A 72,089-nucleotide genomic window follows, 5' to 3' on the forward strand; every position below is an offset into this window, starting at 1 on the left:
GCACATCCTAAATTAGACCAGGGATAGGAACAGGTGTTATGTTTCATTGTAATGAAACTGTCTGTGGCATCACCTGAACTGGTGGTACAGGTGCCTGATTTCCAACGAAATTTGTAGCGGCCTGTTGCTGAGGTGCAACAAGTACTCTATCAGCAAACAAAGCTTTAAACCAATTCATGCTCTTGGTGCGGTTGACCATCAAACTTCAACTTGATCTCGTGAGTGTTCTGCCTGAACTCACGATAGTTTTGCAATTTGTTGAATCCCCCTTTATATATTAACCATCCCGGCTGACATAATCTCGAGAGGTTCAACCTGAGATGCTGATGGTCTATCTAGATTTAGAGGAATGGCACCGGACGAAGTAGTGGATTTCCTTACTCAGACACTTGTTGGACTTGCAACTGTTCATGAGTAGGAGGCTCGTTAGCTACGACAATTGTTGTTAAAGGATTACGATCACTCATTTGATTCATGATTCTAAATGATTACTACCCCGGCAAATATACTTGAGTCAACTAAATGTTATGGCAAGCAAGTAATTAATTTGTAGTACCACCAAGCGTGCCAAAAAATGTTAGATGCTTGGTTTGTTTTTCAATTATGCGAGTGTGCCAGAATCGATACAACGGCTCGATCCAAACTGATCAACTTTGACCCCAAGCGCCAAAATAAGCAGATATGCCCAATACGAACGTATATGACCAGATTCTGAGAAGATCAATCACTTATTCAGCCACTTGCAAATTTTGATAACGATCAGACGATACTCGGAGGGTGAGGTTCTTCCTCCGAAGATCGGTTACTTTATACCTTCCACAAGAAAGGACTTTCAGAATACCAGTGCAAATCAAACAGAAGGAAAAACTGACAATCGATCACTAGGAGCAACTGCGATAATGTGTCTTTTTAAAGAACTGCTTAATATTGGACAAAATTCAAATCTAGCGTATGAGCGTAAACTTAAATTATGGCTTAACAGTTACCATTACTCCTCTAATAAGCTGACAAAATATGGAGATAGTCTTCAACGTCCGGTTTTAGTGGCCTCCATGTTTGGAAAGCTTGCACGCAAAATCACGTATAAAAGAGTTAAGTTGCCATTTGCAATAAGTTTTGTTAAGGATATTTTAATCAAAAGGTACAAGATTTTAACACAAAATCACTTACTGCAGTCTGTGTTAACTGAAGGGAGGGAAGCTTATAAAGAAAATCCATTTTTCAGTGAAAATTCAAATTAAGTATTTAATTTTTTTTTATTTACCAAATGATCTTAATCACAGAAAATTACTGAAAATAGCTGAAAATAAATTTTACCTAACTGGCCCTTGTTAGCAGATGAGACTCCCGATGTCAAACAGTTGGAATGAGCCCAACCATGGCCCCACTTTGAGGAATCCAAACAACTCATTAGGTTCGGACCTACATGAACATTCCCTGGCCTAAAATAATTAAACTGGTCAGTCTACTCATCACGCGGGCCACATGTGAAAGTTGATCGGAGGACGGGTCTTCTTCTCAGACTGTTAATTTTTCTATACACATGGCCCAACTGATGAGTCTACAAGCCTCATTTTTGGATGAGGGCATGTTCTGAGTGCTGCCATTACGGCACGGTATGGGATCGATGTATGCAATATCGAAGAAGTTTCCCGGTGCTACGCATCGTCATCCATCACAAGTTAGAATATTAATGCTTTTCTCTTTACATAATAATCTTTTCACTGTCAATATCCATAGACTAATTTATAAATATAACTTGTTTTTCTTTCTAATCCATCATTGTCACCAACCATTACCGACCTAATTGGAAATGAAATGATGAATATACCCCCATATAAACCAAAGCTCCTAGTTTTTCGGGCAAATACCTGGGCTCACAGCAGCTTTTAATGGAGGCCATGTTGCTATTCAGCTAGAGCTGTTCCATCTCCTTGATCACACACGTATACATGAATGTGGGCCGCATGGGCACCTTGATCATTTCCATCAATGCTACAAATGGTCAATTAAAAATTGCAGTTTCCATAATCATTACTTGGTAGAGATTGAGGGGGAATTCCAATACCAACACTACGTCATGGTATTTATTCCCGCGGCCAGCCTCCATGCAGGTCACTGTCTTATAGCCGTTAGTTATGACAACCACAAACCATCATGACAAAGATGAACCACTTGTGTGATCATGTATTTCATTGAGGATTCAGCCTGTGAGGCACAAAGATCAGTCGGGCAGCCGCATATTATTCAGATAACAAATATGAATTATCATTTGTTACCATTATCGGTACCCTATGGGAATGGGATTAACCTATGGCAAACCGCGGTCAGATCCATTGATCCACAAAAAGGAAAGCAAGTTGTCATAAGATGGCAATCTACATCAAGCAATAATAAACGATGTAGTTATTGATAGTGCGTGAAAATGGCTTCCCAATTAGATTGATCCCATGATGATAAGAGGAACACTGAACCCGCCAACATTTGTGGGTCCCACAGATCCAAGTATGATACCCTTTTTTCACCTACACGGACAGATCAAAGGGAACAAATCTTCCTTTTGGGGGCTCCACATGCGTATTGTAACCAGTAAAACTGTATGAGCCAAAATATGAAATTTGATAGGGAGAGACAACTATGTCAGCTTCATGGAAGTCTTGGAAAGTAATCCATCCAGTTCACGCAGACAACTAATAGAGAAAATCCATCCCTTGAAATGCAAGAAAGAGAAGGAAATTTTTAACCATATATATATATATATATATATATATATATAGAGTGAAGAAAATCATCAGTCACCTTTTTCTCTATGTTGCAGTGCCTTTTAGATGAGGCAAAAGATAAGGCAGAAAAGGTAAGACCGGAACATAGTAGCATTCCCTCACTTCAACTTATGCCGGACCTTGAATCTAGTACCCAATACTGGAGATGACAAATGGTTCAAAAACCAGATTGATCAGATGATCCTAGCAGTGTTACAGCTGTTCTCAATCCAACAGTTTAAAACAAAGGTTAACAATAAACATTCAGCAGGGAGAAGTGCCCGAGTGCTATAGCTAGGACTGTTAAATAGGTGTTATTTTTAAACCACAGATCATCCACAATAGGGCCCACCAGATGGATGGTTCCAATTAATGTCTTCCTGTCACATGTATGGTGGAGAGTGGGCATTACCAAATTCCGCTTCTAGCATTGCCACCATTCCATTTCCCTTGGTTAGAGGATACACTGATTAAAAGGCCATATTCCTAAAGGTAGCTGAGATAAAAATGGAATTACACCGCTGCAAAGTTAAAAGTGTAGAGTACCATTTATTTTATTTTATTGTTTTCTTTTACTCTTCTTATGATTTCTAAAGAGCCAAGGAATATTGTGGTCAGAAAATCAACAGCAACGGGCTTTTGAGTCACCTACAAAATCCAAGAAAGGGGAGATTTGAAATTCTGATTTACCTAGGAATCCTGTAACGGTATCCAAGAGAGGGCAATGCCTAAGGTGTAACAGCATAAAGTAGAAAAATCAAAACGTTTTTAAGATTTTGAAAAAGAAGACAGACAAATTACCATCCATCAAGATAGTTAAAAGAAAACAGACAAATTACCATCCATCAAGATAGTTAATAGAAAGATCAGATACAAAGAGACATCTCGACAGACAAAGACACACCCTCCTAGGGCAATCTCTCTTTTAAAGAGAGCATCTCCGCTATCATCTTCAGCTTGGAAAGACTCCTAGAGTCCTAACAACTAATTCTGGCATGTAAAATGGAGGAAGAGGGAATTGAAACCATGACCTCTAGGTTAGAGTGTGACCGATTTAACCAATGTGTCATTCAATGAGCTATTGTTTAGTTATGTATCTTGTGCTACTTATCAGGGTTATGAGTTCTTTTTTTCTTTCTTATGACCATTTTAAATATCTATTAGCAATCATGGAAATGATAGTTGGACCATAATCTACAGTCTAAGTGAATAATTTCCAACCTATCATGTTTGTTCGACATCCAACACTTCCAATAGGTTGTCCACACCATGAGAATCGCCTTGTAGAAAAATCAGCCCCATCCACTCTTTAGGTGTGCCACACAATAGAAAACAACTTTTAACCATTAATAATTAACAAAGTACAAGTGTGGTCCACTTGGCAAGTGGATGTGCTGAATTTTACACAAAATAATCCCAATGATTGGACCAACCTATTCGATGGGTTGGATGTCACACAAATGAAAGGCTTGAAATTATTTGCTGGGTAGACCTTAAATTATGTTCCAACCAGTTGGACTTGAAATTTTCTCAATTATTAAATATCAAGTTGAGTTGGGTTGAGTCTTCGAGTCCACCCAACCGGGCTGAACTTCGACACCAGTCAAGTTTTGGGTTTTCCAACTATGCCAATAACAAAAGCCCTTACTAGTGGAACAACTTCCAGTAGTCCCCTAGAGTGAGGTTAGGTAAATGGCCCATTCCTTTCTTATTCATGCATCCATACATCTTATGACATCTATGCCAGCTTTAAATTTTTCTTTGATTTCAATCTTTCGATAGACTCCCCACTATACAAGGAATTCCGTAACGATAATGGTGGCTATAACGGTTGAGTTTTCTTTTATTTTTCTTTTTTTCTGCAAAAAAATTTTATATATATATATATCAAGAAAATCCATAATAATGTAAATATTCTAAATTTATATTCATCTTTTTGTTTTAAATATGTTTACGGCAACGTAATGGTTCACTCTTTGGTGAGAGTCATGTATCGGGTTGTCTGGTGAATTGATAAACATAGTTATATTTCTCAAATACTTACACATAATAATCAAGCATTAAAATAAATAAATAAAAACAGGCATAAATACTTTTTTTTCACTTTTTGTAAAAAAAGGCCCACAGAGCTTCAATTCGCTCAAATCACTTCAATCTATTGTTTTAATCATAAAAATTATAGCAAGATGGTCGAAATCTGCTATAGAATGATTTAAGAAAGTTCTTAAAAGGAGGAAGGTGGGAAATGAGAAATTTTGATTTAAATAGAAAAAAGTAACCATTTTTCGACTCTTACAAGGCTTTTTTACCGTTATGAGGGTAATGGCCGTTATGCTCTATAACGGCTTTTACGGTCCTAAAAAACCAACCTATCCCATTTCACCCTTGTATTGCGCAACTGTGTTTGTCATGGCCATTACCGATACGCAGTGGCCGTTACGACTATATCATAATGAATACAAAATGGGTGTGCAAAAGATAACATTATCCACACAACTGTCCTCTAGTTCCAAAAGATTCCTCTGAACAACCTTTTGCAACATCAGTTACCAAATTTTAGAGCACTTACCACAATAAAAAGAATGAAGAAATAATTTCAAACTTCCCTAGCCGCCTTAATGGAGGACAACGTGGTGGTCTACCTACCCCTTTGCTTACCAGTTCATATGGCGTGCTTCAGAAGCATTAATTTCAGTGTCGAAGATAGTTCAACATAAGGATATTGACAACCAATGACTGTCTCATTGCTCTGGCTAGCCTCATATGCTTAGGCTCTGTTTTGTAGATGCCTAAAAAAGAGTTCATCTTATTTTAGTTAATACTAATTATGTATTAGAGATCTTCATCTCTAATGCATAGTGAGCTCATGTCACTAATAATTTTGTAGATCAAGATCTCTAATATATAATTACAGCTAATTAAAATCTGATGAACTCATTTTTAGGTGTCTACCAAAAGCTTCTTAATATGTTAAAAAGATGCATTTTAAAGGGAAGTAATTTTCCAGGTTTTGGTAAAAAGGACAGACACCATAGCTTCCTCTCTATGGATGAAACTAAAAGTGACCAAGCGATTTAAGTTATGACACCTATTTTATTGACCAAACTGTATAATCTAGGGGAACTATGAGTTAGTCAAGTTCCCCTGGGGGAACTATAATCCCTCACCACATAGAACCCTTACCAAAATCTAATGCTACCACCAAATCATATATTGAACCTACTCTCTTTAAGAAATGCCTTACCCATCACTCTTAAGATGGCCCTAACCCAGTAACCTCACATTAACCGAAGTGAAAAATTTTCATTGTTGACAATTTTTCAGCACAGAAATTTTCAGGATCTTTCCAAAATTTGTGGTTTTCCTTGGGATAAACCAAGAGAAATTTTAAAATACAAATAAAAAAAATAACAAGAGACAAACAATGATATTGACAACATGAGTGGTAAACAAAGGATTAGGAAAATATCAGGTTTTAGAAGGTACAAAATTTTGGGTGTTTCAGATGAAAATATAAACATAGAGTTTGAAGTTACTATCTACATATCATCCGAATTTTGGGAATATTTTGACAATACCGAGATATTATTGGGAAATTATCATATTCTGAAAATACTGGGAGAATATCATTCTATTTTCAAAATATTGGGCTGGCACCATATTTCAAGCAACGTATTTCAAAATGGTTATGAAACGGCTGAAGCAGCAGTAACCATTATGCATTACGGGGTCGTAATGGCCGTTACGGAAAAATTGGCCCGTAATGGTTCTCTACAGGGCCAAATTAGGGTTTCAAAAAGAAGAAGCCATAACGGCCCATATCGTAATGGTAACAGCGGTAGCCATGACAACTACCGTTACTGTTATGGAATACCTTGATTTCACGTAGGAGAGCCACCCCACACCACCCCCCCCCCCCCCCCCCCCGGGAAAAAAATTTAAAAAAAAAAACCAGCTAGTGATCCCTCCTACTCCAATGCTGTATCAGTTAGCAATGATGGATCTCCATAAAGCACGAATCTCAAACCCAAACTGCCACACCACTTACCTAGCAAAGTCCAATTGTTCTCACAAAATTCTCCCTCCATCTCCTCTGAAATCTTGAACATCGTTATGAGGTTGAATTAGTGTCAAACCCTTCTTGCATGTCAAAGAATAACTTTTGAAGCTACATAGAAGAATTCTAAGACTACAAATTGACAAATTCGAGGATAGATTCACCAAAGTGAACTTGATTAGACAAATTGAAACTACAATAAAATGTATTCCCAATTGGTTTAAGCACTAACAATATCAAACTCGCAGACAACCGTGAATTGTACAAATAATGAGCACAACAAAGCATAAAGCTTTCACAACAAACCTGGAAAAAAAAAAAAAAAATGGGTCAAATGGTCAGGACTCACTAATCATTTCCGATGCCCAGAATACACTGTGCGAGATGTGTCAAGTACGGCTCAGCTTGTGAACTGCTGCTTAGTATGGGTCTGAGACTCTGAAGTTCGGTATTGAATTCCTTCTCAAATTTCCTGCAGTATGCAAAGCTAATGTAAGTTAAAATTTAAAATTTTAAAAATAAAATTAAAATTAAAATTAAAATTAAAATAAAAAAGAAGAAGAAGAAGAAGAAGAAAGAGCAGCAAAAGTTGGGAACCTAGTTTTCATCAGAATGCCTTCTATTGTTTTTACTCCAACTTACATAACAGAATCACTGACAGACATGTTCTCCGGAGATAAATTTAATTCCTCGAGTCTATGCCTTGATCTCCTAGGTTTGGATTTTTCCTGTCTGGAAGAACTCTCGATGGTCTCGGGCTTGGGAATGTAGAGTGATGGTACCAACCATTGAATTGCTGCTGCATATTGAAGGCATATTGATTTCAGTTTCTCCACCTTCTGCATAGAGATAACTGAAGGTATAAGAACATAAAAAGAAATCAAGGTGAAAGGCAGGCAGTACTTAGTATATGAACTACGGAGAACAAAGTTATTCTATGAGCCTGAACAAAAATAAATAAATAGATGACACAAACCACATAAAGAAAATCTATGAAGGGTTGCTGCTTATCTTTTAGTTACAAAATGTGGAACACATCTAGGTGGGTGGGTGGGTGGGTGGGTGGGTGTGTTGGCAAAGGTGGGAGCACATCTAGGACATCTGGATTGTCCCATCTGCTGGCTCCTAACATGGATGGGATGTACCCCTAAAACCACACCAGTCAGATGACAGTAGCCACTGGTTGGCAGACTTACAATCAACACTTAAATGTCCTCCAATTGGTGGTTAGGATCACCCAAACCCCATGATATTCGTGGTATCCCTCATCCAAGGTAGGCCCAACAGATTAACAGTCCCAATCTGCTACATGTGTGCCATTTGAACAGACACAGAATGCTTGATAAGGAACTTAAATATATCATGTATGGACCTAACAATCTAATCTAGCCAAGAAACAATACCCCGCTAAGCTAAACACTTGTCAAGAAGCTGTGTCAATGGGGTGTAATTCCAGCATGTGAGAAGTGTTTCGCAGGGAAAAAAATTTAAAACAAAATTTCCCCGTTAGATAGGTCAATGAAATAAGATCACAGGCATTGTACATAGATACTTAGATTGGATTAGTTTTGAACGGCTCACTGAAGTTAATTTTGTTATCATCACTCATGCATTTGCACGACAAACAATAATATACAAAATTGTAGGTAATTTAACTGATCCACGCAATGGAAGTTTAACAGATCCATGCAAGATATAAGTGTCTATATATTTGTCTATCTATAGTCGATTCATTCGTGGGGCCTGCATCATGTATATATCACATCCAACAACACCAGCAGGTTTGCCCGCCATGAATCACATGCCACAAAAATTAGGCCAATCCAATCATTATGTATGCAACACTGTTAAAGGTTGTGGCAGTTGCCCACTCATTTGCATGGTGTGGCCCACTTGATGACTAGATGTCCACGCGCAACTGGCTGTAGGTGATAAAATTTGTGCAACTAGTTCAGTGTGGGGTCCACCATGGTATGGCATCCAATCCATCCAGTAGGTTCCCTCCCTCCTACCGTGGTTATGCTAATCAATCCATCCAGTAGATCCCCACCCTTGCTGTAGATGCAAAAATCATGTAACCAGTTGCGCGTGGAGCCCACTGTGGTGTTTATGGCATCCAACAAGTCCAGCAGGGTCATCGCTTTGCCATAAAAAGGGGACACCTCAAAAATCAAGCCAAAGCAACCATTAGATGGGACCCCATATGAATTTAGAAGCCATTGGTTGGTTGTTCATTGTTTTCTATGGTGGTTGGCCTGGTTTTTAGGGCATCCTAGTTTCACAGTGGGGATAGTACCACCATTCTAAAAATGGTGGTGATTCTTCAATTGTGCACATGGGGTAGTTATATGACAATCCAGACATTCTAAACTTCTGATCCAATTATGGCTGAAGGATAACCCAAAAATTACAGCAAGAAGAGCGGATCATAAGCGTCTGATTTTGCCCTTTTGGAAGGTTAGGATAGCCATACATGCATCCCACATATAAGAGGATGAGCGGCCACCATTATTTTCTTTTAAATCATCCATTTGATAGCCATCTATTGGATATTAGATGGGTAGCATTGCTTGATTGGCGTGGTTCTAGAGATTTGCTCCACCCATAATGAGCCGCACGACTTGGATGGTTTGGATAGCCCTGCATGAATCCCATGTATGAGAGGGATGAATCAGAGAACCACAATAGAACCCACCCGTGGAAAAAACCAAAAGGCACACGCAAATAGACGTTTAGCATACAATTGCTAATTGAATGAAGCAAATGGGATCCCTGAAGCCAACAAAATATTAATCAGCCCAGTCTTAAGGCACTCAGTTAACAAGATGGATTTTAATCAAAACAAATACTGTTGCTGTTGAAAGGCAACACACAATTTCAGATGATCCAAGTGAATTTGATTTCCATTTCAAGAAACAAGGATTGAATTGTAATGAAGTAGGATACACTATTCATATCCATTAGACAAGGGAACAAATTCCTGACCTTGAGAAGTTGAGGCAAGAGAAGCAGGCACTCTTTCAGACATTTTTTAAGGAAAAAATCGTGGTGTTGGATAACCTGCCATGCATCACCCATGAGTAAAGTCTGTTCTTTTAGGGTGTGTTTGGATGTTCCACTTCCAGCAGCAGATGGGATGTACTCTACACAAATATGTATTGAGATATTCCTCTCACTCTATCAGTTCAGACCAGAAATTTAGGAAGAAGGAATTCAGCTTATAGTTTCTGTTTTCTGCACCAATGCCAACTCAAAGCAGGGAGCTTCAGCCAAAAGCTCCATACCAACCATTACTGGGAGTCACATCCAAACAAGCCCCTACATATAGCAAATAAAGTACATTTAAGAAGAGGAAAGTAGGAGAATGATGAGAAGACCTCATCTATGCTCTTTGCAGTTAGAAGTCTATTGTGCATCACATGCCAATTGGGTTCAAGAACCTACGAATGGCGTACAAGGAATTATTGCAATGAACAAAAGAACTTTGGTTCCAAAAAATGACAATAAAACGCTATGCCATTGAAAATAAGACAGAGCTTACCTCAAATGTCAAATAATGTAAAAGGCTATTAATAAATTTAAGCATGCTGCGGCAAAGCACTGAAGAGCGGGAGATGGCTGTTCCCAATTTGTTAAAAGCACGAACCCCCTGTAAATATATCACTAATTTAGAAAGCAATCAAAACCCACCCAAGAGAAATTAGTACTTGCAGAGTGCAAATGACCCTCTGCGAGTGACAAACAGAAGCGCCTGCACATGCAAGAGTAGCATATGCACAAGATCCAACAATTCATCAAGGGGGGGCTTTTTTCTTTTCTTTTCTTTATTTCTTTTTTTTTTTTTCTTTTGTTTTGTTTTTTGAGAAGCCAAAAAACTTATTAAAAGAACCAACAGGCAAAAGAATACAACAGCTAGCCATAGCCAGCAAAAAACACTAGCCAAAACTCAGAACATCCACTCCCTGATACATATAAAAACCTTCCTAAGGACTTTCAAGAGGGGGCCGCTGCAATTACGAAAGCAATGGTTATTTCTCTCTTCCCAAAGAGACCAAAGACCAGCTAGTAAAGCCATCTGCCACCTAGAATTTCCTTCCTTCCTAGGACCACCTTCGTGCCAAGTGGATACAGGAACATCCCAGGAAACTTTGAAAGAGTCAAGACGAGCGGCCCACACTCTCCAAGTGAAAGGGTAATGGATGAATTGGTGGTCCACCAATTCCACATCTTCCATACACATCAAGTAGATATTTGGGATAACCATAGCCCTCTTGCGCAAATTGTTGGTAGTGAGCACCCTTTTCCTACCAAAAAGCCAGGTGAAGGCCGCAACCTTTGGGAGGAACGGGGAACCAGAATGCTTGATGATGATTATCACCTAGTCCAAAAACTAAGCAGGATAACTTGCAGGTTAAAAATATACAAATTGTCCACATTCAGCATAAATGTGTGGCCCACCTGATATGTGGACCACAAAGAATTTTGGGCTAAAGCACATTCACTATGGGGGGCAACTGGAACGCTTGATGGTGATTATACCCTAGTCCAAAAACTAAGCAGGCTAACTTGCAGGCTAAACACATTCAAATTGTCCACATTCAGCATAAATGTGTGGCCCACCTGATAAGTGGAGCAAAAAGATTTTTGGGCTAAGCACATTCGCCATGGGGCCTGCCTGATGAATATCCTGGATCTTACAAATGCATTTCTCTTAGGGAACTTGTGTTTGGCACTTACAGATGCACGGCTGCATGTAACACTCCTTGCCACCTAAACATGTCTACATGAAAGAAACATACACATACTTGATGGACTTGCCATGCTCCACAAAGTTGCCGGTTGACGTGTTTACAATGAAACAGGAATCGGAAAATCAACTGATACTTTGTCAAGGCTTTTCTGGAAATCACAAGGGACAATGGCCATTGCACCTGTTCTTGTACCAAAATTTAATTACTAGAGAATATCCCCAGAGGATACTATGATTCAAAATGATAAAGGAATGCAAGAATATGACATACCTTGTAACTCAGAGAGAACGTTTCTAGGCCAGTGACACTTACTGGCTCTGTCTGATCATTACCATCAGAAACATGCTTCTGAACTTCAGGAGTAGAAAGTAAATTTTTCATCCCATATTCCAGATCACTGAGAGTCCCCAATCCATTAAGCAAAGAAGATCTTTCCTGTGTATGTAATGGGAGGACAGAAATATTAGGTTTGAGAAATCATACTTGCAAATCATCTGCAAGCACCAATCACTAGTGCTCCACAAGTAACAATGCAGTATCCATCTGTGCTAACCGGGCCCGTTCATCTCACTGTCCACATGATGAACATGTCCTAGCCCGGAAGACATGCTAGACCATTCATCTGGTGGACAAACATGTACAGTGAATGTGAACATTTGGTTATACCATTTTAACTGCCCGTCTCTTTGTACAAGGGTGGCCTACGTGATGAGTGGCCCACCCAAACTTTTCAGCTATGACTCATACAAAGTGGGGTTGCTTGATTGATGAACCTAATGTCAAACACAAGCCACAATGGCTTGCATCGATCATTTCAATCAGCATTTGCAGCATGTATCTGCAAGTAACACTCATTCAATTCCCACCAACTCTATATTAATGCAAGCTGATAAAAGGAGTCACTTACCACACAACATGTCAGTTCCTCGTGACAAGGATCTGCTGCTGCAGCTGTGGTCCGCAAAGCAAGGTCTAGAAGAGACTGTACTCTTACACAGCATCATACATTAAAATGGATCTGAAGCTGCTCCCCAGGTCTTAAAGAATCTTTAAAAAGAAAGAATAGAATATGAAGACATCAACCCACTATTAGCAAAGGTGAAATTGAACCTAACCTGCAGTTTCTCTACAGATATATCATCAGGCCTTTTAACAAGCTCATCTCGAGCTATATCCATAAAATGAACCAAGAAATCACCCTGTCAAGCAGATGACAGCTCATGAATCAAAATACCGCAAGTCCAACTGCTTCGTAAGACCACATGTGCGCTCAAATCAAGAAAAAGATGCCCCATGCTGATTCATAATATCAACCCAAGCGAAAAGGCATTCAGAGCACAAAATGCTCTACATAATAAATGAAAGTTAAGCATTCAAACTAATGATCATGGCCAGGGGTGTTCTGAGTTCATGTTTACCTATCAAAAAACAAAAAACAAAAAACAAACGGAATACAACATCAAAACTAAATGAGCCAATAGAAGAGATTTGATTTCTGTAATCTTAATAAAATTTAACACCAGGTAACACTTGTTGAATCCAGCTGATAGCCCATGCACATATCTCCATGCCCATGGGCCTTTTCGATCATCATCGTAATCTGAGACTAATCCCAATTAATTGGGGTCAGCTACATCCTACATGAATCCTGTTCTACCATTCCTCGCCATCAAGGGTCATACCTTCAATTAGAACATGGGTCATCAAGTCTTTTCTTACCACCTCCATCCACGACTTTTTGGGCCTTCACCTTTCCCCCATAGTTTAAAGCCTTCAACTTGTATGAACTCACTCCAAACCAACGCAGTTCTCGATCTCCGACAATGTTCCAGTTATTGCCAATATTATAGATAATATCAGCAATAATATCAATATCGCCAGGCTAACGATACAATGTTCCAAGTATATGTGATATATCACCATTGCATCACTCACATATTCTATCACCAAAATATTGTCATTCCCTTTATAAAGTCTCCCTGGTATTAACTGTATAAGCAATATTATCACCAATACAGCTCAGGAAGGGGAAAAATATGTGTAAATACTCCAAAAATCAGGGGAAAAAAAATTTTTCTTTTTTTATCGGGGGGGGGGCGCAATCCCTTCAATTTTCCTGAATCAAATCCCTCATTTCCGGAAAAATCAGCACTCAAAAGCAGCAATGGGCCAGAACATGAAAGGTAAGAAATTTTTGAAAAAAAAAAAAGGTTTATATTCTTAGATTTTAGCATGGATTTCACTATTAATCCATGTCTATGCATGATTGTGATGCATAGATATGGATTTGATTTGAAAATCTCAAGATTTGGGGGTCAAATTTGAGGAAAATTAAGGAAAATCCATTTTTCCCCCATTTTCTCTCCTAGAATCTATGTTGATGAGAGTTGGTTGATCTATTCGTGCAATTTTTTGATTTTTTATAAATAATTATTATTATTATTTATTTAAAATTTTGAAAAGTAATTAAAAATCTGTTTTATTTGGAAAATTAGATATCTATTTTATTTTATTTATAGTTGGAAGTTGACGATCGATGGGGTCCACTTTTTGACAAATATATTACTTTTTTACTGATTTCAAAAATGTGATAAATAAAAAGAATGCATTTATTTATAATATTAAAAAAAAAATCATGGATATATGGTTGTATGACGTATTTTTTATTAGAATAGAGATGCCAAACGAGCCCTTGTTTCTTATTCCCTGCATTTGTCTGATATGAACTCCTCCTTTTTTTCACTATTGCACTAGTTTTCTACGACAACACAAGGTTTAGGCCCCTATTAAATAGAAACTTGTTGTGTATGGTTCTTTTTTACAATTTCTTGATTCCTAAATATGTAAACATGTGTCTTTTAGAATCTCATAAAGTTTTACTAGAAAACTACACCTTCTACTCCATGTTTCCCCAATGTTTACCTTGGTCAGTGATACATTCCCCGGTATTGACACTATCGAAACATGTTTTCGTATCCCTATCAACGAGACATGCAACAATACTAATACCTTGAGCACTGGCCTTTGTTGCACATGGCCAAACCATCTATGTCAAATGTCCCTCGTCTTAGTAATAGTACCTATTGGTGCTACTCCTAAGTTCCCTTGAATGCATTCATTTCTAACTCCATCCTTCCGCATCTTGCCACTCATCCATCTTAACATCCTCATTTCAGCTACACATCCTATGTACATGTTGTTCCAAGTATTGATGATATCGACACAAGTTTCTGTATCCCCGATCAGTGATACATGTAACGATACTAATACTTCAAACATTAGTCTCTGTTGCACATGACCAACCCATCTAAGTCTACTTTCCCTCATCTTAGTACCTATTGGTGCTACTCCCGAGTTCCCTTGAATGCATTCATTTCTAATACTTCCTCGTCTTGACACTCATCCATCTCAACATCCTCATTTCAGCTACACTCATCCTATAAATATGTTCCTTAACTACCCAACATTTTGTCCCATATAACATGGTTGGTCTTATAGTAATCCAATAAAAAAATTCCTTTCAGTTTCAGTGGTACATTACAATCACATAAAACTCGAGAGGTTCATCTCCATTTCTTCCACCCAACATGAATTATGTGTGCAACATCCTTCTCAATCTCTCCAATATCGAAAGTGGTCATTTTGCAAAACTTCTTTGTCAATAATCTTAATTCCTCATTTTCACACCTATTTTTATTAAAATTGCACTCCATATACTTTGTTTTAGTCCAACTAAGTTTAAATCCTTTAGATTCTAAAGCACCCCTCAATAAATCTAGCTTTGTTTATGCCCTCCCTCATCTTGTAAATCAACACTATGTTATCTGCAAACAATATACACAATGCGATCTCTTCCTGCATATGGCTCATTAACTCATCCATAACCAACGCAAAAAGGTATGGATTTAATGCCAGCCCCTGGTGCAAGCCTGTGGTAACTGAGAACTCACTCATCCAAGGTATTCCATAACGATAACAATGTTTGTAATGGCCACTACCATTACCATTACAATACTGACTGTAACAACCATTATGGCCTTTTTTGTCTTTCTTTCATTTTTTAGAAGAACCTCTTATAAGCCATTTTTTTCGTAATAGTTGTTATGGCCCCGTAACGCATAACGGTTACCACCATTACCATTACGTAACAGTCGTTACATCCATTACATAACCATTTTTAATATCTTACCCTTATCTCTCCATTGTGGTCCTCATATTTGTTACTACTTCCTCAATCCTCATACATGTCCTTAATCATGTCAAAATTACCTCTTGAAACTCCTTTCTTTCCCAACAACCACCAAATTAACTCTCTGGAGACCCTGTTGTCAATGTTGTCATATGCAATCGCATAACCAATTATGTGATCTCATATGCAGTTTGAGCCATGTGCATCGCATATGCCATGATGGCATATGCAATTTGGGGATTATGCAATGACATACTTTTGTATGCCATAAGTATGCGATGGATTATTATGCGGTTATGCCATCGCATCCAGAGTATGAGATGGCATACTTCCCAACGGTCATATTTTTTACCATTGGGACCTTTTTTAATTTTTAATTTTTATTATTTTTATTTTATTTTATTTTTTTGCAATTTAAGACACTTCTTAATCGCCCTTAATCTCTCACTCTTATGATATTATTCTCATTCTCTTATTCTCCTTTCTCAAATTCTCTTTCAAGTTGTAGGTCGTAACTTGTAGAGAGTGTACTTATAACCAATGTTTTAAATATCGACAATATCGGCCGATATATCCCACCTGTGCGATATAAAACGTACATGTAGTTCCGATATTTCCCACATGTTCGATCCGCTGAGCATTTTCAATTTTCAATCCCTTTTTTTGTTGAAATTATGTTAGATCAGTGTCAAATGGTTACAAATCCATTAGTTCTTCATGTTTTACATGAAAAATCATGGAGTTGGAGCTTTGATTTCGATATCCATTGGTTCTTCATGTTCTCCATGTGTTTTTTTTCAAATTTTTCCTTCAACCAGCTATCAATTGAGACTAATTTCGAAGTATTTAAGAGTATTTGATGAAATGATCATCGCAAATACTCTAATTTTGAAATTTTAGTCTAGGTAGTCCAATTTGGGGAAAATTGGGGAAAATTCAAATTTTCCCCAATTTCTCCCAAATTTCTTGCAATGTTGCACTCCAAACATGAAATCAAGCATGTATGAGGGATGATCTACTGATTTGTTAAATCCTTGTCAATTTTTGAAAAATAAAAATCATTTTTTAATTAAAATTTTATAAAAATATTAAATTTTTTTCAAAATTTCCCTTCAACCAGCTATCAATTGAGACTAATTTCGAAGTATTTAGGAGTGTTTGATGAAATGATCATCACATACACTCTAAATGTTATGCATTCAATTTTAATATAATTACATTAGTTCAATCAGACAGCATATAGCTTAGGACCCTATACAAAGGAAAGCTATTATGTGCACTAATTTTTTGAGATGTTATGATTTAAAAGTGTATTAAAGTTTTTTTTTTTAACAATCCCTAAAGTTTCATTGAAAAATTCAACCATTTTCCCTATGTTTCCCGAAAAGTGCGATAAATTACCCGATGCAAACGATATATCCCATGCGATAACTGATATATATCAGTATCCCAAGGATGCGATACATAATGCAATGCCGATATTTCGAACATTTCTTATAAATTTTATTGTATTATGTAGTATGTACAAATCAACTCATTAAGATTCACATCACCAATAAAATTTCTATATTTGAAGTTTTTAATAATTAATTCTCTTAGTGTAACTTGCTGATTGTTTGTTATATATAACATAATTGAACTTATAGATGGTCTAATAGTCAAACTACGTAAAGAAACCCAATCTAATCACTTGTAGTAATTAGACATAGTTTTTCTTAATTTTTTAGAATTTTTCGTGATTTTTTCCTTTTTTCAATTTTTTATTTTTCAAATAAAATAAAATAAATAAGCCATCAGCCTCAAAAATCGCTTATGCAATTTGACAACATTGCCATTGTATGCCTTCTCTATGTCAATAAACACCATATGCAGATCATTCCTCCTATATTTTTCCATCGATTATGAGTAGGAAATAGCTTATGTGGTAGGCCTTCTTGGCATGAAACCAAACTGACTTTCTAATATGTCTCGTGCCTTAAGTCTTTGCTCAATCACTCTCCCAAAGTTTTGTGGTATGGCTTATAAGTTTCATCCCATAATAGTTAGTACAGCTCCATATATCTCCTTTATTCCTATAAATAAGTACCTCTGTACTTTCCTCCATTCCTCTGGCATTTTCGTAGATTTTACAATCTTGTTGAACAATTTTATCAACCAAAATAACCCAGTATCTCCCATCCACTTCCAAACCTCTATTCGTATTGGTCCAAGGGCATTTCCGGTTTTCATCTTTTCTAAAACCTTTTTCCACTTCAAATATCATAACCTTACAAAATTATCTATAGTCTTCAGCGTCATTTGAATTTATGATTCCTTCTATCCCTCTACTCCCAAAGTGGTTGTCATTTAACAAGTTCTGAAAATAGCTTCTCCACCTTTCAATGATCTCATTGTCCTTTACTAATAGCCTTTGCTTATTACTCTTAATTCATCGAACATGATCTAGGTCCCTACCCTTCCTCTCTCTCATTTGTGCAAGTCCGGAGACATCTTTCTCACCTTCTCTTATCCCTAGTCTATTGTAAAGATCATCATAAGTCTTAAGTTTAACCTCACTACTTTCTGAGCAATCTTTTGGCATTTCTATATTGTTCACAATTTTCATTGTTTCTAGTCCCTTGTCAGGCTTTGAAACATGGATGTTTCTCGTGAATAGCTTTTTGTACATTGTCACTCCACCACTAAATTTCTTTATATGATTGGCTTTTCCCTCTAGCGCCTTGCCACTTTCCCACTTAGCCCAAGGTTTTCAAAAGTAGTTACGTCATGGCTGTTACAAAACGGTAACAGTGGGAACCTTTATATGTTACGGAACGGTAAAGGTTATTATAGAAAAATGGCCCATAACGGTATGTTGCGAGGCCGATATGGGGGTATTTTTTAGATAAAAAATTGGCCATAATGGCCATTACAACCCATATCGTAACAGTAACAGAGGTAGCCATTACAGCCACCGTTACCGTTATTGAATATATTAACTCTGTCATCTTGTTCCACATAACATTTACTTCTTCCTTAAAATCTCACTTTCCTTCTTCCATCAATTTATTTCTGAATAACACTATTCTCTCCTTCTACATTGCACCACCTCATTTTTGGATACCTATTAATTTCACTCCATTTCTTCCATCTCTTAATGTAAACATCCATAACCATTAACCTATGTTGTGCAGTCAGACTCTCTCCTAATATAACCTCTCAATCCTTACATTTTTTATCGTTTTGTTTCCTAAGTATAAAAAAGTTGTCTTGTATATGATCGACTTTTGAAAGTTATTAAATATTCATCTCTTTTTAAATTATGTGTTTGCTAAAGCTGGATTGTATGCTATAACGAAATCAAGGATAGCATCCCCATCTCATTTCTTCTCCTAAATCCATATCCTCTACATCTTTTCCAACATGATCATATAACTCTCCCTTACAAATATCTCTCTCCATTCAGAATTCCTTGGGTTAGTCCATCGACATCCTCCTAGAATTGTCACTCGATTCTTCTCTAACCCTACCTGACGACCTGAGGTGCACATGCACTAATAACATTGATTGTTTGCTTTCTTAGCACAAGCTTTATTAATAAAAAACCAGTTACTTACTCTCCTAACATCTACAGCTTCATCCTTTAAATCTTGATCTAACTCTATCCCCACACCATTTCTATTATTGTCCTTTCCTATATACCAAAGTTATACCCATCAATTTCTCTAGTTTTGGCCCATTTCCACTTGGTCTCCCAAATGCAAGTTATGTTAACACTCCTACATTGCATCGTATCTACTAACTCCTTGCTCTTACCTGTCAATGTTCCTATACACCATGTGGCAAAACGAATCTGATTCTCTTGGACTAGCTCCTTTACCAGCACGCGTCCAGAATGGCATAGGAACCCTCGCCTAATCACAGCAACTGGGTATTGTTGCGGTGCATCGGTTACGGGGGACGCCCTAGCCAACCCTTGCCCATTTCTCACTACACCCGGGTTCTGATGTAGCGCATCGCTTACAGAGGATGCCCTAGCATGAATTTTGAATGTCATATTGCTTGGATTTATGATGAAAGCTATGGCATACGATTGACGCAGGCAGCCAACCTAACGCAAACCCCCTCTTTTATCCAGGCTAGGGACCAGCAATGAGAGCCCAAAACTCCTAGAAGCACAATGCAATAGGCTATTAAATAGGTTGACTGCAGTCAAGTGAGATCTAATAGTCTATCACATGGGTTGATTACAATCAACAAGTTGTTCATGAGCCTTTTAGATGACCTGACGTAAATATAAGCCAGTCAACTCAGCAAAAGGGACAAGTGTGTACAATGAACGTTTGGCAATTTTAAAACATCCATCGTCTATTAACATGTGTGGCAAGATGATGCATTCACCAGACTGATTTTTGGACCAGGTCATGTATATGTACATAGTGCAACTTACCTGATGCATGGCTTGGATTTCCCATCCAGGCACATGTAAAAGTGTAGGTGGAGAGGTGAATGTCGGATTAATAACGCTCTACAATTGTAGTAGTATGGTTCAAAATCTTAGCAGGGTAACTAGTTTGTTTCTTATGTCGACTGAACAGGGTTGCCTATGGGTCTTCTAATCTGCAGATACCAGAAGTATCCAATCCAAGTTATTCATATTTGGGTCCAGAAACCAGGCCAAATTAATAATCAGGAGGGCTCTGTGTCCAACTAATTGGATTCAACTAGAACTCAGGCAGGGTTGGGTACCAGACTTTAGTATCCTTTGGGTAACTTAAAGTATGATTTTCTAGTTAAATACATTTATATATTACACTTTTATTTAAAAACCTTAGAAAAGGCATGCTTCTGGTATGGATCCAAAATATGGAGCAAAAGCTAGATCCAGACTCGATAACTAATTCCAGATCCACATCCCTCTCCGAATCCCAATTCCTTCTTGAACTGGACCCGATAAGATCCTAAATCCGATTGCATTCAGATCCGGTACCTCATATGTGGTACAAGTATCCGAATCCCAATTGAACCTAAATCCGATTTCCTTAGCCAAGTCCAGATACTGGTACAGTAGTCTCTGAACCAAAAACAACCTTTTGACAGATCTACTGACATGAGTAAGCCTACTTATAATACTGGTGATATGGTAATAGTACAGTACCATTGTAGTGTACAGGGGGAAGAGTTTGTCATACGAACTATAAAGCAACCAGCTGAGTGATGTTGAGAACAACTAAGAAATGCACGTGGCTACAATGTATCTGACCAATAGGAATGCCTAATTTTCAATTGAAAATAAATGAGGAAAATTAAATAGAGGTACCTGATCAAGAAGAAGATACCGCTTCAACGACCTTAGTTTCCCCATAAGATCATACTGTACCAATGGACAATTGATTAATTGAGAATTCTGCTACTGGAATAGCCACTGGTTTCTAAGAAAGAGCACAAGGGGGAAGCAAGGTTAGTGTGCCTAGAAGTGATCCAAGGAAACCATGTCATACCTTTTCTTTAATAAGATTCAAGAGCTCGCCACTTGCAAAATCATAAGCAGCTTTGATACACTCAAGATAATGGTGGTTTGATCCAAAGCTCGTCAATTTTGAATTTTCTGATATGGGAACCTATCCATAGGAAGCATTTCTGGTGTATACTCGTGGGGTTATCTTAAAGCATTATTATGTCATGGAATGACATGTCCACACGCACCAAAGATTGATATTTCCATCCCCAAATGGGTGGTTTCATGGTAATAAGTCTTCTTTCTGTAAATGTTTTTTATAATGTTATAATGACCAAATTACCCTTATGAGGGTGGAACTAAATTTTGGGGGTTGAAATGTCATTTCTTTTATGTTTTATTAGAAAGAAAGGACTCAAAAAATAAATAAATAACCTGAACATTATGTCCACATTCTCTCATGACATTTAAATATTTTCCAGTTGTCAAAATTGTCCCCGCAGCACTCGTGAGGAAGCTTGGAATGCCATCCTTGAGGCTGTAACGTTGTTGCCAGAACTTAGCATCATAATCTTGAGTGAGACTCTCCTATAAAATGCAAATGACAGCCTTCAGAATCTAAGCTAAAAAGCTATGACATAACACCTCCAGGTTAATTTCAAATACCTTTTGCAGTAATTTGTTCTCAGCAATAAAGAATTCACCATAAGGGTCATCAATCACCCCTTCATAGACCCACCTAAAAAAGTAATGACATTTAAAAGGGGAACATAAGATAACAGTAAGAAAACCACTAAGAACAATTTTGGAAAACCATGCCCAAACAGCAGGATTTCTGGATACGTAAAATTCAGAATTTGGAAGTGACTTGGAAAAAGGGCTCTAGCAAAATTCTTTTCCACCAAAATAATTGTGTTCATTTCTAGTACTTGAAACAAACAAATATTATCTTGGGGGCAGAAAAGTGGATAACTTTAACCCCCTCATTCCGACTTATTTCAATATTGACCTAACTCTATATTATGCTTGGGTTTGACATTTTCCAAAAGTATCATGTAAGTATAAATATTTGATGAAGTTAAAGGATATGTTTGCAATTATCCCATAGCTACACCTGTAGAAGAGTGGCAATGAAAATGAGACATTCGCACGCGTGCATGCACGCACCCACACACACAAACCCCTGCCCGTCCACACACAGATGACAAGCACCTAAAATTAAGAAGCATTGCAGCATGACCACAGATAGCCAACTTTGCAGGTTACTAAAAGTAGTAGACCAATCAAGAAAAGGTTTGACTGGAAACTAAGCTGATGAGGGGTTTCATAACAACAAGCACCTTTCTAATATGCGGAGATATGCAGCACTAGCACATTGAGTCATCTTCTCCAGCAATGACCTCACTGCATTATCACCAGCCATTGCCTTGGCCTGAAATTCACAAAGAGACATCCGTCTTAGAAAAATAAACCGCATCTCTGATCAGATTTTTTTTATATGAAGATTGTCACATTGGTTGTTAGAAAGATGCATCATATCAACAGTCCATGAAAATCTCGATTAACAAGGACTTCATGTCAAAGCATGAGTTCCATAGTTATTTAAGTCCATCACATGTCCAAGCCACACATCATCCATGGAGGGTCAGGTCAATCTTGACCACACATATGACCTATCCGGTTTACAAGAAATCCAATGGACTGTGGGTCCAGTGAGTTCAATCAGATAAGTGTTTCCAGCCCTGAATATCTAAGTGCGATATTTAGTATTTGTACAACCGTAAGCAGGAGAGCAATATAGTTGTGTACAGGGCTTTATACAGCTGATGCATTGGGAGCAAAGTATTGTTTGCAATCTTATTTCAGTGCTTATATCAATTGAATGATATTAAATGCTTGTAGACAACAAACACGTGCATATCTCAGGGAATATACACCACAATAGGGTGGATGCAGGCCAATACAAAACACAGTTGATAATTAAGAGGAAGAGTCTGTTGGAGTCTTTTCATTGCTGATTTTTAGGTCCCTTACTGAGGACCTCTTTTATAGCAAGTACACTAGACAAGGACTCTTTTTATGGACCAATAGGATTTCGTTAGCTGTTTCACAATGACCATGTAACGAAGTAGTTACAAGCAGTGTTCGAGTTGTCGGTATCGCTACAAGTTTCGCTGGCCGGAGATAAAGATATAATACCGTTATCGCCGATAATATCGCCGATAACCGGAAATGCAGGGAAAAAGGGGGAAACATGGAGAAAATGATGGAATTTTTCAGTGAAACTTCAAGACATGCCTAAATACACATATTTACATATTCAGGAATGAAAAAATTGCAAAAAGAATGCATTAAATTAGAAGTTTCCATTTAATGGAGGCCAAAAGGATAGGATTGGCCCATCCATCAAAGGTTTTTGGTGGTGTTCCATTATTTCCTATCATATGGTCCACTTAATAAATGGATAGGATTGTTTTTTTTTAAGCATGCTATCATCATCATGATGGTGGGGCTCACTTAGTGTGTGGTTGGATGGCACATGCAGAGCAAGGCGAAGGATCAAAGAAGCACTAGTGAATAAGCAGGTGAACAACTTGTAGACCAAGCTTATAATTCTACCAGGACTCGTAGACGAACTACTAATCTATAATCTATTGATATTAGGAAACCTCCTGCGGTCGGAATTGTCTACAACACTTCTACTAGGCGAGTAAAACAAATGAGATCTGTTGGGCCCACTTTGTTGATAGAAAATGTAAATCTGCACCATCCATTGGATGATAACCATTATTTGAACCGTATAAACGAAAAATCAGCCTTATAGAAAACTGAAGTGGGCTACACCAATCAGATCAACGTAAAATTTCTCTTAAAACCACTGAGTTCACGTGGCAGGAGCTACTTGATTTTTGTAGCAGGCTCATCTTTTTTGCATCTTAACTTCATCTCAGTGAGATAAACATGGTTAACAGGTTTGATGAAAGATAAGCATTATGGTGGGCCTCAGCACCGATGCTTCAAGTGGACCCCACCATAGAAAATAGTGGGGATAGTGACATCCACTGTTCAAAACTTCTTAGGGGCCACAGTAGTTTCCAATGAAGCTGATATTTTTGTTTTCACTTCATCTATCTCTATGTTAACTTATGAATAGGATGGATCTCAAAAATACATCATCGTGAGCCCTATAAATGTTTCAACGGTGGGTGTGACGGCTCCCATGGTTTTCTGTGGTGGGTCCACTTGAAATTTAGATCTATCTCATTCTCTTTGTAATGCCATAAAACGATCTCTAAAAATGGTTGGACAGTATGGATACAACACATGCATCATGGTGGGGTCCACAAAGTTTGGTGACATCACTTCAGTAAGGATTTGGCTATGGACCTTGTCGGTATCCAATCCGCGCCCGTTTCAATGGCAGGGCGTTCAATCCTGATCCGCGGGACGTGGATTTCCTTCCTGCGCTGGAAACTCAAGTGGGGGCCTACTGTGATGTTTGTGAAAAATCCTCCCCGTCCATCCGTTTTGTGAGTTCATTTTAGGACATGTTGCCAAAAATGAACCGTATCTAAAGCTCAAGTGAGCCAAAAACGTGATAATTAAACGTCCACAATTGAAATATTTGTGGGGCCACAGAAGTTTTGATTCATGCTAATATTTTTGTTTTCAGTTCATCCCAATAGGAATGACGTTATTAACGGTATGGATGTCTAAACATCACCGTTGAACCCAGGAAGGTTTCAATGGTAGGAATATCCCTAACCACATTTTCCTTTAGTACGGCTCACTTGAGCTTTGGATACGATTCATTTTTGGCAACATGTCCTAAAATGAAATCACAAAACGGATGGACAGGGAGGATTTCTCACAAACATCACATTGGGCACCACCTGAGTTTGCAGCGCAGGAACATACAGGGAAAGGCTTTCACAAGAAATCCGCGTCCCTTATCCGCGCCCATCTGCTACGGAAATGGATTGGCTACTCCCCCCGCCGTGCTCTGTGGGCCCCAACACGAGGTATGTGTTTCATCCATGCCGTCGCTCTATTATTATAGATAATTTTATGGTATGAGAAAAAAAAAAATGAGGTATATCCCAATCTCAATTGGACCACATTACAGGAAACACTGTTGAATGAACTTTGACCATTAAAAACTTTTTGGGGGCCATAAAGGTTTTGGAACAACCTGATCTTTGTTTTTTCCCTTCATCTGGATCCTGTATGACCTAATTAACGAATTGGATGTCAAATAAACAGTACAGTGGGCCTTAGGAGGATTTAAATGATGGATATCCGATCACTATTATTTTCCTGTGGTGTGGTCCACCTGAGATTTTTATCCCTCTCGATTTTGGGATAAAGCCCTACAATGATCTGTAAAAATGGATGAACGGAATGGATAATATACATACATCATGGTGGGGCCCACATACATCATGGCTGGACCACACCGCAAGAAACAGTTGAATTGCACGTCTACCGTTGAAAAATTCTTGGGGGCCACAAAAGTTTTCGATATGCTTCAATTTTGGGCTCAACCCCTTGAATTAGATGAAAAAACAGATGGACGGCTTAGATAGACCACATACATTCAAAGTGGGCCCAACTGAGTTTAGTCCGTATGATAGGAGCGTACTGAGGCATTCGCTGATAACTCAGTAGTTAGTCCAATTTAGCTCCCATGGCGAGAGGGATTTTCGCAGGGTGCGAACTCCTCACCAATGCAGGAGGGATTTTCGCTCGGCGAAATCCGATTTCCCAATGGGAGAGTGATTTTCGCTCGGTGCGAAATCCGATTTCCCAGTGCAAGAGGGATTTTCGCTCGAAGGAAGAAATTTAAAAAAAAAAAAAAAAAAAAAACCCTAAAGAGGGGAGATGGCGAGATAAGAGGAGTTTTGCATACATGTACCGGCTTTGTCGATCGAGAAGCTCCTGTTCCAGCTCCAGTTCCGACTTCTGATTAACCATGTAAGAAAATCACACTGGAATTTTTTCCCCCAATTTTTACATTTTCACGCAATTTCAGCCTCGATATTTCCAATATTTATCAGAGAAAAGAGGCAGTTAGCTACAATTTTCTCGTGATAAGTTGTGTCGTTGGTGACTATAGTCGATATTCCGATAATATCACCCGTATTTCGATAATATCTCCCGATATTCCGTCGATAATGTAGTACGAAATGGAATATTCCGATAATATCACCCATATCAAAAAAATTGCCGATTTTTACCGACAACTGGCAGGGAAACAAATAAAGGGGGTTTTGGTGTCGCAGCGCTGGCGACACCGATATTATTGTCGATATTATCGACATTTCGCCGATAACTTAAACATTGGGCCCACTTGATGACTAGATGTCCACGCGCATCATGAAGTGAAGCAGCAATAGATTCGAATGCAGGTGCGGGGAAGCATCTATTTCTACATGTTATTGGGTATAGCTTTGGCTGCACTATTTCTCATAGCATTTGTTGCTTATTCATTACAAGGGCTCAATCATCAACCTTATGGTTTGATCATCTAAGATTTACATATTAGAGATCACAACTTCTGTTTTCTTCCAATTTGATTGCTCCAAAGCCTAGCATCGGTTGTTGTATTTCTGATAGAATTTGTTGCTTATTTCTCTATTTTGGGATCAATTATCAACTGTGGCATCTCTTTATGGTTTGATCATATAAGAAGTATGTAATGTATCCGACCCCGAACTCCGTCCTTTTGATTTGGTTACTACCCTGAGATCCCCAAAATACACATACACTCAAGCCCAAAATATACCCATGTACATGCACAAAATAGATGCACGCTCTCTACAAGTAGGAGAAGTTGTGGAGGTGAGGCTTTAGTTGAAACTTATTGCCGGGTGAGGTTTTAGTTAAGAAATGGATGAAGAATGAAGAGGAATCATCCCACATCCCTGGAAATGCAGCAATAGATGCACACACCACCAAAGAGGTCAAGATCGGACAGCATAGAGAAACACCATAAGTTTCTCCTTTTTCTTTTGCCTTGGGACCCCTATATCCAAGAAAGAATAAAGGCTACAACCGCACCTGGCATAACCAACTACAAATCAAAAGGAGCTAAGAATTTCCTCCAAATGGCTAAAGCAAATTTGTACCAAATGAAGAGATAATCCACTGACTCCACGCCTTTGAGGCATCAGGAGGCATTCATAATCAGTGTTTTCCTTTTACAAAAGTTGTCAATGATCAAGACTTTATCATTTGTGACTAGCTACCCGACAACGATCACTCTCGGGCCCAATAACAATGGAGAGTATTAGGACCATATTGGCCAAAGTTTCCTGACCCAAAACTCAAACATTTATCAAGAAAATAAGAAAAGATGAAAAACACTATAATCTATCATTCTTTCTAGGTTTTTAACATGTATACCGTGGTGTGTCAGACTATTCTTATATAGAAATGTTGTGTCTGCTTGACATGCTGAAAGTCAACCAAACAAACATGCACTAACCAAACACAAGTCAAGCATGATTTGATAGATTCCATTACATTGAAACGCAATGAAAGAAGATGAAAAACAAAAAGGAAAAAAAAAAAAAAGTGATGGTTTGCCATTTTCCCGATTTTCCCAAAATGGACCATTCCACTAAGATTCGCCAAATACCACTCAATTCTTGTTTTTTTTTCAAGATAGTAGGACTAGATTGGTAAAAAATGAGTTTATATGCTTCCTCTATAGTTGATTTTTTTTTTTAAGACATTTAAAAAAATAAAAACAGAGAGAAATCAAAACGAAAAAGATTTAAACACGGCCTTTATGACTGTATTAAGCTATATGGGATCCAGTACAATCAATAGGATCCAGTAGGATCAATACAACCCATTTTTCCCCCAATTGGCCGATTCAACCCCATATCTTGTATTGGGGATCAAGAGTGAGAGGGATAAGATATGGCCGGTTTCACTGTATCGTATCTGATTTTTAGAACCAAAGTCTTGGGGGCTAGGATAATACCAAAATGTGCCAACAAGTCAACCTGTCCGACCTAGCCACCATTTTTTAAGTAACTAGCAAAATCTAATAGAGAAAATGCTCAATTCATCAGCCTTCCATCACCAACTCAGCAATCTTATAAGAGAGGGCATGGCTCCAAAGTCGATGTTGTAACCTAATAAAATCCCAAATCTCATCATCTGTGAGATTTCTACAGAGGCATAGAGACGGCCACATCCCCCATCAAATTGAAGCATTGGGATATCGAACCACCCTGCTTGGCTGAGATCCTATAGTCTCCCAAAAACAGGAAGAGATCTATCACCACACCACATATCCTCTCAGAATCTACACGTATGTTGCCACTAATATCTTAAGACAACCCTTCTGTGAATTGAATAGTACCATCACTGTCTTCCAAATACCCGAGGGAAGAAGCAAGAAAGACCCAAGAGTAAACCACCCTCCCCAATATGTACCATAATTCCAAGAGATAATTTTTTTCCAAAGATGATCATTCTAGGTACCAAACCTCCACACTTACCCAATAGAGCCCAGTTCATAGATTTGCAATCTTGATAAGTTTGATTCCAATTACCCCTAATTCCTACAGACAGCAAACCCCTTTTGACTTAACCAAATGGAATTTTTTGCTTTCATAACTTTCATAAAATTCCTTTGCATCGTTAACACACTGTGATACATATCAGCGATACATTCCCCCACTAGAAATTTGAAAAACAAAATCACAAAAAATAAAATAAATAAATAAATAACTCACAAAAATCTATTTTTACTCCAATTTGTTTAGGGGAATATGTTTTCATACTTGTTTTGTATTATCTATGAATTATATGAACTCATTTTTTATATAATTACATCACTTCTGTCAGACCGCATAGTTTAGGACCCTACACAAGGAAACATGTTGTAGATACTTGTTTTTTGTGATCTTTTGAGTTCTAAGAGAGTAATCATGTCTCTTTCAACATATCCTAAAATTTTATTGAAAAAATCCATCATTTCCGAATATTTTTCTCAAACAGCATATATGCCTCAATACTCGCGATATTTTCCATGTGATACTGATATGTTACCATATCCCAAGGGAGTGATACGTGCATCAATATCGATATTTAAATCATTTCTCCTCATTAACTTGATCAAATTCCAAATTGTTAAGACCAAGACATGCCCAACCATCAACTGAAAGGAGATCATAATAGAATTCCACCCCAGCATTACAAAATTCTTGCTTTCACTCAGTGTTTAAGTTATCGGTGAAATGTCGGTAATATCGGTGTCGCCAGCGCTGCAACACCGAAACCCCCTTTATTCGTTTCTCTGCCAGTTGTCAGTGAAAAATCGGCAAAATATCGGCGATTTTTTTTTATATGGGTGATATTATCGGAATATTCCATTCCGTACTACATTATCGACGAAATATCGGGAGATATTATCAAAATACATGCGACATTATCGGAATATCGACTGTAGCCACCAACCACACAACCTATCACGGGAAAACTGCAACTAACTACCTCTTTTCTTTGATAAATATCGGGAATATCAAAGCTGAAATTGCGTGAAAACATAAAAATTGGAGGAAAAAAACTTCAAAGTGATTTTCGTACCTAGTTAATCGGAAGTCAAAACCGAAGATGGAACAGGAGCTTCTCGATCGACCGAGACGGTACGTGTACGCAAAACCCCTCTTATCTAGCCATCTCCCCTCTTTAGGTTTTTTTTTTTTTTTTTTTTAAAAAAAATTCTTCCTTCAAGCGAAAATCCCTCTCGCACTGGAAAATCGGATTTCGCACCGAGCGAAAATCACTCTCGCATTGGGAAATCGGATTTCACCAAGCGAAAATCCCTCTCGCACTGGTGAGGAGTTCGCACCCTGCGAAAATCCCTCTCGCCTTGGGAGGTAAATCGGACGAACTACTGAGTTATTGGCGAACGCCTGGTTAATCGGATGTCGGCCGACTAAACTTAGTTGGGCCCACTTTGAATGTATGTGGTCTATCTAAGCCGTCCATCTGTTTTTCCATCTAATTCAAGGGGTTGAGCCCAAAATTGAAGCATATCCAAAACTTCTGTGGCCCCCAAGAATTTTTCAACGGTAGACGTGCAATTCAATTGTTTCCTGCGGTGTGGTCCAGCCATGATGTGTGTGCGGCCCACCATGATGTATGTATATTATCCATTCCGTTCATCCAGTTTTACAGATCATTGTAGGGCTTTATCCCAAAATCGAGAGGCATAAAAATCTCAGGTGGACCACACCACAGGAAAATAATAGTGATCGGATACTCATCATTTAAATCCTCCTAAGGCCCACTGTACTGTTTATTTGAAATCCAATCTGTTAATTAGGTCATACAAGACCCAGATGAAGGGAAAAACCAAAGATCAGGTTGTTCCAAAACCCTTATGGCCCCCAAAAAGTTTTTAATGGTCAAAGTTCATTCAACATTATTTCCTGTAATGTGGTCCAATTGAGATTGGGATATATCTCTTTTTTTTTTTCTCATACCATAAAATTATCTATAATAATAGAGCGACGGCATGGATGAAACACATAACTCGTGTTGGGGCCCACAGAGCACGGCAGGGGGAGTAGCCAATCCGCTTCCGTAGCGGATGGGCACGGATCAGGGACACGGATTTCCTACGAAAGCCTTTCCCTGTACGTTCCTGCGCTGCAAACTCAGGTGGGGCCCACTGTAATGTTTGTGAGAAATCCTCCCCGTCCATCCGTTTTGTGATTTCATTTTAGGACATGTTGCCAAAAATGAACCGTATCCAAAGCTCAAGTGAGCCGTACTAAAGGAAAATGTGGTTAGGGATATTCCTACCGTTGAAACCTTCCTGGGTTCAACGGTGATGTTTAGATAACATCCATAGCGTTAATAACGTCATTCCTATTGGGATGAACTGAAAACAAAAATATTAGCATGAATCAAAACTTTTGTGGCCCCACGAATATTTCAACTGTGGACATTTAATTATCACGTTTTCGGCTCACTTGAGCTTTAGATATGGTTCATTTTTTGCAACATGTCCTAAAATGAACTCACAAAACGGATGGACGGGGAGGATTTTTCACAAACATCCCAGTGGGCCCCACCTGAGTTTCCAGCGCAGGAAGGAAATTCGCATCCCGCGGATCAGGATTGAATGCCCTGCCATTGAAACGGGCACGGATTGGATACCGACAAGGTCCATAGCCAAATCCTTACTAAAGTGACATCACCAAACTCTGTGGACCCCACCATGATGCATTTGTTGTATCCATACTATCCAACCATTTTTAGAGATCGTTTTATGGCATTACAAATGAATGAGATAGATCTAAATTTCAAGTGGACCCACCACAGAAAACCATGGGAGCGGTCACACCCACCACTGAAACATTTATAGGGCCCACAGTGATGTATTTTTGAAATCCATCCTATTCATAAGTTAACATAGAGATAGATGAAGTGAAAACAAAAATATCAGCTTCATCGGAAACTACTGTGGCCCCTAAGAAGTTTTGAACAGTGGATGTCACTGTCCCCACTATTTTCTATGGTGGGGTCCACTTGAAGCATCGGTGCTGAGGGCCACCATAATGCTTATCTTTCATCAAACCCGTTAACCACGTTTATCTCACTGAGATGAAGTTAAGATGCAAAAAAGATGAGCTTGCTACAAAAATCAAGCGGCTCCCACCACCTGAACTCGGTGGTTTTAAGAGAAATTTTACATTGTTCTGATTGGTGTAGCCCACTTCAGTTTTCTATAAGGTTGATTTTTCATTTGTACGGTTCAAATAATGGTTCTCATCCGATGGATGGAGCAGATTTACATATTCTATCAACAAAGTGGGCCCAACAGATCTCATTTGTTTTACTTGCCTAGTAGAAGTGTTGTAGACAATTCCGACCGCAGGAGGTTTCCTAATATCAATAGATCATAGATTAGTAGTTCGTCTACGAGTCCAGGTAGAATTATAAGCTTGGTCTACAAGTCATTCACCTGCTTATCCACTAGTACTTCTTTGATCCTTCGCCTTGCTCTGCATGTGCCATCCAACCACACACTAAGTGAGCCCCACCATGATGATGATGATGGCATGCTTTAAAAAAAACAATCCTATCTATTTATTAAGTGGACCATATGATAGGAAATAATGGAACACCACCAAAAAATTTTGATGGATGGGCCAATCCTATCCTTTTGGCCCCCATTAAATGGAAACTTCTAATTTAATGCATTCTTTTTGCAATTTTTTCATTCCTGAATATGTAAATATGTGTATTTAGGCATGTCCTGAAGTTTCACTGAAAAATTCCACCATTTTCTCCATGTTTCCCCCTTTTTCCCTGCATTTCCGGTTATTGGCGATAATGATATTATATCTTTATCTCCGGCCAGCGAAACTTGTAGTGATACCGACAACTCGAATACTACTTTCACTCCACCATTCTCATATTCACCTATAAGCTATGGATTATTTTTTTTTACTAGCATTGGCAATACCATGAAAAAACTTGGTATTTTTGTCACCCACTACAAGCCAAATGGCTTGCAATCTTTGATGCCACAATTTATGCACTTTCCCTTGGAAATTGAACTTGAGAGACTGATGTTTGCTCTTTTATTCCGCCGATAATCCATTAGATTAGAATTGCAGTGCAAAGGATTCATCATTCAGTGAAAAGACATAAATGGGATTTTTGTCTCAATCTATTGAGGATTTATTCAGTGTTCCAATGAATGTTGGAAGGTCAGTTCTTTAGCTGGAGCTCTAGGCCATTCCATGCAAAGGGGAGAATTCTTTGGTGAAGTCTTCCTTATGCTGCTCTTTAGGGTGTATGGCTTGACAGAAAAAACTGTATTCTGAAGGTGTGCATACCCAAATGATGGAGAGAATATCGATTTCCATTACTCATTCTGCTCTTTCTAGAAAGATTTTTGGGTATGCTTTTTTTATAGAAACCAAGCTAACTGGAAAGAGGTCATGGAGGGTGGTATTCTAATAGGAAAGAGTCAAACCAAGATGGAATGCCCCTCTTCGAGTCCAGCAAGCAATGGCGGTGCCTTTAGGAACAACATGAACAAAAGCATTCACATTTGCTCCAGCCTAATTTGGTCGGTTAGGGGGAGTTAAGAACCCTCTTGGAAGGTTTAAAGTGGTCTGTTAGATCCTGAATGCACCCTTGATAATTGAGAGATCTTCCAACACACCTGCAAGGACTTAAGGGCTCTTCGGCCATTGGGTGCTGCTTCCATTATCAATGAAATTATGAACTTCACCTCTCCAATTGAAGCCATCTTTCCTATAGTTGCATGAAGCGTGAAGCAAACTAGCAACAGATTCGGGTTCATGATGGGGAAGCATCCGTTTCAAAAAATAAACAAGTATTAATGGGTAGGAAGCGGGAGCGGGAGCGGGAGCTGGAATGAGGAGCCTTAAGCATGATTTGAAGTGGGAGCAGCACCTAGTTAGAAGGATCCTGCAACTGTTTCCTGTTGTTCTTCAGAAGCAAGTGAGCTGGTGGATGATCTACAATGATGGCATATGTCGAGAATATACATTGAGAAATCTCTGCTAATTCATTGTTGATGATGTCAGAAGAGAAACAGTGGAAACATCATTCAGACAAACAGATATATTAAACTAATGATTTTCCAAACAAAACTAAATATTTTAGCAGAAAATAATATGAACAGACGCAACATCAAAGGAAAAAAAAGAAAAAAGAAAAAAAAGCATATCGAGGAAGAATTTCTGCCAAGAATAATCAGATTAATGAGAGATGCCATTTTACCTGGCTCTGCAAGAGATTAAGAACTGCTGAACCTGAAAGATCGTTTGCAGAAGCCTTCTCTATCACAATCGACAAAGCATGCATTGATCCCATCATAGGCTGAGAGACAGTAAAAACCATGCTTATGGTTGAGTGGATATAAAGGGAACCGTTGACATCGACAAAGGAGATTGGAGACAACTTTTAACCTGACAGAAAAACCATAATCCTTGAATGGAAAGTCTTCCAAGTCGGAATTGGTGCTCTAGTTGTGCCACCATGGCCTGGTAATCCTGATATATGAACAAATTATCAAAAGAGATCCAATTCCCCCAAACTCAGCATGAAAAAAAGAACTTTTGTTTGAGATGGAATACAGCTATAACTCATGCAGGCTGGTCTTGTACCAAAATTGGAACTCTCCTTTAACCGTTTCTTAGGGAAATGAATGAGACTACCAATAACCTTGCTAAAGAGGGAGCAGCAAGAGGATCAGTTGAAGTAGATCCTCCCTCCTGCCCTTGTACCCTCCCTTCCATGTGTTCATGGACGGCATATCATAAGTAATACATTATCACTTGCAAGAGACTACCAGTGTATGGCTGCATTTGGGTTGAAAATATAAATATGTTCAAATGCTAAATCTGTGTAAGTCGAGCATTGTGTAAATTAGGCTATATGTATATGATGATGAAAACAAGGAAATAATGTAAACAAAACAATCTATCTTTTCCTTTCTTTTCTTTTCTTTCCTTTTCAAGTTTTGGATGTATTAAATGGTGTGTCAGACCATTAGCTTTTTAGAACACATTTGTTGACCTGACCTATTGAAAGTTGAGTCATTGAATCTTTGACTTCTAAATTTGGTGTTAAACCATTTGGTAAATAGAAGTTCTTTGGTTGATTGTCAATCCTTGTTGTAATGAATTCTTTTATGTATTTTAAGTTTTGAATTGAACAAAACAGGAATCACCATAGGTTATCTGGAAAGAAAATATCCATGATTAGATGACAATCACAAATATCTTGAATGAACTACAATGAATTATATGTAGATTCCCAACTAATCCAAGAAGAAAAAACAAAAATGAGTGATGGTTTGCCACTTTTTCTAATTTTCGCCAAAACAGAATATTCTTTGATTCATTGCATCCCACTCAAATACTGTGTTTTGATCTTCAAATAGGCCTAGATCTAGTTGAGATGAGTTTCTAAGCTACCTCTCATAATGAAATGAAAAGGAAAAAAGTAAAAAGTAAAAAATTGGCTCTTGTATGCGTACCAGCCCGGAACCGATACAGGGTGGGTGTATCGGTGCTTAAAGATAATATAATGCAGGACCGATGCATGAACTAAGTAACATGTGAGATCAAATAACCAAATTAAGATATTTAACAAAAAAAACACAAACATCGCTATATTCATCACAAATATCATGAAAATCAAAAGAAAATCATGTATAGTCCTGACCTAAGCTACCAACATCGTAACATATGATCATTAAATAAAAAGAAACTAGGATCTAATGGATGTACGTACATCCAATTAGCATAGGGTATAGTCTATTTCAAAATAGAAAACCTAATACAACTTAGGGTGAAAATTAGGGTTTGGGTAATTTTGGAAAGTAGAAAATTTAGGAATTTTATGTTTAGGGTTAGAGTTTGGATTGTGGATGGGTATGGGAAGATTGAGTTTGGGAGAAGACGAAGATCTGTGATGGGAAGAAAGAAGAACCTGAAGAAAATACCTAGATGGGGAAGAAAAGAGAAGATGGTGTGGGGATAGATGGAGACCTCGCACCTTCGTTGATGAAGATTAGCCTCGCACCAATCTTCCTTCTAAATCGCATGGAACTATCTTCAAATCGCATGAAGGTAGGAGCAGAAAGCAAGAGCTTTTCTCTTTTTTAATCATGAAACTCAATGAGGGAGAGGTCACACACCCTCCTCTTTTTATAGATCCAAGAAGTTTCAAAAATTACAAAAATCTCTGTCTTGTGAACTTTAACGAAAATAGCCCTAGTCTAAATAAAATCAACTAAAACACTCATAATGTATCTAAATATAAAATAATGAAAAACTAAATTCTAAAATATGATAAAGTCTAAAACTGATGTGGACGATCAAGTGATCCAATGGCCCGATCGTCGCATCCCTCCAATCCAACCCACCTCCTTCTCTGATACGTACATAAGAGTGTATGTGACGTGATGTCCTCATCATAATAGTATTTTGTTTCATATAATTGTGGCTCCTAATCATCAGACACTAAAGAATCATCATTATGATAATAGCTGCCTTGTCACAACTATTTGGGGTTAGTCCTAAGAATCATGTTCTACCAATCATGTTCAAATAAGGAATTGAAATGGATCAATGGGCTGGGCTCAGGTCAGGTATGTACCCAAGTCCAAACTGGCCTAAGGGAATCGGATCCAAGTCCTGTAGAGTTTAGGGTCAAGTGCCATACTTGAGTTATTAGAACTAAATCCAATTGGGTTCGGGGCCTTCGGGCACCCATCAAATCTAGGGCAACAGAAGAGTGCAGCATAACCCAAATATCATGTTGATCGTAAAATAATATCCATTTGATATGGTTGCAACCCATTGAATGCAGAACATTGCTCTTTTTGGTTCAAATTTTCTTAATGTCCATTTTTCAAGCTGGTAATATGACAGATACAAGAAATCACTGTGATTTTGGTGTTGTAGCCCTTTCATGTGATGGCAGAAGCTGGAGATGGGTGAGCTCCATCTCCAAGTGATGTCCATGGTCTAGTGATCCTGATCATTTATTAATGGCCCCATGGTCCACATTAGATGGTCTATACTTTTTAGAGCTCGTTTCCACAACAGGAACCATCATATCAACAATCTTGATCATTGAATGGGCAATTTTTGCATATACTCGCATAGAGAAGGGATGAGGCTACACTGAGTTGCATATACACGCATGGAGAAAAAGAGAGACGCATTGAACAACATGGACCGCCCATACAAACTGTTCCCAACTTTGTGGCCCATTTGAGTGTTCGATCCACCTAAATTTTGGTGTGACACTCTAAAATGAACCAGCACAACAAATGTACAGAGTGTCTTTAACACAATCACCACAGTGGGCCCACGGAACCACTGTCGCACGGGCTTCTTACAACACACCTTACGTGCTAGCTACATGCAGAAAGAAGAAGAGTGGTCGGGATGGCTATTTGCAGCAAGAAGAGAGAAACGACAAAATTGCCCTTGAAAAAGGCTCTTCCCTAACTAATTGTAAGAGTAAAATTGTAAAATTGTCCAAACACTGCTTTTACCTAAGCTGCTGCAAGCTTTTAGCAGGTGAAATCTTTAGTGTAGGACTGACAATAACAGCCACATTTTTCAGTTCCCAAAATGCCCCTACCTTCATTTGAAATTTCTTCCATGTCCATTGAATATCCAAGGTTGTCAGCCCTAGAAAAACTAATTGTAGGGACAAAATTGTCCCCCGCTACTCACGTTATATATGGTAGAGATGTAATATTGATGTTAACCATGTACCCATCGACTATCCAATTAGGTAACCAACCTATCCCGACTTTTAAGCAGGTCTAATACAGTAGACCCAAACTTGACACGGTTTTTAAACAGATCCAAATGCTTTTGAATCGGCTCGAGTACCTGTAGATCGGGATACCTGTCGATGGACCTGCTTCTATGACCAGCAATCGACCTTACATCAACCCTTCTGCTTTACCTAGGCCTGGGAGCAGCAGGTGCATCACTTCCAATGGGAGTTTCCATTGATGAAAGTATCTAAAATCCCAAATAAAAGATCTTAAGTTTTGTGGTTTTTATATAAATTGTTTATGCACATGAATTAGAAGGTCAATGGTGCTTCAAGAAACAAATGCTTACGCACGACAATGGCACAAGAAGAATCATATATTTATAGAGACACGCCCAAACCATATAAAAGCTTCCCCTCCTCTTACAAGGAAACAAACACAACCAACCAACAAACTGTTACCTAATTTACATGAATCCAATAATCCAGGTAACAGAAACACCTACTAGAAGGAGAGCCCTTAGTGCAGCAGCAAAGGCATGATTGACCAAGCCATTTTTGAATTGCGATCTCAATTCAACGAACTGACTAATTGCCAGAAAGTTTTCACAAAGAGGAAATATCCTTTTTGCCATTTCCTGCATGCATTAAATAAATCCAAATCAGTTTATATCACCAAATACACCAGAATTCAGTGGCTTTGCTGACTCACCTGCAGCGCCAAGTCCATGGATGCATCAACCTGAAAGGCAACTTGACTGTCCTTCCCACAAACTCTTTTGATTGAAATGTACCGCCCCTCAATTCCAACCATGGCAGAAAGCAGATCCTCAATTACTAACAGCTCCTGAAATATCATAGAAACCTCACACCCAAATCACAGGAGTACAAAACCAGAAAACTGCCATGAAACACTAGCAACGACCATCAACTATAACAAACGCACTAGTTCTTGAATACTGAAGAATTTAATATTAAGGAAGCAGTCTGGCAAAGTAAAAGAAGCTAAATTAGCATAAAATATATACAGCTAATGGTACTCTGAAATTGTAAACTGTAGAAAAGAACACCTGAACATCCATGAATGAGAATTACAAAACAGAAATGCTGCATGAAACAATAATAATTCAATCTTCTATATGCAGCAAACTATCTACAATGACAAGCATGTCCCCTTTTTGAATATTCAACAAAGTAGTAAAATAAAGTGGCAACACCCAACTAAAATGAGCTAAATAAGCAGACATACAAAAAAAAAATTTGAATGATAGCATTCACCTATTATTCAGAAAAAAAGCATACCTGAACAGAGTTATGATAATAACCAACTGAATTTTGTGAGCCCCGATTGCTGAAAAGAATAAACAAAAAAAGAAAAAAAAAAAAATCTCATGAACTCTCACTCAAGATTCAATCCAAATATGCGATATACTTGCCAATAGCCATTACAACAATGAGGAAAGGACAACGCTCTTCAGAAATTACCACCATCTTTTTGTTTGGGATAGTATTGCATACAAAAGGAGCCACCCCACCTTCCAGCAATCCAGATGATTTCTTGGATGGGTCCCACCAGCTTAACAATATGAATCACTAAATACATGGGACCCACCTGTACTGAAGTAAACCCTGAATCCGAGAATTCTATATTGTCTCTACAAAATAATTAGAAATAAAAGAGACAAAATACACAATCCGTGACTGCAATTGCCAGATTATCCATCTAGGACAGCACTTTATACGTATGGGACAGCACTTTATACGTATGGGAGCCGGCCTTATCAAGACCACTCAACTGAGGAGCCACAATGCTCCCCAAATAAAACCCCAATTTTACACTCTCACAGCCTGAAAATGGACAGTTAAAAAGACATTATATCCAACCGTCCATATGCAACAGAGAAAGATCAACTAATTGGAGGTGGGCACTGTTCATGGAGTTGGTTGTTTCTAGTCTGATCATCCATCCACAGTGGGATCCACCCCATGAATGGTCTGAATCACTGACAGACGTCCGCTGCCTGTACAAATGCTGGTCCCAAACATAAAAAGGCCTGTAATTAGGGCCGAGCATGGCACGTTTTCTCAAAAAACATAATTCCGGAAAAAAATTCAAAAAAGAGGAAGAGTAATTGAAATTCAAGAAGGTTGGATATTTACCTGAAGGAATCAGAAGCGATTCCTTTCACGCCACCTGCTGTTTGAGTGTTGGAAGAAGGCCTGATTTCCTGAAACCGACGAGGAACAAAATAGGAAAAAGCTAAATTATGATGGATAATACTGGAAAATTCTTTTGGGTATGAGAAATGGAGGTATGATGCTGTGAACTGTTTTTGAAGAGATCGGGGGTGACACCTGATGGAATCTGCCCGTCAGAAATGGACGATCGACGTTCCATCTTGGAGTTGTGGGGCATGGAGCCGATTCCATTGAAATGCCGCAGAGAGAGAGAGAGAGAGAGAGAGAGAGTTCTCTAGCCAAAAAAATACAAAGAGGCCGTTTGGATCCCTGTAAGTGTTATTTTTTGTAATTTTTCTTCTCCTTTTTTTTTTTTTTATTTCTCTTTCGCGTAAGTGCGGAACGGGGCGGTTTCTGATGCCTAACTATGGGCCCACAGTGATGTACTTTCCTTACATCCACACCGTCCATCCGTAATGGAAGCTCATTTTAGGTTATGATCCAAAAAATGAAGCTGATCCAAGTCTCAAGTACACCATAAGAAAGAACCTTAACTAAATTCCTACTATTAAAAACATCATGGATCCACAGAAATGTTTATTTTCCATCCAACGGAAGCGGTTTGCCTAGTGAGTAACTCACCATGCTAGTAAACTCCGCGAAGGCCGTCATAATTCATGTATTTTATCTGTTCTTTCTATCTATTATTCCATATAATTTTAGAGTTTGAGCTCAAAAATGAAGCATATATAATTTTCAAATGGACCACACCACGGGAAGCAGTTGACTTGAACTTCTGCCATTGAAAATTTCTCAAGGCCACCGAAGTTTTGGATCAAACTTATATTTTTGTTTTCTTTATCCATGTCTGTATAATCTTATAAACTAGTTGGATGGCAAATAAATATTTACTCAGTACACTAAGTGTAGTGAGCCGCATTCACTTAAGTGATGTCATGAAGTTTTGTGGGTCTCATGGTAATGTATGTGTCGTATCCACACCGTCCATTCATTTGAAAATATTATTTTTGGGCATGACACCAACAATACCATCCATTCATTTGAAAATATTATTTTTGGGCATGACACCAACAATACCATCCATTCATTTGAAAATATTATTTTTGGGCATGACACCAACAATAAGGCAGATCTAAATTTGTAGTGGACCGACGCCCACCGTTTAGGTTTGGTATGGTCCATCTGAGATTTGGATCTTCTTAGAGTTTGGTATCATGCCCTAAAATGGAATGAAAAAATAGATGGATGGCATAGATATAAAAAAAAATACATCAAGATGGGCCCGCACGAGCGTAACACGGAGTTCTTCTCAGGTAACAACTAATCCACTGTCAATCCGTTGCACACGGAAGAGCGACGTAAGTGTGACCTTGACCACGGCCCCATCATGATGTATATGTTGTATCCACACCATCCATCCATTTGTATAGATCATTTTAGTGCATTAATTGAAGAACGAGGCTGATCCAAAGCTCGAGTGGACCCCACCACAAAAAACAACAAGTTAAGTCCGCCACCATTGAAACTCGAAACCTTCCTAGGGCCCATCATAATGTTTATTTGTGATCTAATCTGTTCAAAAGTCTAGGAAGATATGGACTAAGGGAAAACACAAATATCATCTTGATCAAAAACTCTTATAGCCCTCGAGAAGTTTTTAATGGTGGGCGTTACTCTCTCCACTGTTTTCTGTGGTGGGATCCACTCAAGCTCTAGATCTGACTCATTCTTTGACTCAGCTCCCTAAAATTATCTCTTCAAATGGATGGATGGTGTGGATACAAAAAATAAATCATGATGGGACGCACATAACTTGGTGACGTCACTTCACGTCAATGAATAGTTTATTCACTATATTTCGAAATAGGATTGCGTACTGTGTTCTTCGGAACGTTTTAATCGTACTGAGTAAACTCAGTTGGGCCTACTATGAATGTCTGTGGGTTATCCACGCCGTCCATCTGTTTTTTCAGATCATTTTAACCGTTAATTCCAAAATAGAAGTATGTCCACAGCTCTCCAAAACACAGAACACTTTGCACAGATGAGGTGTTATGTACCATTTACCTCTATCCAGCCATCCAAAATCATGTTCCCTACTTTCAGTGGGACCATTTACGACTGATACCTCATCTGTTGTGGGTCCACACTTTGTAGGGGTTGGATTGAGGTGCGTGATTGCCACATGTACGGTGGTATTTGCACTAACCTGAGCGGCTGTGGAAGCGGACCGTGTACTGAATAAACTCCATGGGCCCACCATGTATATATATGTCTTATCCATGCCGTGGATCCATTTTAACAGATCAATTTAGGGCACCCGCCAAAAATTGAAGCATATCTAAATTACAAAACTTTTGTGACCCCAAACGGTTTTCAACGGTAGACATTCAATTCACACTTTTTCCTATGGTGTGGTCCATTTGAGATTTGGATATAATTCTATTTTGGGCTCATGCAGTATAATGATGTGATAACACGGATGGACGGAGGGGATAAGACACATACATTATGATGGGTATAGATTTTACTCAGACACTATAGCCCGTTGAGATAATATTACACAGTCCGCTTCTAGCGGTTGTAACTTGGAAGCGAATCCTGCTGAGTAACTCTGTAAAGTTAGTGTACCGAGTAAATTTTGTGAGGCCAATCGTGAATTTATGTTCCTTAGCCACGCGGTTCATCCGTTTTTAAAGATCATTATAGGTCATGAACAAAAAATTGGGCATCACCCAACCATTGTTTGGACTGATGAAAAGTAACTGTCTGGATCTAGAATCGGTGAATTTCTTAGGGCATGTTCTATATGTTGTCAAGGCCCATCAAATTAACGCAATAGATGGGATTAAATTAGGTAGGAAATTGGATTTTCTTCCGGGCAAAATCCAACCATTGTACGGACTAATGAAATTATTTGTGTGGATCTTAAATTGAGCATCATCCATCCAATTGTTTGGACCCATGGTTCAATGATCTAGACCATTCTACATTTATGGCTCACTTAACTCTCTATGTGTGCATCATCCATGTTTGGAGTATCTGGCATACTTTATATGTGGGATGATGTTGCATGCATGAACAACTATACATGTGGCCGGTATATGTGGGGGCCACTATACATGTGGCCAGTACACTGTACACGTGGAGCCCACTTTTGACAACCATCGAGATGAGACAGTCCAACCGACTGGTGAGCGGACCAAGACTAGGAAATGTTTACATACGTGGACAACCTGATGGAATGCCATGATCCAGCACACGTGTGCCATGTCCCCACAACTTCTAGGGCCACTGGTGATTAAATCCCCACAATAAAAAACTTTATGGGGGCTACTGGAATGAGACCACACATGAACCTGTCGATAAAGTCGCAAAGATCTAGATGAGACCACACACGAGACTAAAATTTTAGTGTCTTACCATATATTGCATGTGTTTTTGTATTTAATTGCTTATTGCCTATTGGATGATGCTCTATGGCCCCATCATGATGTATGTGTTTTATCCACACCATCCATCTATTTTCCATGAGTGGCATGAATAATTCTGATTTTTTGGATCACTCCTTAAAATAATTTGACAAAATGGATAAGTGTCATGAATATATAGTACATGCACCAAGGTGGGCCCTAACAAGTATTAATATAATATTCTTTTACAGATAAAATATGTCGGGAGAAAGAGGAGGGAGACAACCTGATATAGGGTGAAGGTACGGTCGGCCCACTCTCGATAATTGATTCGGGAGTATTTGTAATTTATGTGATCATGTATTAAGGAGTGGTAGGGTAACCCGCTTAAAAGACCATTTAGCGGGAGGGTATCACAATTTGTGGATTGCCCTAAATGCCCACAGGATGTGCGAGAAGAGATGAGGGCCATATTGGGAAAAAAAAAGTGAAGGCAAAAGATGAACGACATGCACAGGAGAGGAAGATTAGGGAGGAGTTGAGGCAGCCACCATATGTAGGTGAGGAGGATGTAGTGGAACACGATGGCGATGATGATCCCGAATATAGACATGCAGTTCAAGAGTCCATGCAAGATCGGTGGGAGAGGGATCAGGATAAGAGGTAGGACACGAGTAGGCCTAGATTTAAATGATCTATCCATGAGCGTGGTGGGGGGAGTAGAGCAGGGGGTCTATCCATGAGCTTGGTGGAGGAAGTGGAGCAGGTGAGAGTGTTGGGGGTGGACCAGGGGAGGCTAGTAGGCTAGGAGGATTATGGGGCGTGTGCAGGAATAGTAGCATATGGGTGCTGAATCTACCTTCGGATCTAAGGATGTACAAAGAGGCAGGAGGGACACAAAAGAAAGTAAAGGAGATGTTTAGTGGAGGGGATGTGAGGAAGAAAGTTGGAAAGTTTATAGCGAAGTTTTTTTTATATACGATCAAATCCCCGTGAATGTCACAGTAAGCCTGCACTTCAAAAATATGTAAGTGAAGTGCAGTGTAGGGGTGAGGATGTGCAGCCGCCCACACCCTTTGAGATCATGGGGAAATACTTAGATTATGAACATGCATAGATAAAGACATACATCAATTCGTATAAGTAGTCATGGGAGATGTACGACTGCACTGGGTGGACGAGGGGAGGGTAGTAGGTGGGGAGGATCATGGGGCATTGGCAGAAGTAGTAGCATGCGGGTGCCAGATCTACCTTCAGATTTAAGGATTTACAAAGAGGCAGGAGGGTCACAAGAGAAAATAAATGAGATGTTTAGTGGAGGGGATGTGAGGAAGAAAGTTGGAAAGTTTATAGCGAAGTTTTTTATATAAAATAATCCCGCGAATGCCGCAGCATGCCCGCACTTCAAAAATATGATAAGTGAAGTGCAATTTGGGGGTGAGCGTGTGTAGCCGCCCACACCCTTTGAAATCATAGGGAAGTACTTGGATGATAAACATGCAGAGATGAAGACATACGTCGATTAGTATAAGTAGTCATAGGAGATATACGACTACACTGTCATATGTGACGATTGGACCAGACTGACAAAAATGTTGGTTATAAATTTTATGGTCTATTCCAAGGGACGGGCGGTGTTCCTAAAGTCTGTAGATGCGAGTAATAAGATTAAAGATTCTAACTACATTTACAAACTAATACACAATGTCATGTAAGATGTTAGGAGGAGAAACATTGTGCAGTTTGTTACGGACAATGGGAGTGCATTTTCAAGGCGGGGAAGGATATTCAGAATAAGTATTATATATATTGGACCCTCTGCGCAACCCATTGCATCGATCTCATGCTGGAGGCGATCGGAGATAGGCCGTCGATGAATACTATAATTATTAATGCATGGCTCATCACAAACTTCATATACAACCACACTTGGTTATTAGCCACGATACGCGAGAGGTATGGTGGGGATATAATGCACCCCAGGGCGGTGCAATTCGCCACAAATTATTTTGCCTTAAGTAGCCTTCTCAAACACAGACGAGGGTTACGAGAGCTTTTCACCTCTCATGATTACAAAGAATGGAAAAAGAGGTTGACGAAAATAACCTGGAGAATCGAGGAGCTGGTGCTGAGAAATTCATTTTGGGATCACGTGCATGGTGTAGTGGGTATTCTATAGCCCATTTATGTGATGTCGAGGATGGTGGACAACAAGACAAATTTGTCGATGGAGTCGTTGTATCTGTCCATACAGCTGATGAAAGATACCATCATGGTTAAAGCTCCCAACGCATATAAGTGGGTGGATGCAATAATAGACAATCATTGGGAAATGATGCTTTCTCACCCACTACATCAGGTTGGTAAGTACATGAATTTTTTTCTATATGTAATAATAAACAAGGGTTGTACTAATGTGTATATGTTGGTTTCCAGCATATTTCCTGAATCCCAAATACCACTATGGTCTGAATCTCTTCGAAAATAATTCATTAAAGAGGGTTGTGCATGAGGTGTACGATCACTTATTCCCCGACTACACGGGGAAAGGCACCTTTGGTAGTGAGATAAATATGTTCCGCACTGACATTCTCCTTGTCTTCATCACAACCATTCCATATTTATCCTGTTTTCTATACACCATCAACAGATTGTTAGATTCCACGATGCAATTGGAATGTTTGGGTGCCACCCTGCGGTGATGTCAATGAACAGTATGATGGCATGTGAGTTACTACGGTAAATTTAACTTTTATATTATTTTGAAAATTCTAAAATAATGAAAGAATCTCATGATATGCAGGCGAACGGTGGTCTATGTATGGAACTGACTACGATATTTTACAACGACCGGTTGTCCGTGTGCTTGCACAGATGGTGTCCTCGTCACCCTGTGAAAGGAATTAGAGTACATTCTCCATCATCCACACAAATAAACGTAATAAACTAGTGTATGGGAGGCTTCAGAAGCTAGTGTATTGTCACTACAATATGAAGTTACAAGAGAGGCTACTCCATGTGGAAGGAAGAAGAAAAGCGCAGAAAGACCCATTGGACCTGATGATGGTCGGACAACATATATATACTGAGGATGAAGAGGATGACCCAGTTTACCAGTGGATTATGTCAGATGACTTGAATGCCTTATATGGACAACCAGAGCCACATGTTGCGGCGGAAGCAAAGACACGAGAGATTGATGTTGACGCACATATGGAGCAGTAGAGGTCTCCTGATGAGGCATTTAACCCATTGACAAGGAGTCCGGAGGGCAGCCTGCGGTAGTCACTATCACGCATGACACATGGGAGGGAGACATTGTCTGACAGTGAGACTAAGTCAGAGAGTGATGCAGAGAATGAGTTCGGTGATGATGATGGCGATGATAAGGGAGAAGGGCCACACTTGAATTTGGATGTTTCAAAGTGGTCTACATTATTTTTAGGGTTTGGCTTACCTTATGATTGAAGCTGCCATATTTTCCACTTATCTGATAATCTAAGTTTGGTGCATCATTGGAGATTTTGGTCATCACATACATACGATATAGGCCTGCAATTTTTGTTTCTCCACATTTTATGGAAAATTTAACAAAGGTATTACATAATTCATTCCCTTAAAAAGCATCATTTTAGAATTTTGGTTGCTTTAAGCACTGTTTGGTAAAATCCTAACTGCTAAGTAATTTTGTGGTAAAAATCTCATAAAAGAGTAGTTCGTTTAATGGAAGATACAAGTGCGAGTTCCTGACATTCAATGAATGGTCTTGTTTAAACGAGAGCTCAAATGAGGGGAAGATGCAAAGCTCACGTGGACCACACTAATGGAACTATGGAATTGTTGAAACCTTTATAGAGCCCATGGCGATCTATATTCCATCCAACCTGTTTATAACGTAACTCTTGCCAAAATGAGGGGAAAACAAAAATATCAGCTTCATCTAAAAGTTGTGCAGCCCCTAAGAAGTTTCTAATGGTGGGGTTTGGTCCCCACTTTTTACAGTATGTTTCACTTAAGCTTTTGATGTAAAATTGGTACATATCCATTCATGACTAACATGTTGTCAAAAGATGTCTTAAATCTTCTGTCCGCGCTATTCGACCAGTCGAGAGGCCTGCTCGACTAGTCGAAGCTCCCTTCGACCAGTCGAAGTCCTTTCGACTCGAAGTCCAACAGCGATGTATTTGGAGTTTCGAGGTGCTCGACCAGTCGAAGGTCCCTTCAACTGGTCGAAGCCCTCTTTCAACTAGTCGAGGGTTATGCAAACGGTGCGCGAACTACGTAAATTTGAGGCGGTTTCTAGGGGTGTGCATAAGTGGGAGTTTCCCATCTATAAATAGGAGTCCCTAGGGCTATTCTCATGTATTATAAGGCTTTCTAAAGGTATTCCAAGGGTTTCTAAAAGGGTTCTGGGGTTATCAAAGGGTGTAGCATGGGTAAGATTCGAGGTTGTTCGAATCAGGTATGTCCTCTCTCTTTGTAATTTCTATTTTCATAGTGAAGATCTGTCACTTTATGTCATGATTTTTTTCCACAAGGATTTTCCACGTTAAATCTTTATGTTCTCTTGTGATTGCTTGGTGCTCTCGGATTGCTATCCTAAATCCAAATCTGTGTGATTCCGCATCACAAATCCTAACAAGTGGTATCAGAACAATCGTTAGGGCACAGATCTGAATCTACAGGATTAGCAATAATGGGAAGTACTAGGTATGATATTAAGAAGTACTCAGGGAAAAATAACGTGAGTTATAGAAGATCAAGATGATCAGTTCCTTAACCAAGCAAGGCGACGATGGTGCTCTTGAGGTGAGAAAGTCTAGTATGACTGATGATAAATGGAATACTCTTGATAAGAAGGCCTTATCCTCAATCCGTTTATGTCTCACAGATGAGGTTCTCTATAATGTTTTAAGGGAGAAAACTACGGCTAGTTTATGAGCAAAGTTAGAGGATATTTATGCGAAAAATCCTCTGAAAATTGTCTATACTTGAAGCAGCAGTGGTATAACTTCAAGATGGCAGAGGGTGGAGATCTAAAGGCCCACATTAGCAAATTTAATAAATTAGTTTGTAAATTGCTGGATATGGAGGAAATTATCAAAGATGAGGAACAAGCATGTATGTTACTGAATTCTCTTTCGGTATCGTATGAGTCATTAAAGGACACAATGTGCACCATAAATAAAACCTTAAGTGTTGACGCTATTATCTCAGCCTTTCAAGGAAAGGCCATGAGAAAGCTAAATGGTGACACAAAGACATCTTCCAATGCACTGATTACAAGAGATAGGAATTCTGAGCGAAATACAGGATCTTCAAGACCTGAATCCAAATCCAAAGGCAAGGGCAAAGGAAAACTAAAGTGTCACGCCCCAAACTCGGAAACAGGGCTCACAAAATTTTCGATCGCCGAATCCGGTGCCGACAGCCTCCGTAAAACTCCATTCTCGGCTCCCAGCATCCATTCGCCAGGTTCCGATCTTGGGATGCTACGAGGAGGATTTTCAACATCAGTTTGATTTGTAATAAGCATAACCAAAGGCACAACCCACAAACAATAACTAAAAACTCCATCACATTTCCACTATGATTAAAAACTTTACAAGTACAATGAGCATAAAGGGAAATACAATGATGATGAACAAAACTCTAAAATGATCTGCTACGCGCCCAAGCCTCAGCGCTGCTGCGGTCCAACGTCACCTGCACGTAACGGTCGTGCATAAGCTTATAGAAAGCTTAGAGGGTGGTGAAAGTGTATGCTCAAGGTGGTAATGCAGTTATGCAGTATCAGAGTAATACGGAACATGTTGATGAATGCCAAGAATACCATTAGCCATACCAAGGTCATGAGGTACAAAGAATGATGTCGGCCATACCAAGGCCATGCAATGCGAAATGCAACTCAAGCATACAAATCCTCATCTAAGTGCACATATCGATACAACTCAAAATCTGGAATATCACCGGGGTCTAGTACACTCCAAGCCAAATTGCAGCCCCATCGCATGTAATAAGGTGAGTGGAAGAGACCTCACTATCCGCCTGCCAATATCGGGCTCGGCTCGTCAATAGCGGACCCATTCCTCGAGCTGGTCAGACTCAGCCTAGCATTGTCCCCTACTCTCGGGCAGGTAAGGCCGCACCTCCTTCCAACCGACCACGACATAGTGGAAAGCGCAACCGTCTGGTAATCGGCACTCGGCGCTCATGCACCCACTCGGTCTAGACGTTGGAGCAACCTCTTGGTACCATAAGGGTTTAGGGACTTTCACCCAGGGATATCTATAGCACCCCATGTAGAACAATATTTTTGGATCCAATCCTATCAACCATGATACGTCTGTAGAGGCTACGGCCCTGATGTCGCTAGGGCATACAATAACCATATCACACAATGCGAATGCATGAATCACACTATCCAGTCATACAGCAATCTTGTGCGTATCGTGCGCTCATGTAGGGCAACACCCCCTGTACGGGAGCCCCTAAACAATCTACCCGAAGGCATATGCTATGATCAGTCATTTCTCATATCAAGCATACGTATGAAGCATATGATCATGAATCATGGAACTAAACATGTTATATGGGATGGATGATGTTCATAACGAAGATGGGCCTAGGCGGCCTACACATTACACGTATGGGCCCTAGGGGAAGTCATAATGTGGACATTTAACCAACACTATACTTGCAATGGGGACGTCAAACCGCCATTGCTCCTAAGCTATAACCCGTCGTAAACATCATTACATAAATCATGTTGGGATTGCACATTGCAATGGACCTTAGGTGTATCACATTGGGCCTTCAATACATCAAATGGGTCGTATCATATGGGCCTTATATTCATCAAGTGGGCCACATCATTGGGCCGCACCAATGGGCCACAACCCGTGGGCCTTAGAATGTATCAAATGAGCCTAATCTTATGGGCCTTATGTGTATCAAATGGGCATCGCCAATTGGGCCCCATATGTACATCAAATGGGCCTCAACCCATAGCCCCAATACATCTTAATGGGCCTTAACCCATGGGCCCCTAATACATCAAATGGGCCTCGACCTATGGGCCTTACATATATATTAAAGTGGGCCTCAACCATGGGCCACAAGTAAGCTGAGATGGGCCTCCCACCAGCAGTAAATTGTATATAATATTATAATATATATATATATACAATACATACAATATTATATATAATATAATATTTTATGTATATACACACACACACACACACACACACACACACACACGTACACACCCACACACGCGCACACATGATCACACATGCACACCCACCGTCCTGGACGGTGGGGATAGAACACAAACATCACAGTGTGCTCCACCGTCGCCTGGACGGTGGCAATGAAACACATATCACTGTGGGCTCCACGTGGGGCCCACCGTAACATTTATTTTCCATTCAGACCGTTGATAAGGTCGCATGGACCTAGGTGAAGGGTAAAAACAAATTTCATGTTGATCCTAAACTTCTGTGGGCCCAAAAGGGGTTTCAATGGTAGAGGTTCAATCCTACTGTTTCCTACGGTGTGGGCCACTTGAGCCTTAGATCAGGATGATTTTTGGAGTGGGCCCACGTCAGGGGGTGGCCCACCCGATGAACGGGTTAGATGACAGATAAACATTAAGGTGGGGCCCACGGCTGCAGCCGTGGGTGGCTGTACGTCCGCCCAGTCGGCCCGGGCGCTGGTGCGCAGGCAGCGCCTGCTGCTCTCTGACACAGCAGCGGCAGTTGCTGTGATGCATTTTTTTTTAGTTTATTTGAGGTTTTCACAGGTGGGGTCCACATCTAGACAATCCACTCCGTCCAATGGCCCTCCATGGCTCCAGACAAGCAAAACAAGCCCAATATTGGGCATATTTCGTCGTATAAAAGCATTAGGGAAGGTTTCAATTGTGAAAACCACCATTTGTTACGGTATGGCCCACCAGGACCTCGGGTTGACACCATTTTTCGGTTCAACGCCTAAAATGAGGTTGGGGACGGAATGGACGGCGTGGATTGAAGACATACATCAAGGTGGGGCCAAAATAAGTGGGCCTCCCCCATTGGCTTGGAACCAAGCTAACATTTGTGTTTTCCAATCAAACGTCCGACGTCCCTGGACGCTGGACGGTCTGGCCGTGGAAAGGTGGGCCTGTTTAGGTGGGCCACCAATGATGTATGGTGTGGGTACTACACATATAAGATGGGCCCCACTTATAAATGGTTTGAATAAAATACCTACCTCATTGTGGGGTCCAACCTAATGGGCCACATGACCATATTAACATAAGAAGAGAAAAAAAAGAAAAAAGAAAGGGAAAGAGAGAAATAGAGAGTGGGAGACGCGTGATGGAGGGATCCCGGCACTATGGGCCCTCCCTTGTACTAAATCATACATCAAGTGAGTCCCATTACATGTGGGTCCATGAAATCGAAATCCAACGGTGGAGATCCCTTCTCCACTAAAATAGACGGTCTAAATGACCCTAAGTATGCAAGAAAAATAAACATCATGATGGGGTCCATGGAGAATGGCCCCATCATGGAATGATCATGATGATCCAAGTGGGCCATCGGCCACATCTTAGGGTCCAAAGTGAGATCCAAACCATTGATCGGTTGGCCTCACTTGGCCCATCTTAAAAACATTAAAAACTACCCTATCAAAGCACCCACCGCTTGATCTTCTTGCTCCCTTGGCTTCCTTAGCTCCTTGTGCTTCTCTTTGATGGAGGAAGATGAGAAATGGATGGCTAGGATGGGAGATCTAGGGATGGAAAGGTGGGCCACATTTGTAGCTTGGAAGAGTTGGAGAGCTCATACGTATGAAATTTTTTCTTGCTTAGGGAGAGTTGAAAATGAGGGAGAGACTTGTAAAGGGAGAGAGAGAGGGAGTGATGGGTGATGGAGTGATGGATGTGGTAGTGATAGGTGTAAGAGCCCCTTTTTTGACTTTTGTGGTAAAAGTTGTAAGAAAAGCATGGGTTATAAGAAACTTTTTGACTTTTGGGGCTTGCTTGGGAATGGGTAAAAGGTGATGTGTACTTGATATGATGGGATTGATGGGTTGATTGATTGATGTGACATCTTGTAGAGATTCTCTCGAAATTCGCACGCGCAGCGTTTTCCTTACACCGAACGCTGGCCCACATCTCCCAAATAGGGTATTACCTCGGCACGCGAGTCGTGGCATCGGAACCGCGGCGACATCGCGGTCGCTAAGGTACAAGTCCTAGGTTGAGTCGATTCAGGTTGACGGCATGAGAATCAAGGTCGCGCGCAAATACCGATTAAAGGTCGAAGGTTGCCGAAATTCGACCAGGAAGACCGCGGAAGCCTATAGAACGATACGGTCTAGGATACAGGGCTTACATAAAGTGCTGGAACTGTGGGATGTCTGTACACATGAAGAAGGATTGTATCAATCTTAAAGCAAAGAAAGAAAATTCAGCGGCTTCTTCCAAGGAGGTTAATGTTGTCACATCTGATAAAGAGACAAGTGGTGGTGATGTACTGTCTGTGTTTATAATCGGACACTTGCACGACAATCATGGAGATAAGTAGATCCTTGACACAAGAGTGTCATATCACATGAGTCCTCATTGAAGTTGGTTTACCAGTTACAGAGAATGTAATGGTGGATAGGTTTTTATGAGCAATGACAATGTCTGTAATATTATGGTTATTGGTATGGTAAGCATTAAGATGTTTGATGGGATAGAGCGTACTCTTACTGATGTCAGGCACGTTCCTGATATGAAGAAAAGTATGATTTCTCTCACTGCACTCGAGGCTATAGGGTGCAAGTTCATTGGTATTAATGGTGTCATTAAAGTTTCAAAAGGGGCACTCATGGTTATGAGAGCACAAAGGCACGGTAACCTTTACAGGTTGATCGAGACCACTTCAGCAGGTGGAGCGGCAACAATTATTGTAGATTCCACGTCTCGACGTATGTGATATGCTCGTTTAGGCCACATGAACGAGTGGGGCATAAATGTACTATCTGATCGTTATTTAATTTCAGCTTTTAAAAATTCTGATTTAGATATATACGATCATTGTATATATGGTAAACAATCTAAATTATCTTTTAAATCTAGAAAACATGTATGTAAGGGAGTGCTTGATTATGTGCACTCTGACATATGGGGGCCATCGTCAAAAATTTTCATTGGGGGGTCGTCATGGTTTTTTTCATTCATTGACGATTACTCCAGGAAAATTTTGGTTTACTTCATGAAACGTAAATCCAAAGTTTTTACCATATTCGAACATGGAAGGCAATGGTAGAAAAACAGTTAGGGCGAAAAATAAAGGTTTTAAGGACTAAAAATGGTAGGAAATTTACTTCCATTGAGTTTAATGATTATTACAAGGATAAACGGATCATCAAGCACAACATAGTGTGCCACACGTCTGAACAAAAAGTGTGGCTAAGCGAATGAATCGGACTCTCCTGGAGAGGGCCAGATGCATGTTAAATTATGTTGCGTTGGACAAAGACCTATGGACAGAGACCATTAACACGGCTTATTATTTGGTAAACTGGTCTCCTTCAACGGTAATTGAATGTAAAATCCTAGAGGAAGTATGGAGTGGTCTGAAAATCGACTACTCAGATCTACGCATATTTGGTTTTGAGGCTTACTCTTATGTACTGTCAGTTGAAAGAGATAAGCTAAACCATAGAGCCAAAATGTACATTAGTTATGGTATTAGTGTGAAAGGTTACAAGTTATTCGACAAGGTCACACGCAAGTTCATCACTAGCCGTGACGTCAGATTTGATGAAAGATTCATATTCTGCAAGAATGATTAGGAGGAGCAAAAAGAACTAGAAAGGTTGATCATAGACGTCTAAATTGATACAGATGATACTCAGGCAGAGACAAATGTGAAGACAGAGGTATAAGATAAGGTGGAGCAGCCACCTGTGAGAACGAACCCACCACGTGATCGCAAGTTACCAATAAGATATAGGGACGACTCTAATATTGCATATGCCCTTATTATAGATGAGGGGGACCCGTCTACTATTCAGGAGGCTCTCAGTGAGCCTAATGTAGAAAAGTGAAAGACAGTTATGGACGATGAGATGGACTCATTGCACAAAAATCACACATAGGAGCTAGTGAAACTTCCAATGGGCCGAAAAGCAATCGGATGCAAATAGTTATTCAAAAGAAAACATCATAGGTACAAAGCCAGATTAGTATTAAGGGTTATGCTTAAAGAGAAGGAATCGACTTCACAGAGATATTCGCGCCTGAGACGACTCTAATATTGCATATACCCTCGTTACAGATGAGGGGGGCCCGTCTATTATTCAGAAGGCTCTCAGTGAGCCTAATGTAGAAAAGTGGAAGGCAGTTATGGACGATGAGATAGACTCATTGCACAAAAACACACACGGGAGCTGGTGGAGCTTCCAGTGGGCTGAAAAGTGATCGGATACAAATGGTTATTCAAAAGAAAACAGGATAGATACAAAGCCAGATTGGTAGCGAAGGGTTATGCTAAGAGAGAAGGAATCGACTTCACAGAGATATTCGTGCTGGTAGTTAAGCAGGTGTTTATCAGATTCGTATTGGCGCTAGTTGCCCAATACAATATTGAGCTGGAACAAATGAATGTCAAGACTGCATTCTTGCACGGGGAGTTAGAAGAGTAGATCTACATGAAGCAACCAGAGAGCTATGAAGTTAAAGGGGCAGAGAAAAAAGTTTACAGGTTAATGAGGTCGTTGCACAGCCTGAAACAGCCGCCTAGGCAGAGATATAAAAAATTTGATTCTTTCATGTTAAGTCAGAAATTTATTTGGAGTAAATATGATCGCTTTGTCTATTACAAGACACTGAGTGATGACAGATTCATCATCCTAGTATTATATGTTGATGATATGTTGATCATTAGTCATTATATATTTAAAATCAACGTACTGAAGACTCGATGATTAAGGACATTCGAGATAAAAGATTCGGGGGCTGCAAAGAGGGTTCTCGGCATAGATATTCATAGAGACAATAAGAGGAGCAGGCTTTTGTTATCACAGGCAAAATACCTTGAAAAGATGTTGATCAACTATGGGATGGACTAAGCAAAACTGGTGAGCGTTCCCCATGCGGCTCATTTCAAGCTTTCCTAAGAACAATGTCCTAAATCAAATGAGGAAAAGCGGGTTATGTCTCATGTGCCTTATTCGAATGTGGTTGGCAGTTTAATGTATGTTATGGTCTGTACGAGACCATATATTTCACAGATAGTCAGTATTGTGAGTAGATATATGTCAAACCCTGGTAAGCAACATTGAGAAGCAGTGAAATGGCTACTTCATTACATTCGATATACGAAAGACTACGTCTTAACTTTTGAGAAGACAGAGACAAAATTGGTAGGGTATGTGGATTCCGACTACGCAGGCAATGTGGATTTCAAAAAGTCTACTTCAGGATACTTGTCACGCCCCAAATTCGAAAATCGAATTCGCGGGAATCCCGATCGTCGAACCGGTGCCGACAGCCTCCGTAGTACCCCATTCTCGGCTCCCAGCGTCCATACGCCAGAATTCCGATCCTGGGATCCTACAAAGAGGATTTTTTTTACTCGCAATAAGCATAACCACAAGATAACCCAATTCACAAAGGCAACATCATCATCACATATCCACTAACATAATCAGTTGAGTACAATGCTGGAAGGAAAAACATAAATAAAAATCAAGTTCCACAAGACCGCCGCATGCTCCAAGCTCAACATTGCTGCAACGTAACATCACCTGCACGCATCTATCGTGCATAAGCTTATAGAAAGCTTAGAGGGTGGTGTAAGTGTGTACAAGGTAAGTGCCAAGTATTCAACATAATGACATCATCATATAATACCAGAAATACCGGTAATCCATAAATCATACAATATCGGAATAAGCAGAAATATTGATAAGATCATGAATTATCAGAGTAAGCAGGAATATTGACAAGATCATACGATGACAGAGTAAGCGAAAATACGGACAAGTCCATGAGTCAATCAAGGTCAGAATACGCAATATAGAACAACTATGCAAATGAGAAATCATAGATAGCCAAATATCAGATGCAGAGGATGCAATACAATATACATTCCTGATGAGTAACACAAATAGCATCGGCCATACCTATACCATATAAATGCAGAGACACAATAGCCCAAAATGTCGTACGCCACGATGTTATGCAATATGCGGTGCGAATGGAACGACCATACTGGAGTGTAAAGTCGGGATGATAGTACGTAGTATCGCAGGCTATGGGGTTTATCACAAGGGACTTCTATCCAAACCAGTCCCATACCTAAATTTGGATAGTTAGACTCAATGTGGTAAACTCCTGATCTCAGGTTAGTCGCGCGCCCCAACCGAAATCCTGGCCATTGCGAAGGTACATGTAACAAATAGTTGCGCACCACCAGCCTGAGTGGATAGTGAATGATGAATGAATGAATGAGTATGCAACTCCTACTCACTAAGTCCACATATCGTACGGTTCATCTCTGGGATTATCACCGGGGCTTAGTACACTCTAAATGACACTGCCGCTCTCCTAGCCGCACAGTCCAAGTGAGCATAAGAAACCTCACTATCCACCTGGCCAATAGTCTGTCAATACCTATCCGGCATGTCGATAGCGGACCCATTCACGAGCTGGTCAAACTCAGCCTAGTATTGCCCCCTACCCTCGGGCGGGTAAGGCCACACCCCCTCCCAACCGACCATGACACAGTGGGAGACGCGGCCTCCTAGTATTCGGCACTCGGGCGCTCATGTATCCACTCGGTCTCGACGTTGGGGTGTCTCCTGGCCACGGAGGTTTATGGATTTTCACCTAGGGACATCTATGACGCCCGTATGCTAGAACCAAACATTTTCGGTGTCCCATTTGGCCATCCACGATATGCCTGTGGAGGCTACAGCCCTGATGTCGCTAGGGCGTACAGTAATCATAATGCGAGATGCATGAATCATACAATCCAGTCATGCATCAATCCTGTGCATACAGCGTGCTCAGGTGAGATAACCTCCGCCTATCAGGGAGTCTCATAACAACATGCTCAATGACATATGCAATGATCAACCACATCTCATAACAAACATGCAGATGATGCGTATGGGCATGTATCATGATGTTAAATTGTCACATACTCATAATCGATATCAACAACCAGCATCGACAATTGACCTCGATAATGTGGACATTTAACTAATATTGCCCCCAAGGAATGACCCACATAGAGCCAAACATATAATGGGCCCACGGCCCCACACAAAGGCCTGATATACAACCCAGTGGGCCTTACTCAAGGGCCACATATACACCATAGGCGGGCCCTACTCACGGGCCTGACATACATCGTAATAGGCCTTTTTAATGGGTCTAACATACATCATAATGGGCTCCATAGCCTGGTCCTCAAATGCATCCCAATGGGCCTCATCGCATAGGCCTCATGTACATCATATTAGGCCTTAAACACGGCCTGAATGCATATCACAACAGTCCTCAAATACTGGTCGCATATACATCTCATTGGACCTCAACAATCGGCCTCGATATTCGGCCTCAATAATCGGTACCGATAATCAACATCTATAGTCAGCACTGACAATCAACATCGATAATCGGCACCGACAACCAGCATATATACACAAGGCGGGGTCCATAGATAGACAATCAATCAACAATAGTGTAAAGATCAGCTCTCGGCCGTGGTTATATCAATCCGATAGCACGGAGCCATCTGTTTATGACGAATGGGGCCACTTATTTGGGTTAACTCACGAAGAAAATAGTCCAACAAGGCCTAAGGGAAGGTCACAATGAGGACATCTAACCGTCATTGCCCATCAATGAGGCATCTAACCAACATTGTTCCCAATGAGTGACCTACATAGGGCCAAACATATAGTGGGCCCATGGCCTCATATACAATCACGATGGGCCTCATTTACATCACGTTGGCCTCGTCATATGGGCCAACATACATCACTTGGGCCTCATACAAGGCTACATATACATCACTACGGACCGCATCACATGGTCCTAATACCCGTCACGGTGGGCTGTATCTCCTGGTTTGCACAATGGGCCAATATACATTAAGTGGGTTGCATTAATGAGCTGCACTAATGGGCCAATACACATAAAGTGGGTTGCATCAATGGGCCGCACTAATGGGCCAATATACATCAAGTGGGTTGCATCAATGAGCTGCACTAATGGGCCAATATACATAAAGTGGGTTGCATCAATGAGCCTCATACACATATGCCTCACATACAATCACATTAGTCCTCACACAAGGCCATATGCAACATCATAATGGTCCCCATATACGGGCCGCATGTGCATTACAATGGTCCATATCCCATGGGCCCCGAACATATTGTAATGGCCACATCCCATGGGCCTCGGATACACCACATCGGGCCTTGCCATCTGGGCCGGAAATACATCACGATGGGACACAACCCATGGGCCTTAATACACGATGGGCGGGCCCTACACATGGGCCTAATATACATCACAGGTGTGCCCTGCTCATGAGCCTCATATACAACAAGTTGGGCCTATCAATGGGTCCTATGGAGAGTGACAATGTGGATATTTAACCAACATTAATCTTACAATATGAATGTCAAACCATCATTGCTCCCAAGGCACGGCCCGCCATAAATATTATTACACAGACTATGGTGGAATCACACATTGCAATGGGCCTTATGTACATCTCGTTGGGCCTCGACCTAACGGCCCTAAATACATCAAATGGGCCGCATCACATGGGCCTCATATATATATCAAGGTGGGCCTCAACAACGGGCCACAAATGCATCAAGATGGGTCTAATCACATCCCAGAAAGGATCATAACGAAGGATCATTTGGACCATACCGCAAATAGCAATGGAGGTAATAATTTTCACGGGTAAATAATTCATATGGCCCACTATAGAGTTTATTTTCCAACCAACCTAGTCATAAGGTCATAAAGACCTGGATTAAGAGGGAAAACAATTCCCCATTGATCCAGAACTTTCGTGACCCAAACGGGTTTCAATGATAGACGTTCAATCCTCCACTAATTTTTTTTGTAGTGTGGTCCACCTGATCAAGGATTGATCACATCCTGGTGTGGCCTGTCGTGATGTATTTGAAATCCAACCTATTCACAAGTTTACATAGTGATAAATTAAGTGAAAATAAATATCAGTTTAATTTAAAACTACTATGGCCCTTAAGAGTTTGAATGGTGAATGTCACTGTCCACTATTTAAATGGTGGGGTCCACTTGAACTTTAGATCTGACTCATCCTTATACTCATGCCCTAAAATGGTATCTCAAAATGTTTGGATGGTAAGGATATATCATGTTCATCATGGTAGGCCCCACCGTCCAAATAGTGGACGGTGTAAAGATACATACATCAATGTGGGGCATACATCAATGTGGGGCCTTGTAGGTTTACTGCCGTCAAAGGGGCAGTAGTGATATAGCTCCTGTACGTGCAGCTTGCTGCACAGGAAGGGCAGAGGTGGGTCCCACGTAAGGCCCACCCTCATGTATATATGTAATATATACATGTAATATTATATTATACTATATATATTAATATAATATATTATAATATATTAAAATTATTTACATTATATAGCACGTCCAGGCCCTGGACGGCCTGGACATACACTTACACCATGGTAGCCTCCACACGTGGGGCTGGATCCCAACCGTGCAGGGACGGTGGACGGTGTGGATAGAAACACCTACATCATTGGGTCCCACGTGGGGCCCACCAAAATGTTTATTTTTCCATCCAATCCGTTGATAACGTCACACGGACCTGGATTGAAGGGAAAAACCAATTTCATAATGATCCAAGGCCTCCGTGAGAACCAGAAAGGGTTTCAATGGCAGCTGCTCAATCCCACTATTTCCTACCGTGTGGGCCATCTGAGATCCGGATGAGGCAGATTTTTTGGAGGGGACCCACTTCAAGCAGGGGCCCACATAATGAACGGTTGGAATGACATACAAACATCATGGTGGGGCCCACGAGTGGGACCCTGTCCTGCACATAGCGCAGGCGTCCTGCGCTCGTCCTTACGTCTGACAGAAGCAGCTGCAGCTGCTGCTGCTTATAATTTTGTTTTTTTTTTTTCTAAAACTGTTTTCTTGCGGTTTTTCATATATGTGGCCAACATCAGGTAGATCCACACCGCTCATTGCATTCCATGGTCCGATACGGACTAAACAAGTCCAATATTCAAAGTATTGCAGTGTATAAGACCATCGGGATAGGTTTCAACGGTAAAAAAAAAAACCACCATTTAATATGCTATGGCCCATCAGAACCTCGTATTGGCTCCATTTTTTGGCTCAACGCCTAGAATGATGTAGGAAAGGGGATGGACGGCTTGGATTGAAAATATATATTAAGGGGGGGGGGGGGGCGCCTACACAAGTGGCCCACTCAAATCTCCTTCTTTTTTTTTCATTGGCGTTAGTGCATACACCGTCAGCTCACACTTTACGGTGAAGCCCATCCAGCGTCCAGGACGCAGGATGGCTGAATATAACACACTTAAGGTGGGCCCCACCCATAAACGTGCTATCAGGGTGGGCTACCAAATGTTTGGATGGTGTGCATAAGACACACATCAAGGTGAGGTCCATTTGATGAACGGTTTGGACACCTCACAACACATTAAGTGGGCCACACAATCACACCTTCACATACAAGACAAAAGAAAAAGAGAGGGAGAGAGAGAGAAACACCCACATCATAAAAATGGAAATCTTCCCTAAAGATGCACCCACATTCCTTCTTTCTCCTCCATAGTGCTCCAAAGCTCCAATGAGGCTCCTTCAACGGTGGAGATGGACTTCTAGTGGTTGGATTGAAGGGGATCTAAGGTGGATGTGGCTAGAAATGGGAGGGTTGCCATGGACATTTTCACCTTTTCTCTTGCTAGGGGAGAAAAATGAAGAAGAAGAAGAAGAGAGAGAGAGTAATTAATTCATGTGTGGCCATAAATGCTAGGGTTGACCCATGGGGAGAATAAATGTCATAATTGCTTGTAAGCATTTATTACTTGGCATGGGGTGATGACATCACCCCATGATAACCTAGGAAATAGTGCCATTGTGATATGTGGGCCCCGCAAATGTGTGGTCCATAGCTATTATAATGCGCGAGTTACATCTCATGATCTAAGCGTCGCATTGACGCACGAGACGCGACGTTGGAATCGCGGCGTCGGCGCGGTCGCAATGGTATAAGTCTTGGGTCGAGTCGACTCGGGTTGACGGCATGTGAATCAAAGTCATGCGCAAATGCCAGTTAAGGATCGAAGGTTGCCAAAATTCGAATGGGAAGACCGCGGAAGTCTACGGAACGGTACGGTCTAGGATACAGGGCTTACAATACTCATTTGTACTATCACGTGGAGCAATTAGTTGGATGTCGAAGCTTCAGTCTGTGGTGGCTATTTCCACGACCGAGGTAGAATATATGACAGTGATGGAAGCGTTTAAAGAAGGTGTTGGCTCAGAGGCATGATAAATCAGTTGGAACTTCAGTAGGAGGTCGTGCCGATTAACTATGATAGCGGGAGCGCTATCAATTTGGCTAAAAATTTTGTTTATCACTCATGTACGAAACACATTAATGTTCGTCACCACTTTATCTGACATGTGCTTGAGGAAGGATGCGTAACACTGGAGAAAATTCACACCAGCATGAATCCAGTAGACATGCTCGCCAAGGTCATACTTATAGAGAAGTTCAAGTTCTATGCAACTTCTCTGGGCTTGACGATGGCGTAAAAGAAGGAGGGAGTGTGCACGAGAAGCGTTGATTGAAGTTATGGTGTGATGCAGAGATAATAGAATAAGTCAAATAGCTACACGATTGAAGATTGAAGACATGGTGGAGATTGTTGTCAGAAGATGTCTTAAATTTTCTATCCACGTTGTTCGACCAGTCGAGAGGCCTACTCAACCAGTCGAAGCTCCCTTCAACCGGTCCAAGTCCTTTCGACTCGAAGTCCAGCAGCGATGTATTTAGAGTTCTGAGGTGCTCGACCAGTCGAGGGACTGGCTCAACTAGTCGAAGGTCCCTTCAACTGGTCGAAGCCCTCCTTCGACTAGTCGAAGGTTACGCAAACGGTGCATGGACTTCGTAAATTTGAGGCGATTTATAGGGGTGTGCGTAAGTGGGAGTTTTTCATCTATAAATAGAAGTCCCTAGTGCCATTCTCATGTATTCTAAGGCTTCCTAAGGGCTTGTTTGATTTTCCAGTGCACTGGTAAATACCAGGTAAAAGAGTAATAATTATTTCCCCATGTATTTATAACATACCTGATTTGACTACTTACTTTTTTGACACGGGAACCGAAAACATTACAAAATATATATGGGTCCCACTGTGATGCATTTCGCTTATCCACACCGTTCATTCATTATGCCATTTGAATTTATAGTATGAGAAAAAAAATGAGGTATATCCAAAACTCAAGTGGACCACACCATATGAAAAAGGGAATCGAATACACTTACCATTAAAAACTTTGTGAGGCCACTGTGGGCCACCTGAGTGTTGTATTTGCTTCATTTTTTGTCTCATGCTTCAAAATATTGTAGTAAAATAGATGGACAGAACAGATATATCATATACATTACTGTAGCATTCAAAAATTAAAATTATCTCTTTTGAACTAGTTTCAATGGCACAAACACTTATGAATTTTCAAACACGGTAAACCGTAATAATTACCTATTTCCAATGTATTTACACTGGCTTTGAAAAAACAAATAGGCCCTAAAGGTATTTCAAGGGTTTCTGAAAGGGTTCTAGGGTTATCAAAGGGTGTAGCAAGGGTAAGATTTGAGGTTGTTAGAATCGGGTAAGTCTTCTCTCTTTGTAATTTCTATTTTCATGGTGAAGATCTGTCGCTTTGTGCCATGGTTTTTTTTCCGCAAGGGTTTTCCACGTTAAATCTTTGTGTTCTCTTGTGATTGCTTGGTGCTCTTGGATTATTATTCTAGATCCAAATATGTGTAATTCTACAGCACAAATCCCAACATAACATGGACAAAAGAAAAGAAGCCATGAAAAGCCAAGAAGTACTATTGAACACATTCAAATATTTTGATCGGACAAACGATTGTGGTGTGAGCCACCTGTCCAACAATTACATAAAGGTATGACCCACCTGTCCTGCACTTACTTATTGCACATGTAACCTGCCCATTTCATTTCATGACTTATTTCAGAGAAATTTACCACTGTACGACCCATTTATAGCCCATTTTACCTGAACAGAATAAGCCCCAGTTGTACGGACGACTTGCCAAAGGTCGAAAATGCCCTTGCTTTTTCCTTCAAGCGGATCAGCTAGTGCTTAAGGCTAGGGTTCTTATAGCTATGGATTATAACCGTAGCAATTGAAAAAAATAATTCATTCGGGCGGCAGTACCGACAATCCGGCGATAATGTCGCCGACCTCTGGACGTCTATGCAGTAGTGCCGCTTGGTTTTTTAAAAAAAATTGGGTGGGTCCCATCGTGGGTGTAAGGCCCGTATCTTGACCGTACCGTTCCATAGGCTTTCGCGGTCCTCCCGATCGAATTCCGGCAACCCTCAACCTGTATCCGACGTTTGCGTGCGATCCTAAGCCGAGTCCTATAAACTAGAATCGGCTTGACCCGAGACTTGTACCCTAGCGACCACGTCGTCACCACGACTCGCACGCTAGTCCGATACCCAGGCCAGGAGATGTCGGCCCGCGTTGAGTTCGAGAAAAACGCCGCGCGTTGCTAAACCCAAGAGAATCTCTACCTAATATCACATCAATCAATCAATCAATCCCATCAAGGGTCAAGTTCATGGCAAGTACACATCACCTCACACCCCATCCCCAAGCAACCCTATAAGTCAACAATCCCTTACACAACCTATACTCCTCTTATACAAACTACCCCAAAAGTCAACAAAGCTCTTACACACCCATCACTCACCTCACCCATCACTCCATCACCCATCCCTCTCTCTCTCTCCTTACAACCCTCTCTCTCTCATTTCTCAAACCCATTTCCAAGCAACCAAAAGATCCCACGTCCAAGCTTCTCAAGCTTTCATGAAGGAGCTCTAGTGTAACCCACTTCCTACCCTCTCATCTCCCATCTCAACCATCAAAACTTCATCACATTCTGTTGAAATCAAAGCCAAGGTGATTACATTTCCAAAGATCTAAGAAGAAGTGGACAGTGGGTGATCTTGGACCCACATTTCTTCTTTTTTTTTATATATTTTTCTTTTTGTGATTTAAGGTCCCACATATGGTGAGACCCACCTTGATGTATGCTTGTATCCAAGAGGGGGCTCATAGTGGCGGGGCCCCTCCGTCATCGCCGATCTCTCTCCTTCTCTCTTTCTCTCTCCCTCTCTCTCTTTCTCTATGATTGATGGCCTACCTATGATGTGTGTATTTTATCCATGACGTCCCAACAAGTGGGCCACCTTGATCCTGGTTGGGGCCTTCATGACCGGACGGTCACATAGGCCCAAATGAAGGGAAAGATAAATATCAATTTGATCCAAATCTCATGGCCCACTACGTGGGACCACCTTGATGAAGATGCTGGACAGAGACTTTATAATAATATATATATATATATATATATACATATATATATATATATATATATATATATCTGTATATATATATATATATATATACATGTGTATATATATATATATACATATACATATACATATATATATATATATATATATGTGTGTGTGTGTGTGTGTGTGTGTATATATATATACATATATATATGTATATATATACATATATATATATGTATATATATATATATATATATATATATATGTATATATATACATATATATATATGTATATATATATATATATATATGTAGACATATATCTATATATATATCTCTATGGATATATATATACATATATATATATATATATATATATATATATATATATATATATATATATATATATATATATATGTATATATATATATATGTACATATATATATATATATATATATATATGTATATATATAGATATGTATATATATATATGTATATACATATATATATATATATATGTATATACATATCTATATATATACATATCTATATATATATACATATATATATTAGTATATATCTGAACGTGTGGGCCCCATGTGGGACCCACATGTTTTGAGAAAGAAGGTTGGCTGGTGTACATCACACAGCAGCCTGGGCCCCACCATTAATGTACGTTATACCTGATTGTGACGTGTGTGTGATATACACACCATCCATCAGTTTTTAATCCATGCCATCCATCTGCCAGATGGTAGGACCCACTGCTTACTGACGTCCGCAGATTCTGTGGGTCCCACATGAGATCCAAGCCGTCCAGATGGTAGGACCCACTGCTTACTGACGTCCGTAGATTCTGTGGGTCCCACGTGAGATCCAAGCCGTCCAGATGGTGGGACCCATCAGCCAATTAACGCCAACAGGTTCTGGGGTCCTATGTGTGGACGTGTCCCATCCAACCATCCGTCCATTACATCTGGTGAGCCACACGTGTGGACTCCACCATGAGGCATGTGCTTTAACTATGCCGTCCATCTCTATGGGGCTGCTGATGCATGTGTTGCATCCAAACCGTCCATATCATGGTGGACCCCACTGTGATGTGCATGTGGATCCTCACCGTCCATTGCCTGGACGGTGGGCCAATGTATTTCATCCAGTGGTCTATCTATCTGGACGCTGGTTGTCCTTCAAAAAAAAATAATATATAGAAATAAAATATATATTAATATAATATATTATATATCATATACTGTGGTGGCCCACATGAGACCCAACTACCTAGTAGATTGGCTGGGTACCGCACACCAGCAGATTGGCTAGGTACTGCACACCAGCAGGTGGTCTGGACCCCACCGTAATGTATGTTTTGTATCCCACCGTCGGGCCCTTTATGATGAATATATGCCCTCCAAACCATTTACCCTTTTGGCGAGCATGGACCCCACCTGCTGTATACGGTTCATCCAACCGTCCATCCATTTGGTGAGCCGGTTCTAAGGCTTGAGACTAAAAATAAGACAGATCTAGTATCAAGTGGACCACACTACGGAAAACAGTGGAGTTGGACGTCTACCATTGAAACTCCTTTGGGTTACAGAAGTTTTGAATCAATATAATATTTGTTCTTCCTCCCTGTTCAAGTCTTTGTGACCATATGAACAGACTGGATGGAAAATAAACCCTATGGTGGGGCCCACTAGAATCTTAATTGTGGGACCCTTTGTCACCACTGTTAAGTGTGGTATGGTCCAGATGATCCTTTGATATGATCCATTTTTCTTTTTGAATAATACTCTAAAATGATCTCTAATAATGGATGAATGATCTAGTGGATCGGCCCATTTGATCGGCCCATTTGAATCGGCCCATTTGAATTGGCCTATTTGATCGGTCCATTTGAATTGACCCATTTGATTCGGCCCATTGGTTCGGCCCATATGATGTATATGAGGCCCAATGAGATGTATGTGAGGCCTTTGTTTGGGCCAAATGTGATGTATGTGAGGCCCATTACGATGTGAGATTCCACCATGATGTATGTGATGATGTTTTTGGCGGTCATGCCTTGGGAGCAATGATGGTTTCACATCCACATTGTAAGAGCAATGATGGTTAAATGTCCGCATTGTAACTCTCCCTAAGGCCCATTGTTAGGCCCATACGTGTACTGTGTAGGCCATCTAGGCCTATCTTCGTTATGAACAGAATCCATCACCATAAAACATGTTTAGTATAGTTCCATAATTCATGCTCATAGGCATCATATGTATGTTTGATATGAGGAGTGACTAATCCTCGCATATGCCTTCGGACAGATTGTTTATGGGCTCCCTGATAGGCGGAGTTGCCCACATGAGCGTGCGGTACGTGCATGTTTGCTGTATAACTGGATTGCGTGATTCATGCATCTCGCATTGTGTGACATGTACACTGTATGCCCTAGCGACATCAGGGTCGTAGTCTCCACAAGCATATCGTGGTTGGTAGGATTGGATACCAGAAATCTTGTTCTACATGAGGTGTTATAGATGTCCCCAGGTGAAAGTCTCTAAACCCTTATAGTAGCAGGAGGTTGCTTCAACGTCTAGACTGAGTGGATGCATGAGCGCCGAGTGCTGAATACCAGAAGGCCGCGTTTTTCACTGTGTCGTGGTCGGTTTGAAGGGAGTGCAGCCTTACCCGCCCGAGAAGAGGGGGCAAAGCTAGGCTGAGTTTGACCAGCTCAAAGAATGGGTCCGCTATTGACGAGTCGGGCCTGATATTGGCAGGTGGATAGTGATGTCTCTTCCACTCACCTTGTTGCGCATGATGGGGCGGTAATCTGGTTTGGAGTGTACTAGACCCCAGTGATATTTTAGAGTCGAATTGTATTGATATGTGGACTTAGATGGGGATTGGTGTGCTTATATTGCATCTCGCATAGCATGACCTTGATACAGCCAATAGTATTCATGAATTCATCAACATATTCCACATTACTCTGATATTACATAATTGTATTACTACCTTACGCACACACTTTCACTACCCTCTAAGCTTTCTGTAAGCTTATGCACGACCGGTGCGTGCAGGTGACGTTAGATCGCAGCAGGGCTGAGGCAGGAGTGCATAGCAGATCATCTTGGAGTTTTTATCTATCATCATTGTATTTCCCTATATGCGCACTTTACTTATAAGTTTTTTATCATAGTGAAAATGTGATGGAGTTTTTGGTTGTTGTTTATGGGTTATGCCTTTGGTTATGCTTATTACGAATCAAACTGATATTGAAAATTCTCATTGTAGAATCCCAGGATTGGAACCTGGTAAATGGGTACTGGAGCCGAGAATGGGGTACAATGGAGGTTGTAGATCGGGTTAGAGCTGGGGTTACCTATGGCTACGGATTATAACCGTAGACATAACCATAGTGCTATTCACTACTTTTTTTTTACATGGATAACTTTATTCTACCTACATTTTTCTCTAATACATATTTATATAAATATGTATATATATGCATATAAAAAAAAATTCTCTCTTTTTTTTTCATTTCTTTCTTTATTCATTTAACAAGAATATCTTCTAAACCAAAATTAGTTACTTGATGTACCCTATATGATTTTGTGGTAGGAGAAGTTACTTTAGCCAACCAACCTATTTATTTTCCAAGATTCCATCAAGTTGATGGTCGAAAATCCATTTCATTCACTTCACGGTCAATTTCAATCAGTTCTCAGTCAATTTCATTCATTTCATTTACTTCACGATCAATTCCATGCATTTCACGGTCAATCCCGGCGATTTCGCTTCACTTCACGGTCAATTCCATGTATTTCACGATCAATTCCCTTCACTTTACCGTCAACTTCATGCATTTTACAGTCAATTCCCTTCACTTCACGGTCATTTCCATGCATTCCACGGTCAATTCCGGCGATTCCGCTTCACTTCACGGTCAATTCCCTTCATTTCACGGTCAATTCCTGTAACGTCTCAGAAAAATCCGTACAAGGACCCGAGTACCACCTTAGGCAGAACCACCTAAGGACTGCATCCTGTCGAATAATTTAGGCGGAAATTAGTTAAGTACTAAACTAAATTCCATGTATTTCATGATCAATTCCCTTCACTTCACGGTCAATTCCATGCATTTTACAGTCAATTCCCTTCACTTCACGGTCATTTCCATGCATTCCATGGTCAATTCCAGCGATTCCGCTTCACTTCACGGTCAATTCCCTTCATTTCACGGTCAATTCCTATAACGTTTCAGAAAAATTCGTACAAGGACCCGAGTACCATCTCAGGCAAAACCACCTAAGGACCGCATCATGTCGGATAATTTAGGCGAAAATTAGTTAAGTACTAAACTAAATAATCGGTGGATTAAGCTCGGGCTGCCATTTCCACAAATGAGAAGGCCTAAAACCATTAATACCACTAACTGAATGTAACTTAAGGACCTAAGAGAAATCCCAAGAGCCTGTCGCTCTTGGGAGTACATTGAAACCCTGTATCGGATCTAGACCGCATGTCGAGGTTTCGATGACCGCGAAACTATATGACTATATCCGTCCTAATGGGCTTGACAACCATTGCGGGAATCAAGCCTAGATAGTGTCTAGAAATGTACAACTTAAGCCCTGAGTGAAGTGCATGAGAAACGCGAATACCTTTAGAAAATGAAATGAAACTTAAGTGAATCGGGTCATTTACTCTCACGTGAAATTGAGGATTTCGAACCGTCAGTTTTTGACCAAACTTCACCCATGGGAAAAGGAAATTTTCCTTTACATATCCATATAACAGTGGCCCCGTTCGAGCAATTACGACCGTTGATTTGACGCAGGTCCTCCACGGTCAATCAGCCCATCCGATCGCACCGAAATCACGTCCTGGCATAAATCCATTGTCAGGGAATATATCCTATGACATAGGCGAGTAGTGGGCCTCCCTGTGAGCCCTGTTTATCAAAAACAACTGCCCAAAGGATATAACTTATGTATATAGTGGCCCTGAGGCCATTTACATCACTTCTGGGCTTATAAATAGCCTTTATTTCACCCCACCTCTCTCATATACGAATTTCTTCAAAACCCTAAGGGAGAGAGAGAGAAAAGAAGAGAAAAGAGGAAAGAGTGAAGAGAAATCTTGGGATATCATTGCATGAATCTTCTCCTACAACTCCACGCACCGAATCTCCATCCCGTTACGATACACGACCTGTTTTGGCTATGATTTGGGGTAAGAAAACCTAACCCTAATGTCGTTGTAGATATCCAGGTTGATTGTTCATCAAACTAGCTAACCTATTACGTCATTTAGGTGCCCGACGTTCCATTTTCGAAAACGTAGAGTTTGGACCAAGTCCGAATCGAGCATCCCGACGAAAGGTGCGGACTATAAACGCTTAGGTTATGGTTATCAGTGCTTTCAATGTCAACTAATGATTTATGTCTGACTTGATTGCTGTTGTATTGTCTTAAATACGTCGATTTCTGTATGAATGTACACATGAACTGTGATGAGTAAAAGATGCATTCCATGTGTTTGTTGAAATGTTTGAATGAACATTTGAATATGATTTGTGCTTGCCATGATTACTGATCTAGGGTTAATCATTGTCATATGCACGTTGATCTCTCCGTATAAGGAATTGCTAAAATATATGTTGTAACTAACCTAGTCTATGTATTTGGTGAAGTGTAGTCTAAGTGTTTGTTGAATTGTCTGAATGAGAAATTGTTGATGATTTGTACTTATTACGAGCATTAAGATATGATTCTTTATTGCCTTATACATATGTATAGTTTCTTTCATGTAATCATATTTTCTTCTACGCAAATTTATGGATAAAATTCAAGTGTTTGGTAACATGATCAATGTGTTTGATGAAATGCTCGAATGAAGAATTCACTTGGATTGTTTGTTAAATGCTGAAATGATTATCACATGTGTTTATTTGCTACATCTGTATAGGATAGGGGCTACAATGTAGCCCAGACAATCAGTAAGAGTCCCTGTTCGGGTGGCCGAATTAGTCATACTATATTGAAAAAATTCGACGAATCCAGGTCGCACGACGATTGTCGACAGTGGTTAGGCCACGAGGGGTGCTTATGCGCTCCATGTCGATTAAGTCAGTGTGTGCCTGTACCAATCGAACTTGCCTAAAAATCGATTGGCCTATTCTATGCTACCATGTATGGACACTACTGCTTGAATCTAAAGTACCCCTCACAAATGTAAAGACCCACTTTAACTATGGTACCACGATCCGCTAAGACTTATGAGCCGGGCATAGTGGCATGGGATACCGTGTTCGAGCTGTCGGCCTACGCTGGGGTGACAAGCCTCCCCGTAATTACTAGTGAGCAACCAAAACTCTTGAGCCGGGCATGGCGGTATGGGACACCGTGTTCGGACTGTCGACCTATGCTGAGGTGACAAGCCTCCCCGTAGTGACCGCGAGTATAAACTTTTGAATTTGCCTATCGACTATTTTTCATTAGGAGTGATGACCCTACAACTTGCCTATCGTATGTGCTTGACTAGGAGTGACGAACCTAGATGGATCTTTCGGTTCAGGTCAATGATATAAAGGGAGGTACCCTAGCTTCCCAAATCTGCTGTATGAATAAGTTTAATTAATTATTTAGCTAACATTACCATGCATCGCACTGCATTAGTTAGGATGTGCTTTAAAGGCGATGAAGTTGCATCGGAGGCAGTGATGTCATATACGAAATAGGCTGTCGGAGTCGCTTTTGAGGGAGCTTTGATGCGAGGGCATATATCATTACTTGCACTCAATTCCTGCATTAACAAGAGTAGTTAGGAGGTGATTGTTATGTTGCTTTATCATTACTACTTATTTGACTTGATAACATGTTAACTTTTGCTTTATAGTACCACTGAGTTGGCCACTCATTCCCACTCTAGGACGGTATTTTAAAACACCAACTAGACTCTGGTTTAAATGTAGGTGCTGATGAAGTCTATGCGATGGAGCAGGACTTTATGTATGAAGAGGAGGAGTTCTCCTACTTTCAGCTATCGGGCTGGTCAATGTGGACCTCGTGCCGATGCGCAGGGGCTACAAGGATATTTGGCTTAGTTGGACATATCTACTTTTCTACATTTTATTTATTTGAAACAACACATGTATATATTCAGCCCGGTTACATACTTATACTCTAAAGGTTGTGAAATACTTACATGCTTAAATCTATATATTTCAGACTTCCGCTTGCTTAGTTTAATTATATCTGGAGTATAATATCTGTTTTAGTATAAT

General features: G+C 40.1%; 1 protein-coding gene across 14 annotated transcripts; it reads right to left on the reverse strand.

Moving 5' to 3' along the window:
- Positions 1-1,748: 1,748 nt before the first annotated feature.
- LOC131220720 (gamma-tubulin complex component 2-like) lies at positions 1,749-40,030 on the reverse strand. 14 transcript variants are annotated; one of them, XR_009158795.1, is made up of 23 exons: positions 39,866-40,030; positions 39,671-39,738; positions 38,813-38,861; positions 38,223-38,357; positions 38,017-38,148; positions 34,174-34,257; positions 33,986-34,084; positions 22,537-22,628; positions 21,863-21,935; positions 21,632-21,784; positions 21,240-21,359; positions 21,059-21,112; positions 12,686-12,769; positions 12,478-12,552; positions 11,841-12,005; positions 11,619-11,750; positions 10,361-10,468; positions 10,197-10,259; positions 9,805-9,879; positions 7,462-7,658; positions 7,169-7,291; positions 2,312-2,378; positions 1,749-2,208 (listed from the first exon to the last, which is right to left on the reverse strand). XR_009158795.1 is itself a non-coding variant. In XM_058215521.1 (22 exons), coding segments are annotated over exons 1-22 (2,157 nt in total). In that variant the 5' UTR covers positions 39,941-40,030; the 3' UTR covers positions 1,752-2,207. The 14 variants fall into 14 exon arrangements, 11 of the variants coding, with proteins under 11 accessions (XP_058071504.1, XP_058071501.1, XP_058071509.1 ...); XR_009158794.1 differs by lacking the exons at positions 1,749-2,208; positions 2,312-2,378 and adding exons at positions 2,566-2,710; positions 2,800-2,922; XM_058215521.1 differs by lacking the exon at positions 2,312-2,378 and having other exon boundaries at positions 1,752-2,208.
- Positions 40,031-72,089: the final 32,059 nt, after the last annotated feature.

This window comes from Magnolia sinica, chromosome 12, assembly GCF_029962835.1.
Source record: "Magnolia sinica isolate HGM2019 chromosome 12, MsV1, whole genome shotgun sequence".
NCBI classification, from domain to species: Eukaryota; Viridiplantae; Streptophyta; class Magnoliopsida; order Magnoliales; family Magnoliaceae; genus Magnolia; species Magnolia sinica.

Coding starts and splice junctions, on each gene's coding strand:
- LOC131220720 (XM_058215518.1), bottom strand. CDS start 39,940: ATGGAATCGGCTCCATGCCCCACAACTCCAAGATGGAACGTCGATCGT. Junction 21,360..21,631: donor AATGTGGACATAATGTTCAG/GTTATTTATTTA, acceptor TCCTATGGATAG/GTTCCCATATCAGAAAATTC. Junction 7,292..7,461: donor TCTGTCAGTGATTCTGTTAT/GTAAGTTGGAGT, acceptor TGCATACTGCAG/GAAATTTGAGAAGGAATTCA.